Source organism: Corvus kubaryi, unplaced genomic scaffold (assembly GCF_017639235.1).
Source record: "Corvus kubaryi isolate FWS band 111438036 unplaced genomic scaffold, C.kubaryi_AGA036_p1.0 37398, whole genome shotgun sequence".
In the NCBI taxonomy this organism is placed as follows: domain Eukaryota; kingdom Metazoa; phylum Chordata; class Aves; order Passeriformes; family Corvidae; genus Corvus; species Corvus kubaryi.
Window position 1 is genome coordinate 46,185,101 of NW_024581137.1, and position 72,089 is coordinate 46,257,189.

General features: G+C 38.2%; 1 long non-coding RNA gene across 1 annotated transcript; it reads left to right on the forward strand.

Annotated features, from left to right (window-relative positions):
- The first annotated feature begins 2,903 nt into the window (after window positions 1–2,903).
- On the forward strand, window positions 2,904–47,499 carry LOC121671936. Its single transcript, XR_006018677.1, has 5 exons — window positions 2,904–10,984; window positions 16,111–16,204; window positions 22,381–22,623; window positions 44,811–45,010; window positions 45,585–47,499. It is a non-coding gene; the product is annotated as an uncharacterized LOC121671936 (long non-coding RNA).
- The last annotated feature ends 24,590 nt before the right edge of the window (window positions 47,500–72,089 follow it).

The following is a 72,089-nucleotide window of genomic DNA, read 5'->3' on the forward strand; positions in this document are numbered from 1 at the left end:
TGGTTTAGCCAATAGTTCTTTGCATAGTTTTCCTCCTTCACTGACACAATTGATTAACATAAGCAGTTTTAAAAAATATACTAATACTGCACTGTCACAATGACAGTTCAGTCTGCCCTGCCATCTTTAAAAAACTCCTATGGAATCAAATGTTTTTCCAGACTTACCATTCTTTATCTTTAATATGAGAAAGAAAATTGCTAAGTAATATTTTCTTTGTCTACTTCATTGGAAGGATGCAATCTGGAGGTGCAGATCTGCTTTCATTTTACTGTGTGGGGGAAAGAGAAACCTCCTGCAGGCTGCTGACATTTTGCAGTGGTAATGACTCCACTGTGCTGTGCAGACACAAAATAACACAACTGTCTGTCTTCTGTGTTCACCATTCCCTTCTACCTACTCCTATGCAAGGCAAAGTCTCATATAAAGGTGAGATCAGCAAAGTTCCTCCATATAAAATTAATGATGTAGCTATAAAGGGGAACTTTTTATAGCATATAGTATGTATGCAGCTGACAAGTTGCATGGGAATTCTACAGTAAGAGTCAGCCATATTAAAGAAAAAAGTGGGAATCCTAATGTATTTGAATAAGGTTCTCCACCTTGCCCCTCTTAGTCTCTTTATTGGAATTGGATTGGGTTAGTGATGGAGGAAAAATATTTTATAGACCTTTTTTTTTTCTCTTCTCTCTGGCCATAAGAATTGTATTATTATTTATATAAATTTCACCTGTATTGCTATGTACATAAAAATATATGTGAAAGATGTAAAAGTTCCCTCATATTCTGCATTCCTTTGCTGCATAGTGGAAGTTTATTCTTATGCTTACATTGGTTAAATCATTCATTCATTTGAAATATGACATTATATATATAAACATCACTTTTTCATTTTTTTTTGTTCTGTATACCATTAATATTTGGAGGAAAATATGTATCTTGAAAAGTTAATTGAAACAGCAGATCAGAGTCTTCTACTTGCAATGGCAGATCACATGTAGAGGCAGTGAGATGAGATCAATTCAAAACAGGTGTTAACACGAGGGAAGAGTCAAACTCCATTTTTCTTGTATGAAAAGAGTGACTAATGCATGAGAGGCTAATTTAGTAGGAACATTTAGTCATGGCTTCCTGTAAATGTGCCTCTCTGTGAAACACGTAATTACACACCAGTAGCTCTAGGTAACTGTGTGCTGGAAAACAAGGCACTCATAGGAACAGAACCCCAACTTTGTAATTCTAAGAAGTGAAGAGCAATTTGTATGTAATCTGTCATTTTACACACACACACACACACACACAAACACACACACACACACACGCACTCTGTTAAACCTTAATTTGATTGGAAAAAAGGGGTTCTGGCTGATTAGTGTGGCTCCATTCCTACTGCCTGTAAATCTGGAGACAGCAGTTACTGCTCCATCCCTGTCAAGGGAGTTCTTAAGATTTTCACATGGGTCTGTCTGTCTCTCTGCACTCTTATGCCCTGCCCATTTCCAGGGGATTTTCACCTCGGTAATTCTCCTCTTCCAGTAAATAGGCAATTCCATTGCTGTGACTGGTACCTCAGGTTCTTTCTACCCCCTTTTGTGCAGCTTATTTATCATTATTTGAACAATGCACACTATCCCCCTATGACCCTCATTCAATCTGTTTTTTTCCCTGTCAGAGACTGCTCTTTTTGAATAATCATTTTGATGGAATAATCACTTTGTCTCTAGAGACAGACCCTGATAAACTCATTTCAATTTAGACTGTGCATCATATGGTTCCTTATACCGCCCAGCATCCTGCCTTCCACAGCCGCATTAACCAACATAAGTAACACCTGCTGCATCTGAATTAAATTTTTTCCAAAAAAAGGTGAAGCAATAATGTGTCTTGAATTCTTTTTTGTTTTGAAGTACATGAGCATCCCTACACATGTACACATATATTGCTAACTGTTTGGAAAACAAGGGTTTCAGGAGGTAGTCAGGCTTGTGAGAGTTTTATCTTGTAGTCTTTTGTAACCTTCAAAATTTACTCTTGTGGTGGAAGTCCCAATGTGCCACGTAAATGGTAGTTTTGGCCACAATCTTTACCTAGAGGTTTTAATCCATCTTCTAGATATCTTACCTCGACCACAACATTTCATTTTTTAGCTGTATTCAGTATTCTGTGGGATGCTTGTAGAATCTGGCAAACAAATCTGAGATAATGCAGCGTTTCTTGTTAAACATTTCAAGATGTAGTGCAAATTTTTTAGATTCTGTGAACATTTCTGATGCTGCAGGACAACACTGGTATTTGAACTTGAGGACAGCTTGCAGCTGATCAGGACTAAGTACTCTTCCTATGTTGAAGATGATGTTAAATGACACTGATGAACTCATGACCTACTAATTCAGCACTAGTATATAATTCTGTACTAATTAATCCTAATTCAATAGTATAAGTCCTCTGTCCTAAGGAGAACGCACTAGGGCTAAAAATGCTTCTGATTGCTTTGTTTCTTTTTGTCACCAGAAACTTCACTGGCATCAGTTTCATCTGCCTGTCTTCAGGTGGAAGTTATTGGGAGTGGGAGAACTCAGGTAAGCAGGTAACCAGGAAATACGGGTTGATTTGTATCATATTTTAGGAGGTATAGATGAAAGTGATTAAGAACCAACTTTCATACCAAATTCCTCCTAGTTATATGATTTCAGATAAAAGCAGTGAAGTTAATTAAGAGAGGTACGAATGTGCAGGATTTTTAACTTTAAGGGTTAAAGAATCTGAACAGGTGTGAAAGATTAGATGTAGCTGAGAACAGTAAGCTGGTGGAAGAAAATCCCTTGAGCAAAGACTGAATGTAATAAACATCAGTATAAGAAAAGAGAAGAAATCACCTTGCCCAGGAGAAAAGTTTTAGAATAAATGGTTGTTTTTGTTTTTTTTTTCCCCCACTAGAATCTGTTTTTTTCATAATTAGCAGTTCTTTTGTGATTATCTGAGGAGGGTGTTTGTGCTTTATGATTAACTGAGTACCTGTATATCATATGACTAACTGAAGTGTCCTCAGCTCTTTCTAGTGTCACAAAAGGTTAAGAACCAGTCTTTTTGATGTACAGTAAATGCTAATTGGCATCATATTCTACTGGAAAAGCTCATCCTCAGTCAAAACAGAAAACTGCATTTTTGTAATCAGCAGTTGTGGCTGTCCTTGGCAAGTCATAGCCTTGTCCAGGCAACCTTCTCTCTGTCATGTAAGTTAATTGTTGGGGAGTTTTTGGGGGGGTAGTGGTGGTGGTTTTTTTGTTTGTTTGTTTTGGGTTTTTTTTTTTTTTTGCTCAGGAGATATTAAAACAGGGTGCAGAATAAAAGGGGATATGAATTCAGATGAATAATTAACGTGAGAAAAAACTCTATCTTTCTAAATTGAAGAGGAGAGCACTTCATATGTAATCATGAACTTTCTGTTCTGCTCTGTTTCTGTTCTGTGCATGTTTCGTTTCTGTAGATTTGATGGGAAAAGAGCAATGGGATGTGAAAAACGCAATATTTTTCTTAAATTGGTAATACTTTTTTTACACTGACAAGGTTTCTCAAATCTCAATTGAATGGTCTTCTTTGACCTGGCAAAGCCCTTGATATGTGCACACACAAGTAACTTCAGCAACTGGTGCCAGAGTGACCAGGCCCAGCCCAGGTGTAAGTGAGTACACAGTTTTGCAAGTAAGCACATAGAATTACAATCATATCTCTCCAACTTAATTGCCTCATAGAAAATAAACATTCCCAGTTACATGATCTCCCCTATTGCCAGGACAATACAAATCACAAAGATCTGTGATAAGACCCTGCTTTTAATGAAAGAAGATTGTATTTCTCCTCAAATCCCTCTAAGTCTTTGACTTGATTGAGAGAAGCAGCTAAATTAAATTGAGTTTGAGAAGTATGAAGATTAAAAAGTCTCCTAAGACCTCTGTTAGGATCAGGGTTTTAAAAGCTTTGAGGATAAGATGAGGAAATCTTAACCCAGGCAGTCAGTGTGGGCTGGAGCTGCTCAGTCTTGCTCATACTGTGAGAGGTGCTGAGCACCCACTAATGCTCTGCACTTGAGGGCTGCTGAGGCTGAGCGTCCCCCCAGAGTTTCACTTGGGGAAGCCAAACCTGGGCACTGCATCAAGGCTGTGTGCTCCTGCCCTTCTGAAGGGATGTTGTTCTTACTGCATTTCATTATTAATGTCAGCAGTACTCTGAACAAGCACGTGTTGTTACCCCAGACAGGTAAGGCATGGGAAAGGTTAATGAAGTGGTACAATGAAGAAAATTGTGATCCATGCCAAGGTATTGTGAAAGAATACTTGACTATTTCAACTACACCAAGGTGCCAGCACTTACTGTAGGTTTGTACACTTCATACTGGTTGCCATTTGTGAACTTTCAAAACTGGTTAGACACCTTTTTCAGCTCTATGAAAAACAAGATTGCTCTAAAAATCTAAAGGCTTAAAATAATATATGTTTTTTGGGATGACTATTTGCTTTTAGGGAGTAGTGAGGGGAGAGTACCCTGTTCCCAGTGCGGAGCTGGCCGTGTCTTGGATTCAGCTGTGAGGGCAGCCAGTGAACACACCCCAGGACTGCGGTTCCTGCTCCACAGCACAGGGAGGACCTTGCCCTTCTCATGTCCATCCACCTGCTGTGTGGCTTCCTGACTGCTTCTGCTTTAAGCTGACCATCCAGATGGGTGAAAAGGCCTACCAGGATTTCCAGTACTTTTGCTTTGGCAGTCAGTGAGATGAGAAGACTTTTAGCTTCACTTTTGCCTGTTACTGAGCAGCTCCAGAGAGAAGCAACCTGGTCTACTGAAAGGCGTTCCTGCCTACAGCAAGGGGTTGGGACTGGATGATCTTTATGGTCCCTTCCAACCTAAACCATTCTATGATTCTGTGGAGGAAAACAGTGAATGTGATCTGTTTTCTGTGGGAATGGGTCTGTCATAGTGTGTGGAGGAGACTGAGGGGTGGGGAACTTCCATGCAAAGAGTCTGTCCTCATTTAGCACACAAAAGAGAAGCCCTATGAAAAATTCAGAGCAAAAGAAGCAAAATTACCTGCTTTTGGCCTGCATAGCTTTTCATGGGGTGCTACAGTTACTGAAAGTTTTTATCAGATCCCTGGTAAGCAGAAGGTAGCAGAAATTACCTTTCTAAATCCACATTTATTGATTGGTATTATTATGGGCTATGACTCTGGCCTTTGAGAGAACATCCACCTGTTAATAATGTGATTCAAATAAGGGCATTGATGTAGAATTCTGAAGTGATTTTAAAGTAGAGGGCCTGAGTTTCAAACACAGAAGTAAGTAACTGCTGTGCTTGCTAAAATGAATATCGAAGTGTGCTGTCTGGCAGGTATTACCTTGCTTTGAGAGTTATTTTCAAAGATCAGTTTCTGGTTATAATCTAGATATCATAGATTAATTTGCATCTTCACAATCACTGAATACACATATCCATGTACAGGTATATTCAAGCCTAACTTCCAAACTTGGCATAATTTAAAAAATAAATTATGAAGTCAACCATGTTTAGGATATGGAATTCAAGTAAAGAAAAGACCTTGCCTGCTGGAGATGTTACAGCCAGCTCCTCCTTACAAATATTATGTGTATATAACTATATAATCAGACTCCTGTTTCAAGTGTGTTTTCTAGTGATTCCTTCGTGCATTTTTGTTTGCTACTTGGAAATGCTGTGAACCTTTTTATGGGGCAACATTGCTTTCCCTGCGGGTGGCTGAGAGATATGCAATGTTTCTTGCTGCTGTAATCCTGTGGCTGTCAGCAGGCAGCTGGCCAGAGAACCTTTATTTAGCAAATGTGAACAACTGGAGAATTTTGTTTGCAAGATTGACGCGACATGCCCCAATTTACCGAGAGCAATAACAATGTTTCTCCCCCACTGAATAGATCTAGCCTGAAGCTCCCTGACATTAATAAACAACTGGATCAACCCCTTTCCCCTCCCTATATTCTTCTAGCTAAAAGTGTGAGGTATAGACACATAAGTAATACTAGCTGTGATTTGGTATAGAAGTTGGAGAAGAGCAGGGGAGAAGAAAAACTCTTCTGGTAGCTTTTGTAAAAGCTAGTAGTTAAAATGTGGTGAAAGATTACTCATTAGCTGGATATTACTATATTGTTTTGTAGTTTCTTGAGGGAAAGAATTAGCAATCCAGCTGTTAATTCATATTCAAGGTGTTTGTCAGGTAAGACTGGAATGAAATATTTAATCTGAAAACAAGGTTGAGTGAAAATTTTCAGTAGGAGAATGGAAATTGGGAGTAAAATTCACTGGAAAGATCTTCTTTCCAAAATGGCTGTAGTCAATTTTGGTTCAGTAAATTGACTAATGAATTTGTGACAATCTTGGAGCAGAAATAGGATTCTAGGTGGTGCAGATTCTACCTAAGCTCAGACTGTCAGCAATTTTAGGAAGTCTTTATCCTAATTGGTTTAGGACATTTCTCCCTCTTCCACTTCAGCTGTTTGGGGTTAAATACCTGTTCTGGGAAAAGAGCAACTGCATTTCTGTAGACCTTATTTATAATGACTTCAGCATTTTGCTATTCATTTGGAAATTACCAGTTTCTCGCTAGTTTACTTGCTGATGGATCTTACTTTCCTTCTTTGTTCATTCTGATCTGCCATGGTTACATGCACAATCTCTTTCTCTGCAAGGCAGATGTGTTGTGGATGCTAGCAAGGGCTGGCAGAGGAATTTTCCTGTGAAACTTTTCTTTCTCATAAGAAAGTAGTTAGAGAAATCCAGCTTCTCACAGCTTCTCTGTGAAAGCTTTCGTTCTCATGCGAACTGGATGGACAGCAGTTTGAGAGAATGTAAACCATTTCTACACCTGCAGGTTGTTGTGGGAACAGTGGAATTGTTTTCAGTCTTGTGAGAATAATATTTGGAAATGGGTGTCTTACTGCTCAACCTATCACCTTGAGAGGTGGTGGGTGAATAGGCCAATCATGTAATTTCTTTATTGCAACCACACTATAAAAGATGAGCTTCTCATTAAAGGGAGCGGAGCCCTTGCTTCGGCCATACCATCTGACCTGGATTTACATCGTGATTTTTGTCGTTCTCTGGGGATAACAGCGACAATGTGTACCTATCAGATGTGAGATTTTTCTGGCTTTTTGATTTAGAGGGGACCTATGAAAGTTTCATGTCTATTTTGTGTACATTTTCCTTTGACAGTTCTTCTGGTGTTCAAGTTAATAAAAGGAATTGAGTTTAAACAAAGGGCTTAAATTTGATTTGACTAAACATGTGAAATGACTGACTTAGCAGGTAGACATTGAACTAGAAGTCTCTGTAGGTCTCCCTTTGTCTTGAAATATTTAAGTATTTATAGTATGTTTGGACAAATATCAGATGCCTTTGTGGATCACAAAGAAGCCTGGTAGCAGGTGATAGACATGTTTCACTACAAGATTTTGGGGCTATGATTTGAACCCAATGTTTCTGGGCTTTGGACTACTTGAAGACCTGTGTTGTTTTAATAAAGCCTGTATCTTTATTCTAGAGAGAATCATAGACTATCCTGACTTGGAAGGGACCCATGAGGGTTATCATGTACAAGTCCTGACTCCACACAAGGCAAACTAAAAGTAAGACTATGCAAGAGCATTGTCCAAACGCCTCTTGAACCACAGGCTTGGATCCATGGCCACAAGCTGGGGAGCTTGTCCCAGAGGTGAGTATTGGTTGCCTCACTATTTCAGTATCCAGTAGAGCTATTTTGACAGTTTATGGCTTAGAATGTCCTACGCTAGGTAATTACAAACTGGTGAACAGAATTAGTCACTTCTGAAGCTTTTGCCGAGCCACGAAACTATTTCAATTCCAGCTATAGGAATGATAATACAGATTTCAAGGGTCCCAGTCACTGCCTTGAGCAAGATTATTCATGTTAATTCTTAATTGTTTGTATAAATATGCATTACAAAAATGGATTATCATTTGAGATTTTTCATTTGTGATATTCATATACAGATTCTTGAAATTTTCTATTTAGTAGACCTGATGGGGAGGAAGAGGTAAAGCTTTAAAAGCTTGGTTTTCTTAACTTTACTATAAATAATTCATCTGTTTATGCTGTAGGTTCTAAACTGCATATATTTTGGTTGCATTTTTAAGCTGCATCCAGTGTGAAAGGAAACAAACTCAATTTCTATGTTGGTTTTTGTTCTGTGATACTTTTGCTTCAAATGGTGCCCTCATGATTTACAAATATAAACGTTCTATTTCCCTTGTGAGTGAATATGTCACATCCTGGTTATATATGTTCAACAACAGGCTTGCTAACATTTTCACTTCATATGAAGAGGGTTAATTATGAACTAGACTACAGATCTCAAATACATCAGCAAGCTAAGTAGCTGGTGACTGCTGCAATCAGTTAACTGCAAGGAAATGAAACAGGACTTATTTACATTTAGAGTGATGCCTGAGTTCTTAATCACCTCAAAGCATTTAAAAATTAACTTTACTACCAACAGCTCAAGAGGCATAATGAACCCCAGGAGGGAGTTTTCTTCTCTTTCATTTTCATTGAAGCCATCTATTCATTTACATCAGACTACTCGCACTCCAGTCTGTTTTCCTACTAAAACCTCAAAAAGTTTCCTTATTTCATTTTCTTAAATAACTTGTGGTTCATTTAGTATGCTTCATCATAAATTAGTATTAAACTGTGCAAGAACTCTTGGCAACTACTGATGAACATGCAGCCTCAAATCCTTTAAGGACAAATAGAAGCAAACAGCTTAGTATTTCTGTGTTTTGTTGTAGATGTAACTATGTATTTAAAAGGCAACAAAATACTTTAATTATCGTCTTCATGCTCTCCCGAGCTTTTGCACCTGCACAAGGACATTTTATGATTTCATACACTGACAGAGCCATGCTCCAGAGAGGGAGCTACGCTGTAATCAAATGAGCAGCCAGCAGCCTGAGCAGTAATGACATTTGACAATTGGCAATTTAGAAGATGGAAGCAAAGATATTGAAACTAGTACAAATTCTCCAAGCTTCCCCACATAACTTTGTTTTATCTTGACTATTATTTGCCCTGAATCTCCTAATAGGAGCAATCCTTTCATAATAAACTCAGCCAACCCATTATTTCTGTACACTTTTTTTCCATTGCTACAAACATGAAGCACTAACACTCCCAAAAGTGGCCTATTCCCTTGGGAAAGGTCTCAGTTATGAGGGAAAAAATATCTTTTCTTTGGAAGTTTTCCTTTAAGGTTTGAACTATTTTCCTGGGCTATTTACAGTTGAAGTGAAGGTGATATTTTGAGGGACAACAGTAATGAAGACTACAGCAATCCAGCAAAAGTTAATAGAGGTAAAACTTAAGAAGCAGCTTTTTCTTAATTGTGATTTAATGCAGAAATTGAACTAAGGTGTTTATATATCTATTAAGATAAGTAGAAATGCTATCAGGGCAGATTATTATTATTTTTTTCTTAGCATAAGAGACAAAATAATAGTACCATGGCAGTACTACAGTAGATACCTAGTTACAGTAGATATGGATGTGTTTATTTAGTATAGTTCTTTTAACATTTGTCTTGTATCTGCTCTTTCAATGAAATTTTAGTCATAAATCTAATAAACTTATAAATGATTTGTTGTAACAGCTTTTGTTACTTGATTTTTTAATAACACAATTACATATGCAACTAAAAATCTCAGGTCTCTAATTACTTGGGCTTCTTATGGGACAGTGTCATCAAACTGAAGAAGTGTTATGGGGTTTAGCTGTTGTGTGTGAGACATCTGAGCCCTCCTGGCTGCCAGAGCCACCCTGCCCTGGCTGCTTCCCTCTTCCTCTCTCTGGCCACATTACCTCTGCACCCCTGACCAGCTGCAGCTGCTTGGTAAATTGGACAGAGGAGTTGATCCTTTAGAGAAATAGGTGGTGTTAGCACTTGTGCAGCCTGGGGTGGTGTGGAGGTGGAAATAAATTCCAAGGAGGGGAAAAAAAAATGTCATGGTTTAGTCCAAGCTGGCAACAAAGTACGATGCAGATGTTCAATTTTCACCCCATGGCCCCATTGGCATGAGGAGGAGAATCAGAAAAAAAGATAAAACCTGTGGGTTATGATGAGTAGTTTAATAACTGAAATAAAATGTAATAACAGCAACAACAATAATGAAAAGGAAGACAACAAAAATAGAGAAATAAAACTCAGGAGAGACACGTGATGCACAGTGCAACTTCTTACCACCCACTGACTAGAGCCCAGACTGTCCCGGAAGAGCAATCAGCCCCTCCCAGCCAACTCCTCTCAATTTATGTACTGCAAGATGTTCTATGGTATAGACTATACCTTTGGCCAGTTCAGATCAGCTGTCCTGGCCATGCTCCCTCCTGGCTTCCTGTTCCCTTCCTCACTGGCAGGGCAAGGGAAACTGAAAGGTCCTTGATTTAAAGTAAGCACTACGAGCAACAACTAAACCACTGCTTTGTTGTCAACATTCTTCTCATACTAAAACCAAACCCAAAGGACTAGGAAGAAAATTAACTCTATCCCAGCTGGAAACAGGACAAGAAGCAGGGTCTAATTTTTTTTAGATAACCATGTCATCTCAGTACTGTCAATCTGCAGCCTCAGAAGAGAAAAAATAATGGGCTCGTTGCATTTAAGGGGAGATAAATGGTTTCATTTGAGTAAACTAGGCATTGATGCTACAGTTGTAAGGAACAATTGTCTATATTTATGAAACAACTACAGTTCAGTCTTGCAAATCCTTTTTCAGTCACAAGGGTGACCGTTCTGCTAACAAAATGTCCTTATCTTTTTACTGAGGTGATAAATATTATGATTGGGAGACAGATGGATTTTGCTGTGTGCTGTCCTGGGGAAAGATGTGACTGCTGATCGCCATCACCTTGGGGGAGGCTGGTACGATATCTGATCACCTACTGGTAAAGCTTGAGAGATTCTTTCCTTCCTTAGCCTAAAGTTGTGTAGCTGATATTGCTGTGTCTCTGCAGGGGAATTGAATATGACACATGGCATGGCTGGGGACAAGTATGGCTCCAGCAATCTGTTTTGGAAGAGTCAGAAGGTTTTTTATAACACTTTTAAACAGAAGAGTGCTGTAGTGTATTTATTCAACACTTCAAATCTGCAAAATGATTCTCATATAACTTTCTCATGACGAATCTCGCTGCCTCTTGATGTTCTCTTTCAAAACTAACAGCTTTTTCCTCTCTCAGTGCCAAATTGTCCTGACCTCTAGGGTTTTCTGTAAATACCTTACTTAGGCTACAAAGAGCCAGAATATGAAATTAAAATAAATTTAAAAATTGCTTAACATTTTCTTTCTTATTTGTTTTCCTATCCTGTTTCTAAGCTACCTCCTTTAAATTTCTTTTCCTTTTTAGTAGTTCCTTTGTTATGAGCCCTGTCCAATTTAGAAAAGTCTAAAAAATATGCTGTTTACTTATCCTACAGTTTCAACATGTTTTGATATAGATGGCTATGCAGCAAATCTGTCAGGTCTGAAAGACTGAGCAGAACCCCATCCTGTATTTACCAATATTATGAGTAGCCCACTTTCCTCTCTCCCTGTAGCAAGTGCCACTCACCATTAGTTGCTGGATAAAAGCTCTGAGGAGAGTTTCACTCTTTGGTATTTTCCAACTGTTTCATAACTAAGTGTATTTATTTCGTCTCTAGAAACCATAGTTGTCTCTGGAGTTTACCTCTATTTTCTTCTATAAAACCAGCTATAGTTTCATCTTGATTTATATTTGTTGAGTGGGAGATTCAGATCTGTCTGTCAGTTCAGTCAAACTCTTTCAAGACATCTACCATGTGAAAGGCTTTGATGGAGAAGAGTACATTTAAAAATGTTTTTTCACTATCATTTCATAGAGATTAATTTTCCTGGCTGGTATTACTTGTAGCCAGTGGTGCCTGGATCCCTCTTGATTTAGTTTTAAATGACTCCTGATATAAAGGTCTTTAGGACTCTTATACAAAAAGTATACTACTATTTCCTTGTCCTTTATTTCAACCAAAGGCTTGTAATGTACTTTTATTGTTTTGATTTTTTGTGACATTGATTTTGAAGGATTTATAATAATAGAAATAAAAATAAATATACAATATACATAATATATAATTACAAAACAATATTTTATATAACATATAAAGAAAATATTATACTCATTCAGAACATGAAAAACTTATACCATAAATGTTTCTTCATACACATGTCCTTTCATGTGGCATATAGATATTTGACTCTATCTAACAATGGAGATGGTCTGTATGACTATATTTGATGTGATATATGGTATTAAGTCACTGGTAGTCATAAACTTTATGCAATACTTTTTAACTTTCTTAAGTCTGTTTTCTTAATCTGTCTTCATGGTTTCAGAATGTGGGACAGAATTTAAGGTTGATTTTTACCTGGAAGAATGAATATCTCCATTGCCTAAGACAAAAGCAGCTAAAATTAATCTGTGAGGGTTTTGCAGGAATTTGGGATGCCAAAATACTGCAAGCATTCATAAATAGGGAAATTTCACTTAGTCATTTCCTCCTAGCCTCTGACTTTCCTAAAAGTGATTTTATGTGGAGCATGTTTAGATACTATGGTTTTGTAGGAAATTAATGTCAGGTAACAAATTGCTAGGAATGAATTATCAATGTGCTAACAGAATTGTTTAGATCCAGGTACTCCTCAGGCACTGCCAGCATAAACAGAGCTGAAACACTAATTCCTGAGTGTTGCCTGCTATTGCAGATTTAGTGTCCTGCTTTACATAGTTCGCATGGAAGGAGCTAGAAAAAGACAGTCTGGCAGCTGACTCCTTTGGGAATCCCTGCTAAAATGAAATGTATATTTCATTAGGCCATCCCAGGGAACAAAATTTTAAGTAAACATACATTTTAAGTGAGTAAGCATTTGTCTACTGGGAAGCTGTGCATGGAGCTTTATTTTTAGATATATATACTCCTCTTTCAGATTGGGGAATTACACACATAATCCACAAATAGAGAACATGCTAGTTAATTCTTAATATCTCTCTAAACACACTAATTTAGCCTTGCAAGCTAAATTAGTAAACGCTATAGCAAGGATTTTCTCTGCATAAGGCTCAATTTCGCTGCAGTCAATTCAAAGCTCTTCCGTCATAAGAGTGTTTCATTGATATATAAAATTTGCAATGGGTCTGGTTCAGTACTCCCAGAGAACACATTTTAACTGGAATTGCCTGCAGTGACTTGAAGGTAACAGGATATTTAGAACAGTCTTGAATATTTTTATGCATTTGTCTGACACTTTTTCTGTAGCCATAATTCAAATTGTGTACGTTGGTTTATCAGAGACTGGCCACAGCAGATTTTTAGTCTATCATGACTTTAAACATCTGTGGGGTACATATCCACACCTGAGATAGTTATTCAGGCTCTCCTTATTTCTGGTGAGAGAAATAGATACTTTTGTAGTGTATTCAGATGGTTTTAGATCTCTGCTTAGGATGAGACCTCTAGTCCCTGGACTGTGGACTAAAGGCACAGAGACAGGGATGGCTGCCTCAGATCTGCAAGCCTGTCTCTAGCTTGAAGTCACAGAAACTACCAATGCTGACTAGCAAGACTGTTTTTGTGTGAAATCCTGTAGTTACATCTTTAATATTAATAATTTTTTAGAATTCAGTTTTTTTTAATATGTTTATGTGGAAAAATTGGACCTGCATGATAAAGAAAGAAAATTTGATGAATTATTCAGTGCTTTTCTCTTTCTTCACTTCCGTAGTTCAACAGAGCTATAAATAAAGGCATTTATGTATGTAGGTATGTATGTATATATGTATATATGAATATTTGGAAAAAGTCTTTAGTACAAGGCAGAAACAGTGACTGTTGCTTTTTTGCACTGCAGTTCAAGCTTACTGCTATGATACCTTTTCTGAATGGATTGCATCAGTCTAAAAGAATAGATTGTCGATTATGCCAAAGAAAAAAAACAAAAATAAAGTAAAAAACAATGTCTTCTGATCTGGACCCTTCATTATTCTAAATCCTGTTGTATTTTTCAGAAAGCACTCAGATCTTACTGCTGTCTACCAAAAATAGCCACATTAAAATTAGCAGCACTCAAAGACAAGTTAGAGGGTCATTCCAAAGATTTTAGGGTACACAGCACACCCTGTAATCATAGAATCACATAATCATAGAATGGCTTGCGTTGGAAGGGACCTTAGAGATCATCCAATTCCAATCCTCCTGCCATGGGCAGGGGCACCTTCCACTAGACCAGGCTGCTCAGAGCTCCATCCAACCTGGCTTTGAACACTTCCAAGGATGGGTACATATAAAACTGCTTAGCCGGTCACAGTAGACTGATTCTTTGTTAATAAGACTTAACAATTGTACCTCTTTTTTACATATATATGAGCTCTTATTATCAATAAGAGGCATACGTGGTTTCAAATGTATTAATTCCCCTTTGTCCTTACTCTGTGAGTAGGAAAACAGGCCACTTGGGAATGAGATGCAGCATGGTTTGACAGGGCTACATTTAGTCCATCTTTCAACCAGGAAGAGTCACTGGGAAAAGGTTCCTCTGCTGTGTGCCATGTATCTGTTGCGTGACCACACCACTGCCTCCTTTGTGAGGACTTGGTGTAACAGGTCCTTGAGCAATTTCATGAGGGATTGAAAGCAAAGCTGCAGAACTACAGGAAAAACACACAGAAGAGATAAAGACTTCATGGTGCGTTTTCTTCCCCTGTCCCATTTACTTTTTACATTGCTTATATCAATATCCAAAATTGCATCAATATTCAAGAAAGGATTAATCCCAAATTCAGCAAGCCAGTATAAAATTGGAAGATCCTATATAAACTAGATGTCATTTTTTTCTGTCCTGTGACAGGAGAAGGAAGTCAGTATTTAAAACGTGTGTGAATGGACCAAAGGTCAGTCTATGCAGTTAAAACTGGTTAAAACCCAGCCCCTGGCTCAGTGTAAGATTGGATGATGGACTGTTCATATTTGGGCATACAAACATAGAAGCTGTGAAGGTAGAAGACTGATGGTACAGGACTGACTGAGCACAAGCAAGAGGAAAAAACCTGCTTCTTGTACAGTTCCTATTTTCCTGATACTTGGTTTATTTTTCATTTTTTCTTTCTTTCCCTTTGCAATATGCCAGCTGCAGCTTAATGGGATACTCAGGCGGGCAAAGGATGCAGGTCATACAGTTCACTGGACTTAATAGTTTTCAGTTAAAAATGAAAGGAGATCACTATTGCACACATATTGCAATTTGCTATTGCAACTCTTTTACTGTTTACGGTTGTTGACATATTTTTCCAAGCACTTGTGTAATAGTGTATTAGAGACATGTGAAGGGTAGATATAGGTAAGCATAGACACATTAGTTCAGACCATTATGTATAGTGTAAAATTCGTATTGAAGTTGATGTATAAAATACACTTTCCGTATTCTAATCTATTTATTTTTTTTTCCTGATACAGAAACTACCTAAATTTAGCATTTTTAACATTAGAGAACCCATGGAGGTCATGAGATATTAGATGTCCTTCCTTCCTTTGCAATGTCTTTCATTTCTGGGCAACATGGCAGTAACATGAGATCTCAAGAGCCTTTATAAAATTTGTGCTTTAGCAAACAAAAAAAGATTATTAATTTTCTGATCAATGCTCTTAGAGGTTATTTTTTTTTGCATTGATATTGTATTACAAATGATAGATTACAACTTAATAAAGGCATGTCTGCTCACTTCCAGCTGATGGTGTCAAAAATAACTTTCAGTGGCAGCATTCAGAATTGTTAATGGTACTATTGTTCTATGCTGAAATCCTTGACCTAAATATTTATGATTAATTCTGTTCTACAGTACACAACATTAGTGCCCTGCAATAGGACCATGTAAGCAAGAGTAACATGATTATTCACATGCTCCCAGAGACAGTGGTAATGCTGGGGAGTGGGAAGTCTGAGCCCTTGGATCCTGGAGGTTTCTCACTTGATCATTTTCTGTGTCTCATTCTCTCTCTGCAGATCAAACATTCCCTGAAGTGTGGTAGAAGGCAGGAAGAATGATGCTTGCTAATTTGAATTTCAGAAAGCACCTAAACTTCATTCTGATCTCCAGGTAAGCGTCTGTGAACCACTTGGCTTTGACATTTGTTAAAACTTAATCACTTTTTTTTTGGTGCCAAGCTACCTTATACAGACCAAAGAGAGAAGCATGCGTGAGCATGTGCTGGTGTTTGTGGGGGAGGGAATACTTATTTGTTTGTACAGATGATGTGAAGTGAAAAAAACATTACTCTGGAAAGGATGAGATCAGTTTATGAAAAAGGAGGAGAGATTACGTGACAAACTGAAAACCTTAAACTACAGGTGATCTGATACAGTTGCTCTATGCAAGATCTCAAGGAGGAAACATCTGGGAACACGTAAATTACTAGTTTAGATCAGGCTTTATTTTCATGTATTCATTCTCTTCCTCTTTCCCCAAACTGCTTTTTAAAAATATCCTCAGGCATGTAATGGGCTATATCAAAGTTTGTTCTTAAACTGTAGCTGTCAAAAATAAGGGAGAAGTAAAACAATTAACATATTCTAAATGTCAATGCTAGCTAGATAGGTTCTCTCTCTGAAGATCTGGATAGCTACAGAGAAGTTTGCAACATGTTATCTATACTGTGAAACTCAATATTAACCACCTAAAAGGTGTGTGTGTACAATGACCAGTGACTCAAAATGAAGACTTCTGCTTTAAATGCCTCATCATCACTGTTGGACTGAAGACTGCAAAATTTTTTCTGTGCTTTCACATACATTAGGGAAAGAGTTAGTTTCAGTCAGGACTGGGCTGCCTCTTTTGGGAGTATTTGAGCCATTGGGTTTTGCCAGCCTGGATGCTTGTTACATGATTTTATGCAAATATTGCATATGCCTGAAGTCCTGTGCGGAGATAACCACCCATGTTGGTGCTGATGCAAGAATGACTCACTGTCCACTTTAGATATCAGACTAAGATATGATTTGGTGCACCAAAACTTAGGAGCCTGTGTTCCTCATAGAGTCACTGGAAAGAGGTGGGCACCTCTGAACGATGACTTGTGCAAACTGTCAAGGAGGATGGTATGAATATATCTCATTGTGACTGCTAGCAGACTAAATACATTGGACAAACAGTATGTCACTTTTGTGGTGTGTTTAGTAACAGCAAAGTCAGCTTGCCTGTTTCATGCTTGTGTAAGAATGGCTTAATGAATGAAAGGGAAAAAATTCCCAGGCTTCCTGGCAGGGGTACTACATGGGGTGTTTGGCACAGTTGCAGTCAGCACTGTGCATGTGATTGTTGAAGTGGGAAAACAAACCATTAAATTCTGTGCCATCCAATCCAGGTGCTGGAGATCCTGTGTGACACTGAGGAATAGAGCAGAGGCATGTGATACTTTAAACATATTTTCCATCAAATGATTACATGCAGCAGCCCTGCTGCATCCCGTGTACTTTCTGGAACAGGATGGTATATGAGCACTTAACAGTTTTGAACAGTGTAAAATATTGTTAACAGGCATAGTGACCTTGTCTAGGATGTTCAAAAGCAAAGTGAGGAGGGTACAAACAAAGATAGTTTGCTCTCCATATTCTTGGTTGACAGGAAAGAAAAATGTGCTTAAGCTGTAGCAGAGAAGACTCCAGTGAGACAAAAGCCTTTCTGAGCAGCACTGAAAGAGGCTGCATACAGGTTGTGAAATTGTTGTCCTCAAGAATCTCTAACTTGGGAAAATACATCTGTTGTGTCTGCCATGTGGGGCTGAGCACTGCTGAGCATGTGGTGAGGGCTGGCAGGGAGATGGTGGTATCAACAGCTGAGATTTGAGCTGCAGTGAACACCCGGGCCATACCCAGGAGATGGTTTGATAAAAAGTGCAGCTTTGGCTGGGTTTTTCTAAGGCTGACACCAAGACTCTATTTCTGTATCAGTGGTCTCAGCCTTCCCTGACATGCAGCCTTGCTTTATTAGCAGGGAGGAGTGAGGCTGATTCTGTCAGCAGAGCGAACCAGGAGTTGTGCTCACTGCCAGATATTCAGAGAGCCATCAGGAAGGGTTTGTTTACCAGAACATTTTTCTTCAGCAATTTTCCACCTTGGAATGGAGAGTGATACTTTTCACATTTGCTGTGAGCACTGTTTATAGCTGAGCAGCAAGAACTGAGTTTGCAGCAGAACTGACACAGTCAGCATGCAATGTTGATGCAATGTATGATTTCTCCCCAACCCCAGACATAATAGAACATAATCTGCAATATACATTTTATCTATAAGCACAGTTAATCACAGTGATTAATTCTCATGATCTCTTGGCCTGTTAATAAGGTGAAGAAATATTGCTTGACAGATAATGGATTGAGGAAGAACGTTTCTGAATCACTGTTTTACTTACTGTGGACACATCACTTTGCTTCTTTGTGCTTGGTGAAATCCCCAGGGATTATTCCATCTTTCTGAAAAAGCTGAATACAGATAGATTCAGGTCAGGATATTCTGGAGATAAGAATATGATGCATACTGTGCAATATCACTGTCTTTTCATAATGGTTCCTAAATTTTTGAGAAGATGTTTGTTACTATTTTTCAATCTATCAATGCATACGTAGCATTTTCTGTTATTCTTAAAAAGCACAGGCTTGTTCTTAATGTAAAAACTGGACTTTAAGGAACTTATGGTGTAAATGTGTCTTGTCACTGGAGAAAGGCTGTGCTTGTGAACTGCAAACTGGCAGTGGATGGTGTGGAGCTACTTGGATGGAGCTTGGTAAAGATGTAATAACTCCCCTTTGATCTGTTGGATATGTGTGCAGTGTCCAAATAAAGGAGAATGCAGGCCTATTCCCTATCTCCATAGGTTACCAGTCACATCACATTGTGATCCATGGATCAAAACTGAGGCCAAGAAGGTAGGAAGACAGGTTAGACCCTCTCCTTCCTTTGCCCTGCTTATCCAGGTTTCTTTCTCCCCTGTGGCACATGGTGCCTGTACCCTGGTGGGCAGCAATGTTTTGACAGGGCACTACGCAGGGACAACAGGAGGAGGAGGAGGAAGAGGAAGCCCAGCAACTTTCTTGCAGCATACCATGCAAGCACTGACTGCAGCTCTGCCCTCAAGGATCTCATTCTTGCTGACAAGCCCTTATTTGTACAGGATGTTGTAATAGTGGTTTACATACTGGGTGATTGAGATTGTTGGTGTGATAGCTGGACTTCAAGGCCCAGTGTCTTGTGGCTCTGTTGAAGGCGTCATCAAGACAAACTGCCCTGTCTGCCCACCCTCCCACACCTCGCAGCAGCCTCTGAGGGGCACTGAGAATCCCCAGTGAGGGGAGGCTGCACCTCTGGCTGTGTCTCACCTCTGGCTGTGTCTCAGGTGTGCCCTGTAGGAGCAAGGGCTGTACACAGGGCTGCACCCACCTTCAGGCTTGCAGACCCTCGGTAGCTGAGCTGGCCATGGCGGCATCTCCACAGTTTGCCTAATAAGGGGCCCTTGTCCTTATGACATCTCTGTGCCCTCTTATCCTTACTCCATGCACAGGCACAGCCTCTATTTGCAAGTTCAGACGATGTCAACACTTGGGAAACCATGAGGAGGGCTGACACTGTGGGGCCTGCACCTGGCTGTGACCCTGGTTTCCTCCTCTCTTTCCCAGCCATTTTCTGAGACCCTGTGTCTTGTGTAGGGTTGCATGGAAGGCTCATAACATCTACACAGTTTGGAAAAACGGGAGGATGAGTAATGGATGACTTACTGCACACCACAGACCCGGCGCCCCAGGATTTTCTCTGTGCTTACCCATAGGAGGTACAGCTATGGATGCTGGGAATGACTCAAACACCTTTAGTGTGCAGGCACACAGGGTATTCTGGACACTCTCAGGAGCTTTCTGTCTGAGTGGTGTAGACACAAGGAACCCCTGAAATGTAAGAGTTCTGTTTTTATCTCAGTGGCAGAATACAAAATTCAAATCAAATCCAACTCTGTCCTTAAGCTGCTTCCAGACAGCAGACTGAACTTTCCTGACTCGAACAGGACACATGAGATAGAGGACCAAGTCTGAGTTTTCCAAACTGAAGCAGGATCTAGTCAGGAAAAACCCCAACATTGTAACAGGAAATAGGTACTTGACTAAGGGGGTGTGGTATGTATTTGTGAAGGCTTCAGACTGTGTGCAGGCTGTGTTTCAGCAGGAAGGCTCCAGGTATGCATATTTCATGTCAGCAGGCGTGTTCCTAAATCCATCTGCCCCCCTGTGCAAAGCCTGCAGTCTCAGCCTGAAAGTCCTCTGTACACACCTTACGTGTTGCAGGATGTATGTAGGGTTTGAGTGGAACGTTGTCCATGAATGGATAAAAACCAGACAAATTATGGAAAATAAATTTTGAAAGGAAAGGGAATGGCCTTCTGGAGGATGAGGAAGACAAACAACACAGGGACAGTCCAACAATGTGACGGATCCAGAGGGAGCTCTAAAGCTCCAACACAATTATTCCTGGACCTTGTCATCTCAGCTGCTTTGGCATGTCATCCAATAACTGGGAACAGGGAATAATGATCAGAGCAGCAGTAGGTTTTGGTTTTGTATAGCTCACCATAAGCTTTCTCTTTCCTGTCCTGTGTATTTGTTTTTAAAAATAACTTTAAAACCTCTCTCAAACACTATTTTTGATGACATCGATTTTTGAGAATTCCTGCTGATGAAGTAAAGAAACTTTCTGAAATAATCTTTTCTCTTAGTGCTATATTTTATGAGGAGTCCCTAGTAACTCACTTTTATTAGAAAATATGTACATACATAGATTTGTTCTAAGTACAAGGATCCATAATGGGAAGTGTGATCTTGTGAACACTTTTTCTAGAATATAATTACAATTTTGAGTAAAGTTGTGTGAAAGACTTGTGAGTTTTATGAGTGCACAGCAACAGGGACAGGTAAAACATTGCTTTTAGCAGCAGCTGTTCTTTGCTATTCCCTGTTATTTTTTAAGACTAGGAAATGTGCTTTATGAAAGAGAAGGACTTTCAGATGTAGTGAGGGTAAGCTCAGCACATTGCCTTCTCACTGTTCTTGGACTTGGTCCTCCCCAGCTTTGTGTGCAGAATTTATCTTGGCCTCAGTCATACTTTTCCACCCAGATGGAGGTGGAAGGTCTGTTTAACAGTGCACGTGTGCTATTAAAGCACTATAGAGAGCTGGAAACGGAAGACATCACAGGCTTAATTAAACATTCATATGCCATTTCTCTCAGAAATATTAAGGTAAGAAATGACAAAGGCATAGAGGCTACAACAAAGTAGAGACTATTTGAATCTAGTTATGTCAGAGAGGATGGGGACCTCCTTTCCTCTTAATGGCCCAAGGTGTAATTTTCACTATTTCATCTGTCTGAGAAATTTAGAGGAGTGTCATCCAGACTGCTTAAAGGATTTACCTCTGAATGGTATGCTGATACATGTATCAAACCTATAGGTTAGTTGATAATCATGCTTGTATGATTTAAATACCATCCACAGTATTACATAACTAATGACCCAGTGAGAAGTTCAAGAGTGGGAAAGAGTGATAAGAATTGATATTTCTGAAATAATGGACATGGCAGACCTACAGGATAGAGAAATTGATTTTATTTTATATACTTTTCATTATGAAGAAACAGAAAACTGTTGAGCATGCAGTAACCTTAGAAGCCAATGCAATATGGACTACTCACAAAGGCATTCACTTTCTGCAGATATAATTAATAATACAACTAATTTTTTTGATCAATTAAATATTTGGACAAAAAGCAGTGGTCTGCTGTGAAAAATCTGTGAGAAACCTGTATATGTCCAGTTTCCATTCCTCTGCTGTAGTCATTAGCACACTGACTAGTTGAAGAGATTGATTCCTTGTTTAAGGCATTCATTTTACTTTCACTTTTCGTATTCAGCTTCGAGTATAATGTTCTTAATAGAGATAGATATTTAGTACCACAGTGTATACAATAGAGCAAGGGTAGAAAGTTGCATACTGTTTGATAATAATACTTTTTGTGCAATATTTATGAGATCCACTAAATCAAAAGTATGCTCCGAAAGAGGATTAATACTGAAAACCAGTCCTCACTGTTGTTTGGTTTATTCCTCCTTAAAATTTCCAGCAATCAGGAAAACTCCCTGTAGGTCTATTACTCATTGCTTATTTGGCCTTTCACACTGTATTATTTCTCTCACCTCTAACTTAATTCTCCCTTATTGCAATCTTTTCTATTTTTCAGAGATTATGGAAAACAATTAATTGCCTGCTTTCACAAAAAATGTCTCTGAAAATTGGAGAACTGCTGTCAAGCCTCCTCCTAGTCTTTCCCCTCCTGGATTCAGCTTTGCAAGCTCAGTTCTTGCAGTCTTATGCTAGAAAACTTTTTTTAAAGTTCATACTTATTTTGGATTTTGGGACTTTCTCCAGCTGGTTGATGTATTGTATTGACATGTGATAACCTGCAGTGGTCCCAGGGATCCAGGTAAAGAATTACCAGCTCTGAGTAGAAAGAAAGGAACGTTTTGTGTGTTTAACATAAAATGTACTAATTTTATCTAACCCAGCATGATTGCTTCTTAGCCAGTTGTACAGTTTTATTGTTTGTTTGTGATCCATTCTAATTGCCAGATTCTTTTTTGCACTGTGTTTGTCTGATTAGTCATTCTCCCTTTTATATTTGTGCAGGTAATTTTACTTGTACAGGAACATGTGAATTCACTTAATTGCTTAGCTGGATTCAGATTTCTGCTGTGCACCAAGATCATTTAAAATATACATTCTGCACTCTGATGGGTTTGAAGTCTTTTTAGCTTAGTGTAATTTTCAAATGCAAAAAGCATCTTAATCACCTACCAGTTCAACAGTGAACATGTCATGCAGATTCTTGCAGAACCTGACCTGATGCATCTTCCTCATTTAAAAATGAATCACTAATAACTAGTGGTAACTAATTCTGTGAATAGGATTTCCCAAATAACTACCTACCTCAAATCTGCTTGTCTATGCAAGTGTCCTGTGAGATGTCAAAAGCCAAAATCCAGATGCATGACAGTGTTTTTTCTCTTCTGTCCATAAATCTTGTTATCTACTGTAGACAGAAAGAAATTTGCTCTTACACAATTTATTTATTAGAAATTCTTTTGTCTCTTACACCATGTTTATATTCAAAATTCTGACAAATAGACCTTTCCATTATTTGTTCTGATATTTTTCTGGTAATTGAAGTTAAGCTCTTCTCCTTTTTGACATTTTAAAAGTAAGTGCCCTTTCTAGTCTTCTGGAATTCTTGTCCCTCAAGTTGTTAAATACAATTGTTAATGGCTAATAAAATGTTTTCAGTGTTCTCAGAACTGAATTACACCAGACCTAGCCAACCTGAAAACAACTACATTATCTACGTAGATTCTACCCTTATTTTTTCTTTTTTTTTGCCTGATTTTCACTCTTCTATTTATGATTTTAATGGGGTTGGCTATGACATTAAAACTGATCTTTTAAGCAAAGGCTAAAGCCAAAAGATCATTGAACACTTTCAAGATAAAGTAATAATGCTGTAAGTATGATAGCCTAAGAGTATAAGCAAGGAAAGGTAGTGGAGAAAAAGCAATCTCTCCCATTAAACCAATTGATGTAGCTGGAAAATAGACAAGCATCTGCCTCCGTAATGGGGTTTGTGTTCCTGAAGACTTTTTTGTTTTTTTACTACTAAATTAGTCAGTTTAATAAAAGGTATAACTTTGCTCCCATGGTCCTGAGTCAACACTTTAGCCTATTTGCCAGTAATTAACTGTATTTTGTTGTTAACTGTTATTTTAATTTTTTCTCTTCTTAATAAAGCACTTAAAAGTGTCTTCTTATTATGTTTTTTTCCCTTTCAAATTCTTTCACAGACATGCTCCTGACCCCATAGGAATATTTCTCCTGTAAGTTTCTGCCATCCTTTTATACTGGCCTTTAGTAATTTGTGCTATGTCCATAGTTAATTTGATCATGCATCTTTTTATGTGTCTTTCCTGGATATTGGATCATCGAGGAATGCATGATCAGGCCAGACCAACGTCCTAGAACACAGTGTACATTTCCTTTAGACAGAGATAATAGGGGTTGTACAGCTGCTATACCTAGTGTAGGAGGATATCAACTAAAGCAAAAGGGAAGAAGGCAAGAAGTGCTTGCAGTTTAAAAAGTAAATGAGACATGAGGGCTGATATCATGTAATGAGAAATAAGAAGCCTGCTGATGGTTTATCTTTTAATGTATTTACTTTTGGTTCCCTGTAAAGTAATACTAAAACAATAGAGAAAAATATTTCTGAGTACCTGGAGTTGTCTATAGGCAACTTACTGATTCCATAGGTTGTTTTTGGTTTTCTTTCACTTCTATATAAAACATGAAGGACTAAAAAAATTGGCCTCAACATGTTAATAGCATTAAATACATATGTGGACTTTGAGACATACATGCAGATGACACAGATTTTTTTTGTCTATAGAATTATGAATTTTGTGATCATGGGGAAAAAAAAGTGTGTTACAACAATGGATCATTTGATAGCTGTGTGTTGTAAAATCCTCCTCTATGCACAAGTTGAAATATGTTTAGTTAAAGGTTCCATAAATGCAGAGTTAGATGGCCTCATAACCAAGTGAAGAGAACAGCATTTGGAGACAGAATTCTTCTGAGCAGCTGTCAAGCTTCATTGCTGAAATGGATGTATTCAGCTGTATGTGAGAGATAGAGAGCTGCATTTCAAAGTAACATTTTATTACACACTTGCTTTCCCAAGGGCATCTGAACACAGGTATTTTGGGCTAGTTTCAAACCCTCATTTCATTTTTATCAGGGCTAATTGTGATGATATTCTAAATACTCATATATAATGCAGAAGCCTGCTGAAGCCTCAACTCTCCACAAAGTATTTTGTAAAAAAGATGATACATATCTGTACATCTGAATATGGAATTTTAAATGTGCATGTAAGCATAGAATCGATAGAAATTCTCTTAAAGCCAGTGAAATATAGGAATCAAAGTGCAAAGTCTGTTTAAACAGTTATAATTATTTATGAAACCTTGGAGACATGTTACCAGTGATCTCTCTGTTCATTGTGTTGGTCTCTCTTGCTACCTCTCCAAACCTGGCCATCTTTCCTTACTTTTATAGGTGAATGGAGAAAGAGACAAAGGGTTGTATTTCCATTAGTTTGTGTGTCTGGCTCTGCTCCTCCTTTCCTGTTTCTCTTTCCAAGTTTAGCCTCAATTTCTTTTCTTGTGCTCAGTTAGTAATGATTTCTTGGAGAAGCATTGGGCATCAAGATTGCACATTATACATATAGAGTATTATATAAAGTTTAATACACTTAAATGTTTATTGTAACACACTAAACCAATGTATTCCTTGAGCTGAGGCTCAGGATAGAATGATGTGTAACTGCTTGGAAAATGTTAGCATGCTCACTGGGCTTTACAATGTAATTTCTCATGAGATTGGCTCTAAAGAAGAGTCATACTTTGCCCATAACTTAACTTGTTCATCCTTGACTTCACACTTGATAAACAAGAAATAAAATATATATTAGGAACAAGAGCATTTTTCAATCTACTGCAAACATAGATCACTAAATCATAAATCAGCCAACTATGTTTTTCTCCTCCTGCTTCCTCTCCAAGCTCAATTAAGACTCAACATGTTTTTCTTCTCCCTAGTTTCCTTTTATCTGTTCTCCTTCTCATGTTTCCATGTCCTTCCCCCCATACTCTTTATCTGATGAGGCTAGTGCTGTGGGATAATGAGGTAATTCCTGGTAGTGTTGGAAGTCCAAGACACCTGGATGATATATTTTTTTTCTATCCCAGACTGGGTCAGATAAGACCTTGGGTATTTCAGTGCTATATGTTCAGGTTAAGTCAGTCCTTATGGGACCCAATAAAATTTCTGTGTACTGAAAAATATGCAAACGTCCATCTTCAGATATGGTGGTTTTGGTCTGGAAAACTTGATTTACATGAGTGGCTAGGAAATAGCCTAGATGTGTAATGAACTGAAGTGTTTTACCTTTGTTTTCATCCCATCCAACACTTTATAGATGTCTAACCCCTGGCTCTCTTCCCTTGGCACGGATCCAGTTCTGATTTGGCACTGACTTGCTCTCCATATGCAGTGGATGCTCCCAATCTAGTGAATTTTTAAACACAACTGCTTTGCATACACTGTGTAAATGAAATATTAACCCCTCTCATCCTTGCAACTAAATGTTACCCCCCAAAAACTACGCAAAAAATACCATTTCAAAGACTACTTTTTTCGACAGAGCCTAATCGAAATTAGTTCTCAAAGTAGTTTCCATATTTTTAATTTTATGTAGTCATTAGAATTGCATGATTATTCCTTAAAAATTGGATTAATTTAGATTCAATAAAGCAATTATAACCAGCAAAGGGATTAACAATTAAGAGACCTCCAAAAAGGCTAATTACAGGGCCAGTAATTTAGCTGACTGTGTGATGATTCAACTCAGATTCCTATTTCTTAAGCTTTTGTGTACTCACTCTTCTCCCTGGTGCTTTAATAGCAAGCTTGCATGCAAACACTTGCTTCTCTGTGACTGAGGCCTGTGCTGCTTTGGGCCAAAATTGATTGCTGAAGTTACGTGACTGAAGTGCCTCAGGTTAAAAAAAAAAAAATCACTAAAAGTCAAACATCCAGTAGACAGCTATGTAAAGTGTGCAGCCTGACAGTCACTAATGCTCACAGGATGGAAGAAGTTCTGCAAATAAGGTCAATAGAATTAACACTCACCCCTTAAATATCAAAGATGTACTGCTGACAACATTTGGGGGTGATCCTAATTGCAAACCACCTGCTACATGAGCATATGTGGTCAGATGCTTTTTCTTCCTTACAGTAACAGCTCTTCAGGTGATATTATGAGCTCACTCAGTCATATTTCACACCATTTAAGAGCATGGATGGCCATGACTGTGTAAAGTCCTGTCTCCTTTATTGTTCAGATCTCTCTGCTGACATTAACCCTCACTGCTCCACAGGAGCTGTACCTGTTTATTCCAGTTGAGGTCACACACATTTATGCAGCCAATCAATAAATATGGACACAATGATAATATTTGTTTGCTGATTAAATAAGTAGTTTAAATTTGTTTAAAGTAAGCCAAGATAGATACTGCCACTCTCATTTCTGTAAAACAGTGAGGTTTAGGTTCTGACATGTTGAAATCAAGGAAGTTTTCACTTAACCTCGGGGGGGAGCTTTGGGTCAGAACCACAGTCCAACTGTTGGGAACTACAGTTTATTTCTAGCCTTTTGTAGAATGTATTCCAGAAGTATTTTCCCTTATTTAGACCCTAATTCTGTTTGTCTTCTCATATTTTCTCTTTGAAGAAAAAAAAGCCAAACAAGAGAAAGCAGAATTACAAGTGTCTCTGAAGGGGATGTCATACAATCATTCAGTCAACATTTATTAGCTCAGCAGTACAAAAACTGACTCATGTCTCACTTTTTCAGTTTTCATTGTCCTTTCCCCACCCTAGACCTTGCTATCAGCCCCAGCAAGTAACTAGTATTAAAGACCTCCTCTTGCTTTTCAAAAATGGAAGAAAAAAATTAGCTTTTTATTTTTTTTTCTGATTGTCCCAGTTTAGTCCCTGAGTCTCAATGGGGTCGTGCAATCTGAAATTTGACCTTATCAAATTGGGTTTGAAGAATGAAATAACAGCAGAAAACCCTTTTTTCACATTTTTGTTCATATGCTTTGTGGCTTGCAATCCTACAGTATCCGAGAGTTCAATTAGGCAGTGTGTGATTGGCAGGTTCCTGAGTTAAATAGCTGGGATGGGATCATATACTTAAAATAGCTTTAAAAGAAAACCTGTAGACAGACAATCAGTCAGACAATCTTTTCAGGCGCTTGGAAAGCCCCTACTTTCCTAAGCACTTGCCCTGTAAACGATCTGGAAGTCTTGCACATAAAGTAGTTTAATATAAAAGATTGCTTGGAGGCAGTTAACATGCAAACATATCCCTTGATGTAATATCTAGGAGGCATTTTTTGAAGTTGTTTTTTTCAGAAGCATTGTTGCTGCTCATTATGAGTGTGACATCACTTCCCCTGACCTAGTGATATGTGTACTCCCTGTGCTCTGACTTTTAACCTTTTTAAGATCAAAGCTTCAGTTCTGAATTCAAGCCCACCTTTCCTTTTGCTCTGTTCATTTCCAATATCTAGAGGAAAAATTTATCAACAAAGCAAGGGAAAAAGAAAGGCAAAAAAAAAGTCCTGTCTTTCCCTGCTGCTAGATTCTACAATTTGTTGGACAAAATTTCCCTACTTTTGTGCTGCTATATTGGGTTAGAAATTTCAATTCTGAAGACTATGTATGGCAGGAAAAATAGGAAAGAATGTCTTGCTTTTCTGTTCTTGAAACAGTGTCACTGCATAGTGTAAAATTGTCTATTTTTATTCATACAAATTTACAAAAATTAATCTTTTACATGGAGAATTTTAAGAGTAAAGAATAACTTCTGATGTTCCCACTCTTTTAAAAAAGCTGGAAAGTATAAACACTCTTTTCCCTTTGTATAGCAGCTCACAAGTTGGAGTTTTTGACCAGCATGCAGAAAACCTCAGTTTAGTTCCTGAATTCTGTGAATTTAACTCCCGGTTTGTTCCCTTTCAAGAGTGCCCTGTTAATCCTCTAGGCACTCTCTAGCTCTTCCTTTAAAGCTTACAAAAAACTTACAAAATACCCTCCAGAACCCACTGAGGAGGGTTGTCTGCTTTTCACACCAGTCCAGGTGTCACTTGGGAGGAGATGCACCTGTAGGTTCACCCTTGTGGGTGCTCCTATGGAGCCGAGAAGGATGGCTTGGAATCATCGACAGCAGAAAGGGATAAATTTGACCAGAGTGAGTCCAATTTATCCAGTGAGTACTCTGTATACAATACAGTATTTTATATATGATGCCATGGAGTAATCCTCATGAAAAGTATTTTTTTACTCCTGATATGGAGCTTGTGAAATCTCAGAGAAGGTTGGGATTTAGTGGTTTCATCTCCTTGCTCTGAGCATTTCCTACCAGCTAGCTCCAAGCAGATCCTCTTCAGAGTGCTGGTTTTGTGATGATTTCATGCTGTCAGAGAGGAAGCAGACACCAGAAGATCAGAACACAGAGATACAGGTTTTTTTTTGTAAATCAGGGATGAAGTCACATATTAAACACTGCCAACAGTTTTGATATTCCCTCTGAAAAAACCATATAAACCAGCAAGAATATTTAGGCAAAAGAGCAAGAAGTATGGCAATAAATATGAAGCAGATCTCTATGTGAACATATACTAAATGGATTAAGACCTTTTATTTCAGAGCAGAGACATTCAATTCAAGACAGTAGGAATGTGAGAGAGGGCTAGAAAATCACAGAGACGAGGAGGGGGAATAATTTTCTACCATTTTTTACAATACAAGAGCTGAAAATCACCATGTAGCAAGAAGCTGGCAAATAAATACATGGACGTTTTTGACACAAAGTGTTATGGAGACCAAATATATGAGTGGATTTTGAGTTTTTTAAGCATATATATGTGTGCACACACAGACACACACACAGACACCCAAGAGGACCAGGAATATAGGATGAGTCTTTATAGTCTTTATTTTATATGTCTTTATACTTCTCAATTTTTAGTTTAATATGATATTATGATATTAACAGCTTCAAGCCTATGACAACTTTCTGTATGGTATAGAATGAGTTAGGAAGATCCCAGACATTACCAGGAGAACTACAGCAGCTGATGAAATATAACAGGCAAAACTTCCCAGAAAATCAATACAAGTTTCCCTACTCTTCCTTTTTCAATGAACCCACTCTTAAGATAGTACTAATTTCCAGTAGACTTGCAGGAAAATAAGCATGTGGCTTCTTCTGTAACCTGAAGACTGGCATAATCTTAATGAGAAATTATTCCAATTTTGTTAGAGGGTTACTTCCGGAGCCCTTAGTGAATGGGAAGTTCTCACCTGTCAACACAACAATGTGCAGTTTCAGGGAGGTTAGAGAATAAATGTTACACTCTTCCTTAACAGAAAGGGATGAAACACAGGTAATAAGGAAGCAGGGAGTTGGGGCAGTAGTGCAGGGTATGATCTGCAACAAGGAGGAGATTCAAAACTAGTATTAAGAAGTGATGAACAGAATAATTGTCTGGAGACCAAGCGAGGTACGTTTAATGTAATGAAGGAAGTCACTGAAACTTGATGGCTTGGAAATCAAGACTGTCAAAAAAACCCCCTCAGTAAAACAAAACACACTACAAAAGCATCCCCTTCAAACTCTCCCTGTGAAGGAGTGAAATAGCTTCCAAAGCTTTTGCTTTACTTATCTCACCCAGCAAACCTGAGTAATCTCCATTTAAATAATATCATTATAATTTGTCATTGTGGGAATAAGTCAAGCTTAAGGTTAGAGACTGGACCCCTGTTGTTATCTTCTAGCAAGTTCCATTCCAAGGCAAAGGGTGAGGAGTTCCATAGCAAATACTAACACCTTGATAGCCAATTTATCAGCATTGCTATAACGTCAACTTTTCTACTGAAAGCTTTGTTCCATAATCATTTACAAGATTTTCATAGTTCTCATGTCCCTACTATGAGGCAAAGTTCTGGTTGTATCTTGCTTTTATATGTGCTGAAGGTTAAATACATTTCAGCTGTATAATCTGCAGGTAGGGCAGGAAGTTTTGTGGTGCGCCATATTATGGACAGGTACTGTATACAATAGGTTCTGAAATTTCTGACTGTGTTTTAAAGCTTGAATGAATTCTGTAAAACATAAGGTCATTTCTGAACTCCCTAGAAACCTGAGCAGGGCTAGAGCAAAAGTCAGCTGTAGAGCAGGTGATCTGAAATGGCAGAGACCTCTGGATGAAAAGGATGCTCAGAGCTGTCAGTGAGGGAGGAAGAAGAAAATCTTTCATGGGGCAGGTCAGAGGACTGGTTCACTGGGAGAGGAGTGAGATCACTGGGTGCCTTGGTGCAAATCTCACTTTTGTTCAGATACAGATACATGTTTATACTCATCTTCAGTTACCGTTCTTCAATAAGTGAGTGGTTAAAACTCAGGAGCATAGCCAGCCCCTGAGAAACATTATTGCTGAAACTCAGTTCACAGTCTATGTGTCTGCCTTTTGCTCATTCTTGTCTCATTAGAGCCACTTGATTCCCCACCAGGCTGAATGGAACAGGAATAGGAGAACAGATTATTTTATGTGGAAAACTATTGCACAGTAGACCATACAGCTACACTTTCATACTTTCACACAAGTCTATCCCCAGCTCTCATGATTTTACAAAGGTTCCCCTATGTTCCTCTCCCAAATGATGTAAAGCAAAGTTTTGAGAGAAGAAAAGACCATTTAACAGAAGACTTTCCTTGCAGTGAGGGTTGGCCAGTGCTTTAGTGGAGGCAATTTAATTTCTTCTGGACTGGCTGCGTGCTGACTGATGCAAGCCCCTGCTTTGTGCTCTCCTGTGGCTGCTGACCTCCCCAGCACTGGGCTGCTGCTGCTCCTGCGTGGCCGCGTGGAGCTGCCGTCTGCATTTAGGAACATTCAGCAGAGATGAAGAGCTGCCATGCAGGACTGCTGGGGAAAGAAGTGACTTTTTCTTAGTGCTTTTTTCGAAAGAGGTAGCACTGCTGGGCCTCTTCCATTGTACACACTAGAGCACGTAGCAACTGCTCAGGCTACTGATCAAATGAAGAAATGCTGTCAGCGCCTTGAAGTCAGAACTATTAAAAGAGATAGATATGGTAGGAGAATACAAGCCCAGCCATGCACATCTCAACAAGTCAGAGGGAGGTTCTTCCAACTCCATAGACTTTTTGAATTAATTTAACTTTTAGACATCAAAAGGTAGACAAAAAATATAAACAGCCAGAATATATGAAAAAAGTAATTGAATTATAAGAATGCATCATATTACAGTATTTCAATCACATTCCTGCCACACAGGGAGCCAGTCAGAAAATTCCCTATGTTTTACAACCCATTATGCATATTTTGCACTTCAAACTATTCTATGAAACAACAGGTATCCTGAAAAATGTTCCAAAAATGAGATCAGGAAGTGAGCTTATTTAGTGGGCTTTGGAGCTCAGCAATGGGAAGAGGTTTGTTGGTATTGCTGCACCTCAGGTCAAATTTTTAGGAGTGTCAAAAATGGTTCCAGGATGTGTATTATTTGTCTACAATTTTTATGTGATTTTTGTCCATTGCCTCTCTTCTGTCCTACAGTCTCCATGTACATATTCCCAGCAGTTTCTGGACCACATTACACAAATCAGCTCCTTTTCCATTGTACCTGCTGCTATTTCTCAGCTCCACTGAAGCTTGCTGTCCTCTTGTTGGGCTTTTACTTCTCTTGTCTATCATCTCCCAGATCTCAGCCGCTGGGATATGCAGACATCTGGGTTGCTACCATTTTATCTGTACTATGGAGTGATCTCACATCACACCTTTTCCTCAGCCATCAACTGTATTTTGGGGGACTAGTTTATATTAAAAATTCTCTAGTCTTTTGCTGGTCCCTATAGGCCACTACCATAATGAAATTCCTTCCTGTCAATTTACTATAAACATTTTTAATTTGCTATGATAATCTGTTGCCTTGTAGCTCCTGCTATCTAAAAGAAAAAGCATTTTCAGCTCCTTGTCACACATAAAAACCGGTTTTCTTTTCTATCTATAATTTTTGCTATCAACAAATTAAATAACTTTACTATTCAAGTTGGTACATCACTCAGGGATATATTTTGCATGAAAGACACAAATCAGAATTCATTTACAAAGTCCAATATTCTCATCTTGAGGTTGGACTCTTTCAGAGACAGTAACATACACCAAAGCCTCTCATGTTATCTTGTTTCTATGGAAACAGTGATGCAGAACAGTTATGGGTGGAGATCTGTGACATACGAAAGCACAGTATAAAACTGATATACTCCACAGCCTGCATTTTTATTCATCCTTAGTGCTATATAATAGCATAGCATAATAGTTGTGATAGTTATCTTGCTCCTGTGTATGGGTAAGTAATATCATGTAGAAGAGGAAATAATAAAAAAAGGAAAGTTTGAGACTGAATAGGGAATAAGGAATCAGACCTTCTGCCACTGATTTATTGTATGTCTTTGGAAAATACTTTTGAGCAAATCAGTGTCTCAGTTCCCCAGCTGTAACATGCCCTCTTTTTCATTCTTCTCTTGTTTTCTTTATTTAGGTAACAAAGCTTTTAATGTAAAAATGCTTCCCACTGTGGTTTTAGAGTGCATGGCACAATTTTGGGAAGGGTTTAGTTAGGCAACAGCAGTACAGAAAAAAGACATATCTACTGTAATAGAGCTATAAAAAGACTTTGGGCTGGTAGAAGAAAAGCCTAGTCTTTAAACAAAACTTTTTACATAGTAGATGGCATTTATTCTAGGGAGCTGGAATGGTCAATGGAATAAATATTTATGCCCTGCAGATGTAACTAAGAGGAAGAGAAGGTGATAATCCAACATGATATGTAACCACAAAAAATAACACTGCATTCTGAAGAGAAGTTTGTTGCAGGAAAACTCATTTGTCTCATGGCAGAACATCATTTTCCCCTACACAATTTGCCATGCTTCTCTCTGTAGACCATTCTTATTTCACTACCACAACTGACTTTTAACATGGCAATGATGTTTCTACTTTTTTGTGTTGCAAGCACAGATTTTGTCAATTGAAGCCTCCTGTTGGAGCTGGTTGCTGAATGTCCTTTTTACTAAGTAAAGTAAATGAAAGTGTTTGTTTATTAGTATTACTTTTTAGTCTTTCTCATATATTTTGTATTTCTAATGAAGTCCCTAGCTAGCAGATATAGAAAATATTTTTAGTAAGAGAGAGTAATAGAAAGAATATCCCCTCAATGAATGATTATGTTTACTGTTTACACATTTGTATTGTAATGCCTGGAAAGCATAATCACAGGCCAAGCTGCATTTTGCTAGATGCAAGAGACCAGCTACTGTGTTCCAGTGATTCAAACTTAGAAATTACAATATCAAAGCAGGGTGGAATGGAACAGAAAAAGGGCATTTGAACTTCAGCCTCTCACTTGTCTTGCTACTGTTAGTTTACCTGACGTGTGTGCCAGATTTGTGTTTTCCATGCTGATAAGCCTTCATCTCCAATTTCTGGCAGCAATTCTGAAATGACAGTCTTTGAAATACTTAGTTGCTTTCTGCTATGGCAACTATGAATGAACTGATGACTGATGGTTAAGAGGATTGTTGCCTACATAAAGGTGCTTTGTTACCTTGAATTCAGGGGATACCTTACTATCTATACTAATTTCTTTATTTAGACTGCTTGTTCTCATGGTGTAGAGTGTTCCCCAACTAGCAGATTGTTGGCTAAGCCCAGATTCTTCATTCCTGGAAGAGAGTCTGAGCTCTTCATGTCCTCACATCCCCCGTTCCATTTCCTCTTCTGGTGAAACTTATGTTTTAAAAATATGTAAAATTTTCTGACAATCAATGTAAAAATGGGCAGCTGTGTTGTTTTGTTTTAAGTGGCTGTCCTACCTGTTAATTATTATGACTATTTGTCTCAATACCAGCATCCAAAATTCTTGGAGGAAGTCCAGCTCAGCCTTCTAAGTATCAGAAATCTATAGATTTCTGATGTAACACACAAGAATAAATCCTAAATGAGAGACACTGATAAGGTCAGTGTGGTGAGGCTTGGATGAAGGTGTGATATGAAGAAGTAATTTTAGTTAAGAAAAGTTCTCATGTTTGGGGTATGGGATCAGTCTATTACTGAAAGTCTGCTGCTGCCCTGCACACCTACAAACTGTCCTTTGCACTGTGCCTTAGATGTAGATAAATATTAATTTCTAAATTTCATACTGTAGCTTATTTGTCACAGGAGAAGGAATTGGCACACTGGAGTGCTGTACATGATCTATCATATAAATTACTTCACTAAGTGAAGGACAATATATTCTTCTCTTACAAATTTGTTTTGTTACCCAAGGTCAGGGAACCTAATTCTCCAAGAATAACAGGCAGTATTATATATCTTCTGAAGTTTGTAACAAAAGTTAGTTCATACAGGTGGTCCTAGCCCTTCCACACTGTCCTAAATCCTTTGTCTTGGTCTGCCACACAGCAGTGGGTCTTCATCTTCTCTAATTTCTGGTATTTTAATGTTAGACATCTAGATTGAGCTTCATTACACTTGCCTAGACACCTATGATAGGATGACATGTGCTTTCTTTTGAACTATCTTAGTTTCAGAGTCTGTGTTTTTAAGTGGATGAGATGAATTCCCACACCATTCTCCATTACAAAAATATTTATGTTCTATGCTTGCTTTGTATGTATATTTACAGGTATCTGAAGTGTAAGGGAAACCAAATGAAACATATTCTTAGATCATTCTGCTAAAATTTGTTAAATGATACCCTGGGATAATGCAGAGACATGATTCTGATATTGTTAGGAATTATTTTTAAATACAAAATCTTGGATGGATATGGTTTTGCTTAATGGCTTGTATTATGATCCTGAAAAAGGCCATGAACTCTAGGCAATTCTACTGTCCTGAAAGTAAGTAAAATATAATGCCTGGAGAGATAGGAGAATGTCTTGATTTAGAAAATGCTGAGAGGCAGGGATTGCTGTGTTTATGCACTATGTGTTCAGCACGTGACATACTTGCTGATGTTTTAATATGAAACCTCACCATATACTCTTCATTTTCTCTCTTCTTTATTGCTGGGAGATAAATTTCCAATAAAAGGTTAGGGAATGCATTTTTGCTACTGAGCTCCCAACTTCTGTGTTAGTAATACAATCTACTTGGCATTGATTCTGCTTTCAGCTGCAGTAATTGTAATTGAAAGAAAAATAGAGTAACTATGGTGGATTCAGAACAAAATTGCCATGACTGTGCTCCTGCGTCAGGGCCTACTCTGCAAGCAGTCAAGCTCTGTCTCAGTCTCAAAGTATCCGCCCTGCAAGAGGTGAGCTGGTCTGTTAGGTGGTGGATGATTTCCTGCACTTGATCCATCTTCACGAGTAAGAGCTTGGACCAACACCACTTTGCAGAGGAGTCGCTGACTCTTCCTCTCCAGAGAGCTGTGGAGCTTGAGCAGAGCAAGTCTCTCAGCAGAGCATTAAGAGACTGACTGCTGTAACAGTCTTGGATTGAGTCTCAAGAGTCAGAGGAGACATATGCTGAATGTTTCTGCAGGACGTTTCAGTTGGACTCAGGAAATGCCATATTTATGCATTTATGTGCTTTCCCCATCCTCTTGTTTTAGCTTAAGGCCAAAGACATCTGTCCATCCTATCTCCCAAAAGTGTTGTCTTATTTTAGAGTGGCAAAATGCAAAAAACTGTTGAGATAAAATAGCACATAATTAATTTAGCCACCTGAATGATAACATAAACATCATAATTGTTCCTTTAGAACATGATAAAAGTTATGACAGGCTTGGAGAGGGGGAGGATGAAAATAGAGTAATGAGTAACCTGTATTTGAATCTAAGCCTCTGTGAGAGATCAGGCTGATGCCAGTATTTGAGAACAGTTTGTTTCACCAAGCCTGTGGTAAAGGGCAACCCAAGATCCATGCAGTTCTAGATTTCAAGTGCAACTGCAGAGATGACTCTTTGGGGCAGGCCAAGAATGAACCCCAGCGTTTTGAGACTTAGCTAACTTCACTAATAACTGCTCCAGAGGAAGGCTGGACTGACAGTGCTGCTGTGCTGATTTTCCCATGCTGAGCACTCACCTCATTTTTCTTTCAGGTAATAGATGTAATGCCTTTTGAGCTTTTGCAAATCCATAGCACTTCATTACCAGACTAGGGCTTTGGTGATTAATTTGTTGCGGCAATGAGGTGCTGCCTGAAAAAGGACTTCTGAGGAACAAAGCAGCCCAAGCAAGCAGCACTTGACTGTGGAAGTTTTCTTTTGTCTCTGTGGTATTCTATCCATGTAGCTGGTCTGACAGGAAATTAAGAGAAATCCAGTGATAAACATGAAAGACAGAAAAACTAACAGTCTTGAAAATAAGTAAGTGACTGTTCTTTATAGCATCTTGAAAACTTTGGGACCTGTGTTTTTATGGACATAAACAGATTCTTAAGACTTGAAATTTTAGCTCAGTGAGTTGGGAGAGGTGAGTCTTACATAGTGGTACTTTCAATGTCTCTTCAAAGAGCATTGCTTTACCTTGTCATATTGTCTTTGCGATTCCTGTACACAAAATTATGTCAATTTTGAGGCAATAAAACTTTGCAAGGCACTAAGATCAGTAATATTCAGATCATCATACAATAGCTATAGCTCAGCAAAGTACAGAGGAAATGAAAAGCTGAGGTGGCTCCTGGACACTGACTTGTGCAAATGGATTGTGTTAAATTCCTTTGTTGAAGTAGGAAACAATATGGAACAATAAGAGTTTTGGCTACTAAAGAGATTATAACTATTTCTGAATTTACAAAAAATTATTCTGTTTCTTTAGGATACAGAAAATTTCACGTGTTTCACAGTGTGTCTGAGAGCAGCAACAAAGAAAGGACCAATTTAACTAAGAGGGAATTTATGTTTTATTTCAGTAGAGTTGTAAAACAAATTTCACTGACCTTATACAAGAGCAGTCTTTGAAGGGAAAACTTTGTTCTTCTCCCTCCCTGTGCTAACCTCTTGAAGAAGCCATTAAATATTCATCCCAGCAGTTATTTTTTTTCCAGTTTAGACTGTTTTGCCTTCTTGCAGGTGAGCATTCTAGTACCAAGAGTAAACTTTTTATTGTTTGTGTGTATGGCACTTCCACTGAATAGTAATGAATGGAGACCACTGAATGGCAAGCTAAAATTTATTCTGGGTCCCAGATTCCTGGGCCTTCAATTATTCTTTACTGTAATCATGTCCTGCAGTAATTTTCATGCTATGGCTTCATTTGTGTGCCACAGAAGCTGTGACTCAAAAGATCCCTGTTACTACCAAACAAAATTATATTCAGGCAATAAATAGAAAAGATGTGTTGCAGACCTGCTTTAAAATGTAGATTTTCATGTACGGCTGTGTGCCTTGGTTTCCCCTGGATCTGGGGATTTACCAGCATGGGGTGAGAAAAACCTGGTGTAATCTAAAATCAAATGTAAAGAAAGAGAAAAACTTCTTACGAGGTTCTCAGTCAACCTTTTAAGTCTTAATATGTAAGTTAATACTTAAAGGCTTTCATGTACCAAACATTGAATATTTCTTAGTTGATGTTGAGTGATCATACAGAGAATTGGACCAAAACTCTAGTCTGTACATCACCTGGCATATTTACTGATTATGATCTCTTTCAGACAGTAAGCAGAAATATTCTCCCTGTGATGATGGTAAATGGACTTTGGAAAGGATTCTCCATTATAAAAGAAAAACATTCATTTTTTTATTATGTCACTTCTCAGGTAATGAATACTGAGAAACAGGGTCTACTCTTTGGAAGGGTGGCTTTATGTCCTTATTTTAGACTTATAGAGCCAAAGATAGAAGGAAAAGAGTCACATCACCGTGACAGTTCAAATTTTGTGTTATAAAAGCCAGCCCCTATCTCTGTTGATAGCTTCTACAAGTACTTAGCAAATCAGGCCAAATGTACTCCCTCTTCATGAGAGAGTCCTGCAGAAGATGACCCCAAACCTAGAGCAGCGAGGTGGTTCCATATTTCTGAAGAAAAGGAAGGTATTGTATCCTCTTTTGGACACTGGTGGAAGTCCAAGAACACTTATGCTTCAGTGTTTTTAAAGAAAAGGCAAAAGAAAAGGTGAGACTGTCTTTCTGCTAACTTTTTTTCCAAGGAGAGGTGATGGCAGAACACCACAAACACCTTTGAGGAGCGTCTCAAAATCATAGTGAGGGTGCGAACAACACAGACATGCCTTATAATAGAGCCACTCCTGAGATTTATCATAAATGCTGGATGTGACCTAAGTCTTTCATAATGTGGGCTGCATCTCAATACAGATCATGCCCCCTCCCATCCATGGACACATAGCCTTCTTCCTTTCCTCCCAGAGATCAAATAGTGTCTGTATGGCAAGCTCAGCAGTTCTTGGCATGGAAAAGCACTGTGTAATAAATAAGTAATAAATTAATATTTAATTAAAGCTTCTTTTAATGAAAGTTAGCACCTGAAAGGAGGTGGAGAGACAGACCTATGTGACCAGGAAGCTCTCTATAGAACTGCAGCAGCTACTTTGCAGAGGCTTATGTAAAAAGAAGAAGCTTACATTATAAAAAAGAGCTATTCTATCTCTTACCAGATTTACATGGTCAGTGCAGGACTAACACTACTTGGAATGTAATTATGTGGTCTGAAATCCTTGTGTGATAGTGCAGACTGCAGTCCTGTGGTCCACTGGCCAAAGGTGCAACTCTGAAATGACTATTTGACTTCACTCTTTCTTAGAACTAGTGTGCAGTTTTTGTTAAATACAGGTCAGGAGATCATTATATGAATGATTGCCTGTTGGGACTGTTCCTGACTTTTCTTTAGGCAGATTTTTTTTTTGCTACAGTTGGTTTCTGTCTATTTATGTTTCTGTAACATAAAGGCAGGTATGCTAAGGTAAGGGCAGCTGCAAGCTGTTCAGTTTTTCGTGACTACTCTCTGGTTTCTGAAAAGTTACTGGAACAAAAATCAGCTATGTAAAGGTTGTATGCTCCTTGCTTATTATTATCTAGTTTTTTATCAGGTATTCAGTGGATGGAAGAAGTATGTAGATTTTTGGTAGGAAATATGAAGGTATAACTGGTTAAATTAATTCACGATCTTCCTTCCTGCTGATTTGCCTTGCTCCGTGCAGAGAGGGAGTTTAGTGCACTAATAATGGTTATACTTTTGAATAGGTGATTGAAAGAATATATCCAAGTGACTGAAAGTTCACCTTTGCACATTCAACCCAGTTCAGCCCATGTATTAATATTCCTTGCATTTTCTTGTGCATCTCCTCAGAGAGCAGATTAAAATTAAAATTCTGCCAAGGTTAGGTAGCAGAAAGGATTAGTGAGCTAGGTCTTCACCTCTAGAGAGAAAGGTGACATGAAAATGATTGGACTGGACACATCCTTATTCTGGAAACTATTTGTATGGATAAAAAATTCTCCATGCAACTGACAGCTTGTGCTGAAGAGATATCCAGGACCAAAACAGCAAAAAGGCTGAAGGTCAGGATGGAAGTACAGCACATTGAGAGGGTTATACAGACTTTGTGTGTTTATCTCAAGCTATTAGCATTTCATTTTCAAGATCAACTCTTCACTGGAAAAACTTTAAAAATTATTGCGCCCAATCCTCCCATATAAACATCTTTTCAAAAGCTCTGAAGTAGAAAAAAACCCCCAAACCCAAACCCAAAACATTGGCCAATGAAATAAAAATGTCCCCTTTCTCATATCTCATAAATTCTTTGTAATTGAAAGGCTAAATGTAGTATCTCATTTTTGAGGAAGAACTTCAATGGGATTTTCTCTTAAAAGAGGAGAGAACTATCTGAGCAATAAAAAATGAGCACTGCACTACTCAATTTCATGCCTGTGTCAGTTTTAGGAATTGAACATTTGGCCTAAATTGTAAGGATGAAGATAACTATTGTAAGTACAGAAAGGGGACCAGTGAATGTAATTGAAGGAATGTCCTTGACTGCATAACTCACCTTGCAAATCTTTCACAATAACCAGCAGAAAAGTAGCTTTCAGAACTTGCCCTTGCTTTTTGTTGCCATATTGTTATTGTATGGAAAAACCGGGGCATTCACACATGTTATATACACAGTCCATTGAATGTGTGTCTACATAAATATATAAAAATGATACACAAACATAGCTCCAGATCATCATCATCACCCTTAAATACAGTATCTCCCCTGTTTGATTGCTATTAGCAGGAAAACCCTACCAAGAGTGCAGTAATCTGTGCTTCTGAAAAATGTAAATGTCAATTTTTGGTCTTTAAAAATTATTAAGCCTAGCAAAAGATAGCAATTTCCAGTGTTTGCTTGCTTGGTAAGATGCAGGAGAGTGAGCATTACTCCTGAGAGCTGCCATTGGTTAGCTGGAGGGAAAATGGATATCAATTATACATAATCTAAGAAGCCTCTGCATAATAATCAGGCCCAGTAGGGGCTTTGGGGCAGCTTCGTTATTCTCTTGTAAACACAAGAGCCCAGATAGACATGTCAGTCAGGAGTAGCGGCTGCAATTCTTCCTTTTTAACACCTTCACATTCTATTGCTTCAATATGCAAACAAGGCTGTTTAGCTGAGGGTTGAGGCTGTGCTAATGAGCTCCCTGCACTAACCCTGAAGTAAAAAGGTTCTGTTTCACAGCTGCTCAGAGACTAGCTCCTCTGGGCATGCTCAGGTATTGGAAAATAATTCCTTTTAAACAGAGAAACGCCAATCAGGATTTCTTGCATTCTCTTCTCTTTTCTCAGCATGCTAATGCAATTACCTCCTAACTTGTGAACTTTTTATGGTGGTGGAAAAGTGTTTTGTCTTTGAATTATGTATTTTTGTCACCAAAAAGAAGAGAGGACTTGGAAAATTTAGCAGATGTAAAAATCATATCCTCCTTTTTTTCCTGGAGGACCGTAACTAAGGGTAATTTTCACATTTCCTTCCTAAAGGTGGATGGTCCTCTTATCCCCCTCACCTCCATGCATTTCTCCACTTCCAGCATCATTTCCATTTCCTTTTAGCTGGTCCATGTAATAAGTGACAGAGGAGGCTCCTAGGGCAATGCTGCCAACTTCATTCCTGCTTGTCACTGAAAAGGCCAACTCCTGTTGGTTTAGGACCTTGACTCTGTCCTAAAGCTAGGTTTCAGGGCATTGCTGAACTTAAGCAACTGCATAATTGCCTTGGTAAAGAGGAGCAGACCCCATGATAATCCTTTACGGATGAGCCAACATTTACGACTCATGGCACAAAACATGACGATCTCTTGAATATCCAATTATTCTTATGAATAAAGTAGTTTTCTGTCTGGGAACAGTCAGAAATCCCTGCTGGGTTAATTTAGTATCTGATAGAAACCATTTGGGTTTTCTGTTTAAAATAGGGCAGTGTATGATATCTGATGCAACTGTGTGAGATGCTCCCTGTCTTCCTTCATTCATCCACTCACTCTTCCTCAGGACCGTGCCTTCTAGCAACATGACACCTGAGAGAAGACCTATGGGCAGAGCCACAAAAATTCCTGTCAAGTGGAAGTTACAACTATCTCAAACCATAACATGTTCCTATGAGGAGAGACAGCACATTTGTAATATTTAGCAGTCAAATATTGTGATCTACTTTTTTACCCTTTGTTTTCGGTTGGATTTCTAATGGCTGTCTCCATGTGTAACAATCCACATTACTGAGTCACTGGGAAAGTCTTGGCTTTGTAATGTTTCAACACTTAAATTATTTATTATGTTAGCTTTATGGCATATTAAAACCCTGGTTAGACAGGTAGAGCCAACTCCCTTCTGCCTTGCTGAAGCTCATTAAATGGCCATCATAACTGGACAGACTTACTTGTGCTATATCCAAATAATTTTGTCATTAGGATTCAAATCCAAGGCAAATGGCCTACCTAGAAATCTCACTTATTTGACTGTGACTGGCAAATGATTAAAGTATGCTGCAAGGAGTTACTTATGGCATATTGGTGAAAATTTACAAGTAAAATTAAGAAACTGAAGTAAGATGAGACTTTGTTTGTTTCAGAGTGTTTTTAAATTATACCATCCCATTCTAGTACTAGTATCCTCAGACAGCAGAAGATTCATTTATTCGTCCTTTTTTAAGGTATTGAAAAAATAACAATTGCCAGTGGTTACATTTAACTGTAGTTTAGAATTCAAATTTTGCAGCTCAGAGAATAAGTGATTGAAAAAAATATCTGCTTTCCATTCAGGTCACCTTTCCAACTGTCAGTTTACAACTCTTCAGTTCACTTTGCATGGTCTAAATGATGAGCTTTTAAGCACTGTTATTATGTAATTATTCTATTACCTTATAGCTCCTGCTAAGGAAGAATGTTGATGTAATTAACCCACTTTTCTGGGACTTGGAGGACCCCCCCTTCTGAAAAGTGTCGGTGTCAATTTAGACAAGTCACTTGACACAAAAGTTTTACAAAACACATTTAGGGATTTAGATACTTTTGCAAAAACTCTCTTTTTATGGTTCTTCCTTTTTATGCAGTCATTATCCCTTACAGCTGGCTTACAGGTGTCACAAGGGTCTGTGAGTCAGAGGAATGCCCAGCTCCAGCAAGTGTGGAAAGGTTTGACACTGAAAACATAATTTTTCTTTCCTTCATTCCGTATTTTGCTTTGTCTAATTATACTTCAAGCAATTAGGGCTAGAATGCTTTATGCTCTGACTATGTGGTAAAAAAGTCCCTGAGGAGTAAAAATACCATTCCGACTACTAATTTTCTGCCATCTGTACTACCAAGGACACCAATACACAATAGTTTGCTTCCCACAGAAATGAGATTAATCTCATATAAATATATTAAAAAAGCGATGAAATCCTTTCACAGCATTCATAAACAATTTACCATTGACATTTTTGGTCCTACAAGAGATAACAACAGGGTTATGACACCAAACTGAGCAAAAGCCCCTTAAAAATAGCAAGTGAATTGTAGTTTATGATTAGGGGAATTGTGCAGTGGTTCTATATTTGGTTTTGATAGCTAAAAGAAGGAAAGATTAAGTCATGCAAAGGTGCACCTGTAATACCAACTCATTCATTGTCACCACAGAATCAATACTTATTACCTCATTCTATTAAAAAACGTCTTGCACTGTGGTTCAAGGAAATGATTTTAAACCAACTGACTTAAGAGTCCCCAAACCCAGATAGTTTATATCAGTTCACCGCATAATTTCCTAATTCACTAGGATTTTGTAGAAGGTTTGAAAGGTCTCATCATACAAACTGCTTGTTTGAAAGGTTAAACAAAAAAAATAAAGGTTGATAGTGTACACTTAATCACTCTTGGGATACTTTTCCATTCTTTTTAATCACTTTTAAAAACCTTTTTGTGTTTATTCCTTTGACTTTATGCATGTAGGTGTCACACATTATAGGCAATTATGACTAGCTGGATACTGATTTTTGATATTTAATTTATTCTTGTGTGTATAAATATTTTTCCAAAAATTGTGCACAATTATTGCTATAGAAAATACCCTGCTTCCAATGCAGCTGGGCTATTGGAGGCAAGGCATTTAAACTAGGGGGTCAAGGAGCCTGCTGAGAAACAGCAGAGTCTGTTTTACAATTATGGGCTGTGGGACTGACTCTTAACTTGATACAACTTTGACTCAGAGGGCACAGATTGTCACAAGTCAGGGCTATCAGACATGGTCTGACTTGGGAGGTGGGTGTATATATAAGAAGAGGATATTTTTCTTTTCTCTTCAATATACCTGAAATAATTGATTCTGTTTGGTCACACAAAGGACTGTCCACCCTGGCTTTGGAAATTGGATGGACCTGTGTTGTGCATTTGAAAACAAAATATTCTGATGGTGGAATCATCCAATTTCCCTAGGAAAATAAGCAGAAGTCCCATCAGTAAGACTGCAACAAGGAAAACAGAATAGTGAAATAGAGTTTGAGGCAAATCCTGTGGCTTCCTGCAGTTGGTGTGGGGATGGACACGGACTTGGCCACGATACACTCCAGTGTGAATCGCCATTTCATAGGTGGGAGGCAGACAGTGCCGTCCTTTAGCCTTTCCCTGGGATCCTGGTGAGTCTAACTTTGTTATAATACATATGTTAAGATCACTTATTCATTAATATTGTTTTCCTTCCATTGAAAGGAAAGCAATTTGGTTTCTAATTAGCTTCATTAAATATTTTTAGTGTGTTAATGTTTTCGAATTAAGCACTGACTCCATAAAATCATTCCAGGTACTGTTTTTGCTGCAGGACATTAATTCTATTTTTTAAAGTATTAATACAGATAAAGGAACTTTGTTCTTTGTCTGTCTACCAAAGTGCCTGAAGTGAACTTCTTTCCCTCTACTCCTGCTAAATTACTAATTAGCCCAATGTACCTCAGAGATGACAGCCTTTGAGATTGGCAAAACTTGGGTTTTGAACAAAAGTTTTTAAGATGGTAGTTGGTGCTCTTGATGACAGATTTGAGGAGAAAATGGTATTCCTTCTTTTTTTTTCCTAAGCAATATCACAGAGCGAAGCAGTTGATTAACACTGACACAGTGTAATCAAAATCGTGCAATAGTCTAATAGGAAAACATTGTTTATCTTCTCATGGGGAAGTGTTATTGACATGTGCTCTTTCAACTCCTACTGGAAAGTTTTAGGTTCAGAATGGAGCTGTCGCTGTTGGTGCCAAACCTGGGACAGGTGAAGCTGTTTTGGAAATGTACACTCCACCACTTTGGCCCCTTCCATGCACAGAGAGGAGAAACAGGAAAGCCAGGACTGAAGCAGTTGGATTGGACTTAATAGTATTGGAGTGCTGGAGCTCAGCCTGTCTATCCTGGGGTAGATTTGCTGAGGAATTAAAGCCATGGTTCACAGTGCACACCTTAAAAGCAGAAATGCTTATTCATGCATTTGAAAAGGTGAAAGGTGGGAATATTAGAAATAAACTTTCCTACTTCCTTTGTGCTTAATTTCAAAAGTATTGTGGAGACTGAGCTGATATTAAGGGTATTTGAATGTGCAGATACAGACTGTGAGATACACTTGTGATGTAAGTTGCTCACTAGAGTGCAGTGATTACAGCATTATTAGCCATGGAGAAGGTGGCATAGAGGCAATTAGGGATAACATACTCCTTTAAAAAAGTTTCAGGTGCTGAATACTTACTAACATGATAGAGTGACACCAAAGAGCTGTGAACTAAAGAGCCAGACAAACTAATCAGACTTATGAGCATTAATGTACACAGTATCTCTTTAAGCATGTACTTTTCTTTGGGCTGAAAACATTAATGCAATATTTCATAACTTCACAATAGAATTTCAATTGGTACTTAAAATTGGGAATAGCAAATAGCTACACAGCAACAAAACAACAAAAGCAACACAGCAACAAAAGAGCAAGTTGTTGTTGTTGGCTTTTATTGAGACAAATGTTACGATATATTTGCCTACAAGATTTTTTTCCTGAATTTTATTTTTCTTCATGCATAGTAATTCCTGACAAAGTAAAAAAACCCAAAACCTTACATAAATTTAGAATGTAAAGTATTTTGTACAGTAATGACTGAATATTTACATATTGAAACATAGAACACCAGGAACACATAGAAACAGACAATAATAGGTACTGGTACTCTCCCTCTGTCACATATAAGGAACTCTAACCAAGAAATTGAGCAATTCATTTAATACTATTTGGTAAGTCATCATATGTATTGAAGAAGGGCTGAAAGCCAAGGGAGGAAATTCTGTCTGAATATCAGAGATCTGTCAGTGATTTCAGCCTTTACCTGTAAAGACTATTGCACAGTTGTATTTTTATATGGTCTGTCTTCTTCTGGCGGTCTTCCTTGTTTAGCTTAGTTTTTTTCAATTATTTCCTTAGTAAGCCCAGGGAATTGGGAAGGAAAGATAGTAGACACTAAGGAAACTGTTTACTCTGTGAGCACAGGCTGTATTTCAGATATCAAAACCTTCTCCTTGCATGCACTCACCATTGTTCTGAACACACTGAGGAAGGAAACAATAGCTGTGTTGGAGAGTGCTTGAAGCCCTCCATGAACCTGAATTTTCACACATAGAACAATAACTTGTATTCCCCAATGGCTGTACTCACTTTAGAAAAAATGTTGCTTTTGGGCAATATAACAGGTATCCCTTTGGTATTGATGTCTTTTGTGACTAATTTATTTAAATAAGAAAACTGAAGGCCTTTCCTTAGTGGTCCTTTCATACTAGTGCTTTTAAAAATGGGGACATGCTGAGTTACAGAGCTCTCTCAGCTTTTATTATTCAAAATTATTTTATTTTTGCTGATCTGCCTCCAGAACTGCTCCTAGACACTAGGAGACCTTATATTAACATCTTCCAGGGCCTCCAAGGGAATGTCTTGAGAATTCTTTTAATTTTTTGCAATTCTTACTCCCCCTCCTTCCTTGCTTTGCCTGCTTTCAAGCCAGTGACATGTTGCATCACAAAGTCAGATTGTTCTGTATCTCTCCTGGGGATTAATGGTGGAAAAGAAAATAAACAGAAGATGGTGGTTTTTCATATTATTTCACAATTCTCATCCACATTGGAATTATTTTTTATTATCTTTTCAGTGGTTTGACTGCATATAGAAAGAAAATGATAGGGAAGCAATGAGAAGCGGGAAAAGAGAAAGGCCATGGCTGCAGCTTCCTGAGACCCTGTAAACTGCAGAATGTTCTCCTAGACACTCATTCCTATCTACCTCCTAAAATCCCATTGTTTTGGTTCAGAGGCTTCCAACAGAAATATCACTGCTTCTCTGAGGTCCTTCCTAGCAGAATCCAGTTTACTGACAGTGGAAAATTAAATTTGCCTGCAAGGCTGGATTGCTTTTAGCTAAGTCTAGGTTGTCTCTAAAATCATTGTCGCAGTCAGAAAACTTGTATGAGGTCCCAAAATGGTCCAAGACTAGGTCTGAAGATCCAGGATACGATCCAAGACAGCTGTATCTTCAATATTCCTCTTACCCAGTGCCATGAGCTATTCAAGACTGACAATTCTGCAATTAACTAGGTTCGAAATTGAAAAGAAATTTGGGATTTTGTTTCTTACAAATTTCTTCGAGTAGATTACTGACATTAGATCATTCAAGTGAGATAATTTGAACCCTCCAGCCTTCATTTTACCTTTCAAAATTATACCCTATAGAGGCTTAATTTTTCTATACATAGGCATTTGGATACAGCATAAGAGGGGAAACATTTACCTCCATGTGTCAGAAGGGAGGGCGTTGGAAAATTGATAAACTGTGGAATTGAATTGAGAATCACATTTTCACTCTATATAGTGGGTGACTGCAGTGAGGGGGTGGAAGAACATTCTCCAGACCACCCTACAGACAAGGGGCACCAGGGCTCAGTGATAATGGCTTTTTATCTCTGATGCTCCCCAGAATTTGCTAGACTAACCAAGACAATACTTTCCACCTGCAGGGAGTCAGCCTGTTTGCTGAGACAGAATATCTAGCATGAGTTTTTCAGGGAACTTCTTCTTTTGTTTGGTGCTGTACACGGAGATCCTGGACAGAAGGATAAAATAGGGTGCCAGGTTGTCTAAACTCAAATGGTTTTGAAAAAGCCAGCCACATACTTTATACAAACTGAGCTGTTTCCTCAAAGCAGCAGTGGACCTGGAGTGATGCCTTTTCCTGGTCTTAAAATCAAGAATCAAACATGGTCAGATGGGAAAAAGGGATTTTACCTTGGTATTTATTTTAAGGATCCCAAGGTGCACCACATCCAGGTGGAGTGCACCTCAATGCACACCGCAATGCACACCCTCAAAAGATCTGGTATAACATTATAGGTTTTACTAATTAGCATATCTATCAAAGATTCCCCAATGAGAGGCTCGAGTGAGCTCCCCTCCCCAAGGAGCCTTCCCCTGGATGGTTCTATCTTAGTTTATAAAATGTATTCTGGAGAGGACCTTGGTGTCTGGGGCATTCTGATCCCTAACTACAAAGCTTCTAAGATGTTTAGTCTCTTAGCTAGACAAATAAGTCTAAGAATGTAGGCAAAAAACCACTGAGAATACAAAAGTTATAAAAGGTATATAAAAGGGGTATAAAAGAAAAGGCAAAAAATCATCATGGCATCAGGAGAACATGACTGTCTGAGATCATAGGAAAACCAGGTAAGTGGAAGAAAAAAAGTGAGACCTCTCTGCTTGTGGTTGAGCTTATTTGAAAATTAAAATCTATTTATAAATTGTGCTGTTTCTGTTAAAGTAGACATAGAGATTCTGTAAACACAGCTTTTTCAACGATGCAGAAAGTATTTAGATCTTTTGTATATAGAATATCAGTCACTTCATAAATCCTTTTCACAGATTCATGTAATTTTTCACACCTGACACTCACTTCTTCAGCCAGTGAGAAAAAAACTCTTGAAAATAGAGGAGCTATGTTGGGAGGGTGAAGGTAGCCTTGTTTTTACTGATACTTTTGTTAAGGACAGCCTGTTCCTGGCAGGACCCTTTCATTCCCTTACTCTTGTGTTTCCTATACAAAGGTCAAGTGTAATAACAGAACACAGTGAGAAGTCTTAGGAGGCTCAAAAGGCTTAGAAGAAGTTAAAAACATGGTGACTGGGCTACTGCATCCAAATGGGAGATCTGGGTTAGGCAAAGACTGTGTCTGAATGAAGTGTTTTCCTCCAAACAGAAAACGTTGCTCTTGTGAGGTAGAGCTCCTACAGTCCCTGAAACAGAAGATGCTAAAAAGTTTGTAGTGTGCTTAAATGATCCCTGAAAAAGAACCAGGAGAGGAGTTACCTTCCAGTAACTCAGAACTTCAGTAACTCCAGCAGTGATGAGGATTTTTACCTGGGTCTCCAACTACTCAGAGAAGTAGTCTGGAGTAGTCTACAGCACTCTCGTGAGGGCATGCTCTGCTGAGGACTGTCAAAAAACCGGATCTCAAATCCCAGAAGTAAAGGCAAGAACCGTAGTTTGGAGATTATAGGATGTGCCCTAGTGACTAAGTTAGTGGATAAACCAGTGAAGCTTATCTAGAAGCATATTAATGGACATAATCCTTCATTTCCTTGGTCTTTCCTGACAAGTGCCTTTAGGTGTTTCATGCTGTCTGCAAGGGAACATCCTATACAAATGGAAAATGATGTATTTTTCTCTTGGTTTTGGTATGGAAAAGAATTGAAAGTATTTTTAATTCCACTTTTTTTTTTCTTTCTGTTCTGTTGTTTCCATGTGGATTTGGGTGGGAAGGGGAAAGAATGGGTTCAGCAGTCAAATGTAGGATTTAACTGTGTACAGAGCCATACTCTCAACTCACATAAGCCCTTTTGAAATACCATGCTTTGTCCTTACTACAAGGAAAAGCTGTTCCTTCATGTGTTAGTTAACAAAGGTTAAGTAAAGCATATTACAATCTGAATTATAGAGGGCTGTTGCAGCTTGCTTAAGTGTTAGCAGGTCAAAGAGAACACTGTGTCCTTGAAAAAGTTTTAGTTTGACCTGCTAACAAATGTTAATACATCTGTCTTGTTCAATGTGTTTTTGTGTGTGAATGTGCATGTATTTAAGGACTAGAAAAGAAATGTTTTATGTCAATTCAGAATTCAGCAAGTGTCATTTAAATGGGAAGCAATAAATCACTGAGTACCAGAGTATACTACACTTTCCCATAGAAGATGTAATATTTTACTGAAGGCTTTGTAGACAATATTTTTGCAAATATTTTTCATTTTTTGAGCATTTCTATACATAAATCCATTAGAAGCTAGACAACCCTATAAATTAGTGAATGGCTGGCTTTATAAAAGTGTTGATAACAAGTGGTAATTTTTGATTCAGGGCAAGTTAGCAATTAAAAGACAGCCCAATAAATTTTTAAGTTGTTAGCAACTATTCAAACTGAGTCTTATTGTCTTAAAACTTTTTATTATTTTTATCAAAGAGGGTAGGAAAAAGTATTTTGTTAGCTTCTTGTGAGCAAATATTTTTCTGTTACCCTGTGAGTGTATGTTACTATTGCACTAGCAGTGTTCACTGACCAAGCTGAACTACACGCACTGAAAAGACTAGGAAGGAAGCAAATCATTCATTATACAACTCACAACTTTCAAGGACGAGACAGGCACAACTGGTAGGTCCACTGCAACCAGAGGAAGCATAAAGAAACTGCAAGACAATGGAAAGCTGCATGTGTGGCTGCAATCTCAGGCCACTGGCTGCCTAGGGACTGTCAGGGACTTGAAATATGAAAATGTGTGTGAATTTAAGATGTTGGCAACATTTTGCTAGTCCTTGTGAGCAAGCAGGAGTGGTCTGTTGAACGAAAAGGTGAGGAGTTCATGCCTGATGAGATAAAAAGTGGGAGTGCTGGAGGTACACACAGAAAGGAGCAAGGTGTTAAAAGCAAATAGTCCAGGAAATGGTTGCAAGGCCAGGTGCATGAGGAACATCTTTAGCAGTTATAATGAGATGACATTAATGAGTGTTCTAGCAGTATCCGAATATTGCAACTTTGATCTATGATGTCTTTTCCATACCAAATTCATCACCTCTCAATGCCCTTTTCTCCAGACGTGCCTCCTTTAAAATGCAGAGGAAAATAAAGGTCCTCTGAAAGAGAGAAATACATTGCTCAGGACATCACAGAAGGCAATCACTGCATACCACCAGAACATACAGCTCTGGTGTAGGAGGGAAAGGGAAAATAAAAGGATTGCAGCTGTAAACTGAACAACTCTTTTTGAGGCACCCTGCAGTTTTGGTTTGGTTTTGTATTGTTTTTTACTTTGTCCCTCTTATTTTAAAAAACATAAAGCTTTTAATCTTGTTATTAGGAGGCAGAATATCTTACTGTATTGTCTGCAAATTCTTACTTGCATAGATTTTTAAGTAAAAAAAGTCTGTTTGTTAAAGCATGTGATATTTTCCACTTAAGAGATGAAAAGTCACAACTGTGCTGTGATGTTTTATTTAAATATAAAAAATAGCAAGCTATCAGCACAAACCAATTAAATAATACTTCTTGTCTCCAGATTAGGCTACACACAGCTTTATATTCACACTTTGGTAAAAAAATCAGCCTTTACTCAATATAATCAGACTGAATATTCCAGAAATATTATCCTTCCACTGTTGCTGGAAGCACAACAACAAAATTTGTTAAAAAAACCCAACAAACCAACAGTTCCACACATGAGACATTTTTGAAGCCTGTAACGCATCAGCACAAGATGTCTATAGATTTTAACAGTCCACAAAACATCAAATACATACAAGCGACCACTTATTATGACTGAAATGTGGGGCATGGTGGCAACCACTTCAGCTATTCTTAAATCCTTTTACTGATACTGAACCCATCATGCTCACAAGAATCCTTTCCAAACAGGTGAATTGTCTAGCAGATCATCAATGTCCAGGGCCTGTTTAATTTTGTAAGATTTGTCTCTAGGTAAATAGCAATAGCAAGCTGTTCAATAGGACTCAGTTCTGTAGTAGGCATTTACAGTGGGCCCTATTTTCAGCAGGAATGAGACCAGATGGCCTTTTAAGGTTATTTTTGAAATTATTTGTTCTATAATTCTGTATTGCCATGTAAATTTTTTTAAAAACAGCAGCACCATCCTGCCATTAGCACTCAAAATGAACCACCATAACGTCATTGTAGGAAGACACCTCTGGTGTATTTTTCTGAGTTAATCTTCACAGGCAGGAAAAAATATTCAAGGTATTCCAGAACAGTAATTTAATCTTGCAGCAGGTTAAAAACCAGGTATAGCATGTCCTTAATATATTAACATATGTGTACGTTAGTATCATGGAGTTAAAACTACAACATGACCAGGGAAGGATGCTTTACGTGTTAATCCAAAAGCCTGTTCACAAGTGTGAAAGCAGAAAACTGAGCTGTATAAAGGTCTGGCAAAGCTACACCCAGTGGTGCTCAAAATAACTTCCACTGGAAAGACTATTGTCCCTCAGTGAAACTAAAACCAATATTGGACTTGAAATACTCCTGATTGGGTGGGAATCTGAAAGACAAAGACAAGAATCAGAGAGCACAGAGTGGTAATGAGTAACTGATGGTTGGTTTTCCAGAGAAATAGTTTTTTCCTGGTTGTAAGTTGTACTGAACTTTTAATATATGGGTATTTGTGGTTCTTCTTATTGAACTGTGTCTACATGACATCATGGAAGGATTAATTTAGCATCTCCCACAACCCAGATCTGACAGACAGTAAGTACTTTTCTCCTTTACTCAGAAATCTTCTCATAATGCTTCTGATATGGTGAAGAAGGAGTTATAAAAATTTTATTGCCTTGTATCGCAGTAATTCAGGCTTGAAGAGTCATGTAATTTGAGAAACTCTCCTGGCAAGGAAGTATGATGTTTTTGTTGTTGGTTTTTTTGATATTTTTAACAGACATTTTTTAAAAAGAATATTATATAAGGATTAAAAAAAAGAAGAAAGGTGACAAAAGTGTTTATGTTACCATTTAGATTGAATTCACAATGTTTGCTTGTAATTAAAATCATCTTCTCTGAAGACAAAAATTTACAGAGAATAAATAGAACATAGAATTGTTGATTGCTTGCATCATCTCATAAATTCTTACATGAATTAATACTTTTGTATTAGGTTTATGTAGTACAGTAAAATGCATTATTTAGATAGTTAGCCAATCTAAACCTAATAGTGAAATACTTTGAAATCGGTTCCAATTAATCATGTTAAGAACTAAATATCTTAAGAAATACCTTATGCTGCAGTACATTCATGCTCATGGAAAAATGCATTAAAAATATATTTTAGTTAATCAAATTTGTTTTTTTTTTTGTCTTGATTTTGTGTCTTTCTTTTATGGTATAGAGTATTTTATAATTTGTTAAATAGAAAGTATATAAAAAATCATTTAGCATTCTTACAGTGTTGGCATGATTTGATATAACTGAACCATATTTACTTGGATATTTTGCTGAAACAAAATGCTACCAAATGAACATAATTCTGAGGAAGTCCAGTAGTATTTTCTGAGGACGTCAGTATTCTTAGACATCTTTTAAGAAGTTAACCAGTAAATTGCTTATCTAGGAGCCCTTATTTATGAAACTTTTTTAATGTTTAAAGGGACTTAAATATTTTGTGTTCATACACATTAACATCAGTAAGAATGAAATATTTGAAAGAAAAGATAAAGCTCAGGGGTTTTAATCAATATGGCTTTCTCAAATGAGAGTACTTTCGAATTTTTCTGGCATCGTATCATTTTGTTTCATAAACTGTTTCTCTTTTGGGAGATCTACACCCTTACTCTTAGCAAAAGTAAATCCGTATTGTCCAACTGACTTCTGTGAAATTGTATCCTTGCAAGCCAAGCATGAACCTGGTCCATCTCTTCCATTAAAATTAATGGAAGAAAGATGTGTCCAAATGACCTAGAATACTTTGAATCTGTATTTTCTTCAATTGTGTCAAAACAATGCTTTTAATAGTATATATCTTTTTATACACTGTATGTGTGAGTGCATATTAAATGTGCTGAATAGCTTAAATGTAAACTGTGATTGATTATTCCCGTATGAGCCCAATCTAATTCTAATCCATTGGTTAGGATATAATAAAAGACTGTTTTCATCAAGGACTTGGCATCCCCTTGAAAACTGGATTTCAATATGACAGCAAAAATGAACACAATACAAATAAATCAAGTTAATGAAGCTTATCCAGAAGTCATAGCTCATATGAGCCTAGGACTCCACAGTCTTAAAAAACAAAAAATAGAGTATTAACATCTGGTGTTAATTAATAATGTGAAACAAACAAACAAAAATGTTCTTGAAATATTTTTTTCCCTACTATTTACTGTTTTTACATTTCACAAGATGAAAATAAAAGGACCCAGTTTTTCATTAGCAGTTGTCAGCTGCAGCTTGCAGGGAAAGCTGGCTCCTTTGCAAGTAGCGAGCCCCAAACAAAGGTGGTGTAAAAGCATGGGCAGAGGCAAAGGATGAGAGAGGGGTCTTTGTGTAGGTTCCAGCTGGATTATGGCCATTGGAAGATCCAGCGACAAAGACCAGGAAAAAGGGGAGAGGACAGCATTTTATATGGAGGTGGAACAAAGGGAAACAACCAATGGGGATCGACTGAGGAGGAGGAGACAGCAGAGGAATATCCAATAGGGATAACTTAAGGGAGGGAATTACATGAGTAGACCAATGGGGCGTCAAAGAAGGGAGAACTTACCAGAACTAATACATAAGCAACTAGGGGAAATACATAAACATGAACTTATACATAAAACTGGGTGGACAACTCCTGAACCAATAAACTTAAAACATGTAAACCAAGAACCACTAGGAACATGGGAACTCGCTGTAACCACGGGGTGAGAATCAGACGTCTGTGTTCTGGAGGCGTGCCCACCAGTCCTCTGACTGCTCTGCTGCAGTGGCCGCTGCCACCTGCACTGCAACAATTAGCTTTTTAAATCTGGAACCTACAAGCTGTACTTGTATTAAGTAGTCCTTTACTCCATGGGTGGCCTATGAGTAAGGCTGCCAGATTATGTCTTGTATCTCTGGGCATTTCTGGGGAATCTTCTTTTTTCTTAATCCTAGTCAGAGAAATTAGAAGACAGCATGATATATGTCTACTCACATGAACTTTCTAAAAGGTCTAAAAAATATGTTTTCCCTCTTCTAGGCTCTACTGATGTGCTAGAGAAAATGGAGTGTTACTTATCTAGTTATTTGAAAAATATGTGGACTGAGATGACCCTTTATCATGTAAAATCCAGCAGATGTTGAACGAGATAAGATGATTTTACCAATTTTGCTGCAGATAATATTGGCTTATGTGACAAGAATTAAGGGAATTGTGATGTTACAAAAGAATTTGTTAGCTTTCATGTTTTAGAAGTTCATAAATGGGGTCTAGACTCTTGCATATGTCTCTTCTTCCTATCCTGAGTTGTCAGACTTCTGGCAGAGTGTGTTGTGGTTTATGTCCCTACAGATATTCCCGTTGTCTCGCAAGAATGCATTTGTGTATTGCTTTGGATGACTCTTAGACTAAATTCATTCCCTTTGTGTTTGTAAAATCAATTGCTCTTCATTTGATGTGAAGCTGCTTTCTGGTGGGGCTGGCTGGCTGGATTGCTGGCTGGATAAGTCTGGGAAGTTATCTGCTAACCTAAATATTGATCTTTCTTTCAGACTTTATCACCCACAAATTTTGATATGCCCATAGTTATAAGACTCCCTTAATTTCTCTGGAAGCCAAACAGAATTGCTCCCATGTGGAGCAATTTCTGGACTAATGCTTCTTCTGGAATCCGTAGCCCTTTCTGCGCAGCGTTAATGAAGTGAGATCCAAGAGAAGCATGAATTTGTGTTCTAAATGATGGCTCTGATTAGCATGCAAGAACATTTAAATGAAAAATACTGATTAAAGCATACATATTTTCCACTGAAAGCTTCTTTATTTTATATTCATGCTTCAGAGAACATAACTCTCAGTATGGAGTACTTGCATAATGTGAATGCTGGAACGTGTGCAAAATGTGAATGCTGGAACATTTTTACCACTATCACAAGAAGCTGGTCTGAGTCTGTCCACCTTCTACACCTGGGAGTGATCTCTTGGAGCATTCCCTGGATTTGTACACTGTGCATTACATTTTTTATAGTTAAATTTAATTTTGTAGTATTTGCAAATAATGTAGGCCTCAAGAAAGCTCTGTGTTGCTGGGGTTTGGATCCAGCTAGAATGTATTGATACACATAGGACTTTGTGGGGACAGGTCTTTCTGAAAGAAACACAAGCTGCAGAAGGGTTTGGAGGCAGCATGAAGATACCAGTCTGTGAGCATACGACAATTTATAATGTACCTGCATTTTAATATCTTAATGAAAAGAATCCTGCATGCTTAGAAGTGGGGTGTTCACAATGGCTGATTTAGCCTTTTTTTGGTCTGAAACTGTCCCTGTGCTTGGTAGCAAGAGAGGGTCCAGCAGAGGGTATTTCACAGCAAGAGATATTGCAAAAGGAAGTTAAGCCCTGAGGCCAAAGACAGCCTTTATAAATACCCTCCACTAAAACATTCATATTTTTACTCAAATTTGTTGTATAAAAACCTGCATTCATCTGCTTTAGGAGCTGATTAGACACCTTGTACAAGCCAGAATTATGTACCCAATTAAAATGTTTGTTTCTAAGAGATGGTACATTATAACCTCTTGGGAAAATCCAGGAGTCTGCCATGTATTGCATAATTAAGAAAACACAAAAATTATCAAATGAAAAACCAGACTAAAAGAATGTCATAATTTTTGAATGCTATTATTTTTTTAAATTAAAAGTGTTGAACAAGTGTTAGGACTTTTTATTTCTCAGAAATCATTTTTAATTCAAAGGAAGTCAATTTTTGGGGTCTAAATAACTTGTCATCTATGTAACAATGCATTTTCATTTCTGTTTTGACTGTAGTTTTAGCTGAAAAAATCTGGGAAGCTGAAACATTTTGTCTAGCACTGATATAGCTGAATCTGTCAGGAATGGACTGGCACTTGTCACTTTTCTAGTCTCCAGGCAATTTGGAACTTTGTCATTTGTGATTTACATGTAACATAAACAATTATATCCCTCTGTTTTAAGGAATTTCCAGGGACCCTACATCCCTGCATTGCACTGAGATTTGTGTGCAATGACTACTAACCTCTCTCACTCACTCAGGCCATCACTTTCTTGGAAAGAAGAAACCTGAACTTCTGGTCCTTATTCCCAACAGTGTGGGTGACTTTGCAGTCTAATCTTTTGTCACCCCACTGCAAGTCATGGAGGGAGAACTTGTGGACAGCTGCGGGCTTGGGAACCACGAGATATTGTTCCATCCTAGCTGCCACTCTTTGCAGAAGCAGCAACAGCAAACTCCTGTCAGCAGCAGTAGTTCTGAGTGGGATAGTTTATTTAGTTAGTGGTATATATTTATTTTCTTGAGTACAGTTTTTAATTTTGAGCACAATTGAATACTGGCCTCACTTATAATATGTGTGCTCTTTCCCATCCTCCTGTATTGTTGTTAGGGAGCTTCCTGGCTACATGTGCTTTTCCAAATTTGTCTCCTAAATTAGATATTACTGCATAAAAGGTAGCATGCAGGAGCATTCTTTGGATTTGTAGCATTTTCTTGGGGCACTTGGATCTGCAGAGCATCAGTCTTCATTCTTGATTTTTTTTCTGAATTTCAGAGTATACATGAAATTTGCAGGGAAATCAGTCCTATTTTGTTGATACATTGGGGGACAGAGTTTTCACCAGTTATTTTCACGCAAAATAGAGGTTAACCAGATATTTTGTACATGAAAGTTTTGCAAATGCTTTCCACATTTATTTAGCCATATGTTGAAAATTCTAAAAACAAAATATCTTTGAGCACAAACCGAATGTGAAATCTGACATCTCTAAAACTTCAGACTTCAGGGCTGAGAAATATCAGTGATTTTTTTTCCATCTCTTTTACATAATTTTTAATTCTGTGTTTGCACTCAAATTGAAATAGAAAAGGAAAACTGAGTATCTATATCTTATATACTTCCCAAAGAGGAATGTCAATGTATATTTTGGCTATCTCAGTATATAACGTTATTACAGTATCAAAGTTTTGCCTTATTTTAGAGGAGAGTCAGATGGCATATTTTTAAACACCTGTGAAACCACCCTCAGTAGCAAATACATCCATTTCATAATATTTCCATACAACTTAATGAAGCTGTAAGTACATGTGAAAGGTGTCATGAGATCTTTAAATACAGCAAGTATATTCTGCATTTTAGAAAAGTGAGAGTCTAATATGAGAAGTCCACATGTATATTTTACCTGCTAAAAGAGGTAAAGAAATATTTGAAGGTATATGAAATGTTTACTCAACTAGACACATCAAGATAATAATAAAAATGCAAGGGAAATTTGTGATATAAATCAACAGTGTCTATAGTGTTTTAGTGCTGCCAGTGTGTTTCAGCTTAATTTCTCTAAGCAAACACTAAGAATTTGTGAGGAGTATTTTTTAGTAATTCAGACAAATACTTGTTTAAATAGAGTTGATATTCTTTTTTTTTCACTAAGAAACTAGGTTAAGGGAAAAGTAAAAGGTATTTTCCAAATACATAAAAGCATATTATACATATTATTACTTTAAAATATATTTTAAATTTAAAGAAAAGTTTAAACCATTAAGCATTTCTCACTCAACTTTTGAGTAACAGAACCAAATGGTAGGAACTAAATTGCAAGAGAAAGGTTTTTCTCATATCTTATTTTCTGAAAAGAAATCAATGGAACTATGCAAATTTTCAATATTTTCAGGAATCTTATGTGAATTTCTTCCCAGAAGAATGACAAATGTAGCAGTGACACCTAACATGACACAAGTGCTGGGTGACATTCTGACAATGGGAAAGTCAATGGGATAATTGTCCAAATTTCCTTCATATGTTCAAGCTTCAGTTCTAATCCTATTTAAGTCAGTCTTGCCTCTCTAAAAGTCCTTTCATGTTGATGTTTTCCATGACTAGTGAGTCTGTTTTGAATTTTCATAAAGCATTATAAGGGCTACTTATGTTATGACAGTGTGGGAAATATATGCTCTTTTTGATACGATTTCAAAATAAATGTTCAAATGAATAAAAAATATGGCTGATGCCAGCTTCAAAATTGGCTTATTTCATTGTTCTTGCAGAAGAAAATAAAGTAGATCAAGCTGAAATTAACTTATTCTATATTAAATATACTAATGTGGGAACAAATTAATATTGCATGGAGATTTAGGTGATTTACCAAAGGTCACTTGGGAATCTGTAAGAGAGATAGGAAATTAAATTAACTCCTGAGCTGTTAAGTACTAAATTGGTCTTTGGACCACTTAGTCTTGACTTCAGGTTTCTCATTCAAAGATTATACACCCAGATTGAAATTAGCTCAGTTTTATCATGATGTTAATGTGTCCAGAGAGAATCTTCTACTACTCTCCACCATGAATTAAGTAACACAAACATTAATAAATTAAAATAAATGGAAATTTTTCATATGTTTCTATGTCAGTGAGTTTTGGGAATGCAAAATAGTTTCAGTGGAATTATATAAGTGCAGACCATGGACCATTAACTTTTGGAATTTCCTGACCTGTGTGGTTGATTGAGCAACCTCAATGCTACATTTGACTCTAGACTTTGCATTTAACTGTGTATATATTTTATATACTTTCACATGTTTTAATACAACTCGTGTGGGATATTTTCATTTCTGAAATAGCTGGAAGGCATGACGTTTTTTCAGCGGGGGAAAGTTCATAGAGAACGTATAGAATGTGTATCTAGATTGCCCAAGCATATTTGACTGAAATATTCAGCAGCACAGTGTCTTAAAGGATTTAATTTTGGCATTCACTTTGCATGTAAGACATGTCTGGTTTTTCATCATATAAAAGAAAAAAAAGTCTTTGTCAACCACAAGTTTTAAACTTTAGCTCTGGTGCTACTGCATGCTTTGTGTGGGGCCTCCTAGGTAAGGGCAGAGTTAGGCCAAAGTCAGTGGGGTTTGTGTGACCCACCAATGAGCACAGGTTAAATATCCCACTCTGCCTCTTCAGTGTGTAAGCTGGTTCTGGTCTCTACCTCATTACCTTGCCAGTCTAGCTGTATAGATGCATGCCTGCTGTTCTGGTGGCCTCAGGTCAAACTTAAGATAAGGAGGCATCGTGTTTGTGAGTGCACAGACATATTTAGCTGTGTCGGCCTTAGGTCAAGCCTTCGAAATAATGTGTTGGAGGTAGAAATAAATAAAGTTACCCTTAAATGGTTCAAAAATCACAAAGGGGACACTAAAGTAACCCAAACACACACTCTAGAGGCTGTAAGACCAGTGCCTAAACAGAAAACATAGCTCAGCTTTCACCTCTCTTCTAGCAGTTCCACCCTCCTATACTAGCACTGACAGTTTTTGTGACAACCAGGAGTCAACGTTACCTTTGGAGATCTGACCCTCAACTCTTCTTTTAACTATACTTTCCTTATGTTTATTCATTTGATTAAATGCTTTGACATGTGCTGTTTTTCAGTGACCACTTGGGAAAAAGTAACTAAGAAACTAGGTTAAGGGAAAAGTAAAAGGTATTTTCCAAATATTTAATTTTTGATTTAATTTTTTTTTTAATGCTGCAAACTTATCATCTTGGCTCTGCTGAGAACTGTTTTAGCACTTCATTTACCTCTCAAGTGTTAGGTTTTTGAGTCTACAAAGTGTACAAAGACTGCATAAAAAAAGCATCTTATTTATTATAACAGCTTAAGCCACCGATTTACCAAGTACAGCCTCCATAGCAGTTATAACAGAGGAATGTGACCCCTTTCACTCTCTGCTCTTTCTGCATCTGTAAAATGTATTATGCTTAGCAAAATATGACATCTTGGTGAGCAATTTAAATCACAAGCATGAGACCTGATTGCATCTAAATTGTATAATCTAAACAAAAAAAGCAAAGAAAGCAAGCCTTACAGCATGTCAGTCAGGGAATAAAAAAACTTCATTGTTGGCGTGGAATGAAAGAGCCTTGGAAGATGAATCAAGCCACTGGACATACACGGTTTTGCCAGCTTCATCCAACAAATAAATCAGCAGTGTCTTGTTGGATCAGCATCCAGTCAGGGTGGAACAGAAAGGAAAAAGAGCTTTTGACGAATGCTAAGGACATGGACTATAAGACATTCCTTAGCAGCTTTAAACAACTTAGCCTAAGGCTCAGTAGCACTTTGGCCATAGCAGCTAAAAGAACTCTGGGCTAATTACTGAATATTTACTTTATTTCTTCATGTTTCTATTTCACAGCCTTTTGTTCCCCATGTTGTGCTCTGTACCTGCACTACTGGGACTATATTAACTAGAAAGATAGCTACGCGACCTGCAGTGTAGATGTCTGTGGGAAGAGATGGGATGGAGCTGATGGGATGGGCTGTAGGACCTGCCTGCAGAGGCACATGGCGGCACAAAGGAGCACATGGCGGCACACAGAGGCTTGTCTCCACCAGACCCTGAGGGGAGAAGTTGTCACACGGCAGTCCCCTACAGAGAGGAGCCTGCCGGGAGCTGACAGACGGGTGACCAGTGAGTGACCACCCCATAGAAAGACATTTGAAAGGTGTGTTGCTGATGTGGCAACACAGGATAAGTCACATAGTGAGAATTACCATGTAAGGAAATGCTGTGCCTTGGAAAAGTGTATAAAACCAGCTCATTTCTTTGAATAAATGATTCAGATTCCCTGCCAGTCTGGGTCCATGCCTCAAACGCTACAGATGTCCCTCAGTACCATGAAGGAGGGGCTTATGCCATTCACTTAGGAATGGGAAAAGCACCTGGTCCTTGTGCTGTATAAGGACTGGTATACAACTGGCCTGCTCCAGGAGGTGCCCCTGTTGCAGTGAATTAGCAGTTGAGAGATAGAAGGGTTTTCATTCCTTTTTTGCCCAGACCCAGCTTGATTCAGTGTTGCAAAAGAATAACATAATGGCTTGGACTGTGCAATGCTAATAAATAGATTTCCCTTGAGAAAGTTGCTTTGAGAATTTTTAATCTCACCAAAAAGGAGGATGATTTTTTCACTCACTTGTAGTCCAAAATGAAGAATCTTCTGGCATCCTCAGGTGAATGTCTGTGAGCAGCTTGGCTAGCATGAGCTCCAGGAGGCTGGGGAAGTGCAGAGAAAAGAAACCTTTAGGGAAGAATTTAGAACTGTTACTTTACCACTACCTGTCTCTGATTTCTATAGATGCTGGCATAATTAGGTGGTTAGGAGAGATGTTTCATTGTAATGTACTCCAGAAAACTGCTCTTAATAAGAAAAAAAGTTCTAGCAGTTTCTTTTTGCAAAGCAAAGTTCTTCAAGGAAGAAGCATATTCTACCCTGGGAAAATTACTTAGGGAAGGATGCAGCAAAAATATGTTTTGCTCACAGCAAAATTTGTAAACCTGGAGTGGATGAGAATAATATATTTCTGTGCCTTTTGAAACTGGCAAAAAGCCAGGTTTTTCTGCCTGACTTTATTTTAACATTTATGCAGTTGTATAGAGTGTAGTTACGTTTATCTCGGGAGAGGTGCACTACTGGCATGAAGTTTCATGAAAGTGGGTAAGACTACAGAATGAAGTACATCATGGATCGAATCTTTCCGGCTCTAATTTATTTCACTTAGGTAAGCTAAGTGCCATTTCAGTGCCCTAGAGTGGAGATTAAAGCAGAAGGTTTCAGCATGGCTGAAATGTGATGTTATGAGAGACTTTTTGACTCTGTTAATTACTTTGCTAAAAAAAGTTTAGTGGCATAAGGATTTCAAACCAAGGCAAAATATGTATTTATGTATAACCTTACCTGAAGTTTGTTTTAAGGGAAGAAAGTCCTTCAATAAAATTGATTAGGAAATGGCCATATCTTAAAAATCAAAGTTAGATTTTTCATACAAAAATTAAGGAATTAATGCATTAATTTCTCCTTGCCAACATTAAAGAAGCAATGAAAATGAAGATTGGTAGTATTCCATGGAAAATGGAGATTGAATGTATGAATATTTAATTTTTTTCTCTTCAGTGATCTAAAAAAATGCAATGTAAGTAATTCTTGAGTATTTATTTTTAAATGGCTAAGTTTAAAGGAAGGTCAGTGTATCAAGTACACATTAACACGTTGTAGCTCCTCTGAATTTGCTGCATTTCACTGAAAGGTAAGTGGAGTTGAGTGGAATCTGTTTTAACCTTTGTGCTCTAAAGCTATTTTGAAGAACTGTGCAGTTGTGCAGTGCCACCTGTTTGAGCTACTAGATAATCAAATTATTCGATATTTAATATCAAAGAGAAGTGACATCTAAAGCCTGATGAAATTACTCTAAAATTTTGACACTAAGCTACATCTGTACGCTTGGGAAATCCTGTAATGTGTCTGTTGCTGTGCTGTGTGAATTCCAGCTTCTAATTAGCTCCTGCATCCCCCATGTACATACTCATGCCTGTCCAAGGGGGAATGTGAGACCCAGTGTGGGACTTAAAGAAGCTGCGAGTTGCCTAAGGTAGCCCTTAGAAAATGCTGACGGGAGACACATGGGCAGAGCATCTATATGTCAGCTGGCTTCTGCCTGCTACAGTGTGGTCAGTGCTGGTGGGGCTGGGAGGGAGTGGGAGCTGTGTCAGCAGGGATGGAACCCAGGATCTTGGGACAAGGAGGTGGGTGGCAGTGCAAAGCTTCCCTGGGCGTTTGCCATGAGCGTCCGGCCTCGTGCAGCGTCAGTGCGGCCGATCCGCAGGCTGCTGTTCCACAGAGGGGCTCGGCACACAAGTGGAGGGTTGGGCATGTGTTTGGTACGTGAAGTCCGTGGAATGTTTCTCAAGTGAGCAGGATATATTGCCGGGGTAACTGCTCATGGGCTGCTCTCTGATTTTTTGTTGCTGCATCTGTTCTCAAATAGTTAACCACAGTGAATAGTAGCACAAATGTCTGCAAAATTTCTGTCAAAAATTCCAGCAACCCAGTGTTTTGACAGTTGCAGCTTATAATATATAAACATAACAATTTCAGAGCAGATCATCGTTTGGAGTAAGAATATTTCTGACTGTTATTTTTATACTGTACATTCAGGGACATTTATAATGCTGATAAAAGTTTGGGAGTCACAGCAACTAACCTAAGTAATTGTATTTAACTAATTAATCTTTTGAGAAAAAAAAGGTTTAGATTTTAGGTGCAAAAGCTTATTTTTGTTCCTCACTCAAATCAGATTCAGAAATGATGCAGTATTTGCTCTCCCATCCCTCTAAATTTTTTTGCACACAGCTGAGATTGGAAAAATAGTTTGTGCTATATGTCTATCTCAGAAATCATAGATGTAGAATTAGGTAATTTAGAATTTTTTTTCATAGCCACGTAAAGTAGTGAACTGAAACACCAAAATAATATCTCATAGCTAACAATAATAGTAATTTTTCACCATGTGCTAATTAGCTACCAAAAGTCTTTCAGAATCTGTGGACATTTTTGTGATGTCCTTGCCAGATTGTAATTTTATCTATCCCCATCCCGCTGGTGAATTTAAGGACTCCTTCTCAATATGAAAGACCCTCTTCTCTTGCCCATCCATGTCTAAGCACTGCCACCATCCTCCACCTGTAAGGGGACAGAGGTTTTTGAAGTTTTATCTGATTTAAAACAAGGACCAGATTGACGTTACAGTTTTCTGCTGAATGCCCTAATAACACTGGTGTGGAATAAAAATTCATAACTACCTCTGTGTTTACTGTACAAAGTCTGGATCTGATAGGTGTGATCAAAGACTGAGGATCTGGGTTAGACGTGTTAGCTGAGCAAAACCCAGGACTTAGCTGCAAACTGTGTATACTCAGAGCTTGATGTTGCAAGGACTGATGTAGTTTTCAGTGCACTTGCAGATTGAAGGTGCTGAAGCACTGCGTTATCCACCTTGTTGACAGTTTAGTAAATAGGTGCCTGATTCCTATTTTGAAGTTTCAGACTTCATAGATTCAATAGTTACTTATTTTTCAGGGTAATACATTTCTCAGGGTAATTTCTCAGGGTAATACATTGTGTTGTATACGTGAGATGTAGCCCATATGGGTGTTTCTCTTCTTAAGTTAAAGCCTGTCACAGCTGCCCCTATTTCTGCCTAAAAGCTTAATTTGTTTTTTAGTTGCCAAAAATAATAATATGCTCCTTAAATCAAGAGTTTCAGCTGCTTCATATGTCTGTTGACTTTTTGAAACAACCAGCTTTGCCTAGACAATTTCTGCCTACATGCACGCTTTTCAACATGAGGGTATATAGTAAGCTGAAAATATGAAATCATAGAGTAAGAATTTTAATGGGTTCCATTGACATGAGATTCTAAATAATAATTTATTTTTCTATGCTTATTGAGGGGTCATCTATTGTGGTGGTCAGCAGCTGGCCTGAAGGCCTCACAATAATTAATCCCATTTTATAACTCCCTCTTTTATGACTGAAATAACGAGGACATAACTGAAATTACATAAGTACCCTGACCAGTGGGTTGTGTAATCCAACCAGTGTGGGCTGTTGGAGAGCAGGCCCAGGCCCATGGGGACGCAAGCAGCTCTTGGCTGGTTGGCCGGGTGGCCACTGGCTCAGCCCATAGGGATCGACCGCGCGGACCTTCAGATCTGTGTAAGGGGAAGAAGACTCAATAAAAAGGGGCTGTTGTGCATGAACCCAGTGAGTCTTGTGCTTGTCTGTCTCCGAAACTGCGATAGTCATCCATGTGCATTAATTCAGTTTTGAAAAGCTAACACATTAAAGTGAAAAGTAAGCATCAGCTCACTAGTTACAGAGTAGTCTGTGTTTTTTGGTCTAGAAATGAAAGAGCCAAGGAGAAGTGTACGTAGTGCCTCTGCTCAGTAGTCTGAATAAAATATCCCCTTTATTTCTTACACTCAAGTCTTGTGTCCCCTGCAAGAAATGCCAAAGGAAGTCCTTTTGTTTGGCATATGCCTTATTATGAGTGTCCAGAGGCTGTATCAGTGAAAAAGCATGAATTGATAGTATTTTACAGACTGGTTCAGGCAACAGAATTAAACAGGTCAGCCATGCTCAAACCAAGGATGCTTTCACCCTCCAGCTACTTTCAAACACAAAACAGTTGTGCAGGTATTTCTTGAATCAAATGGCTGGAGCCATTTTGCATTGTGAAAAGGGTATAAATAGCAGCTGCTAGTTTAGGAACATTATTTGCAGCTTAGAGAACTGACATCCCTGGTTTTTGATCCCCTAATTAGACAGAATTTGAAAAAGTTGTGTTTAATTTGCAATTGACTTTAAAATCACAGAGTGTGTATTTCAGAATGACATTAAACAGCTTTTTAATAACCTTCAGAGCTTAGTGTTCCTAAATTGGTCCCCAGTGGTAACTTTGGAAGTGAGATAGATCATAGAAGTTCACAGGGCACAGCTTAGTCACTGCTTTATTCTGCTTTGAGAAATCGTCAGGTTGAGGCATGTGGGCAGCCCAGGACCCTGCTCCCTGTGGGTTAGAGGAGCACAGGAGACTGATCACATGCAAGGGAGATCTTTTATGCAGGATGACTTGGAGAAAATAGCTGAAAATCATGTATTAACAGGAGATGTTTCATTATGAAACACTGTTCCAGAGTGAAAAGAGTGGTAGGAAAGGGTGGTAGCAAACTGTCATAGCTGTTTACCCACAACTTCAAAAGGAAATCACATAAAGAATGAAATATGGCACCAATGTCTAAAATTAATTCCAGAGAGTTTTGAGTAATTGTTTGGTTTTTGTACTAGGAAATCTGATGTAAACAATAACAAAACTGAGAATGAGTACACACACCAATTCAGTGTGAAGGAATTCACAGCTTTTGAAAAATTATATATCTCCATATATCTCCCCATAAATCCATTTGTGTTCTTTGAAGCAGTAACGGATCATGTGGAGAGGGTTGCCCTGGTTGACATTGTGTACAAAGATTAAAAAATCCTAACTTTTTCAGCAGTCCTTACCAAAGCTTTTAAATGAAATAAAGCTATCTTGGGATGAAAATTATGAAGAAAGTTAAGAAGAAGTGTAAATGGTAATTTTTTTAGAATGGCATGGGATTAGTGTTTGAATGTTTCAGAAACTTGTTCCAGAACTTGTGCCACTTTAGGTATTACTATATAGCGTGGGGAAGGGATGAAGTATGACTTGACAAGGACTGACAATGATAGAAAATTTTTCAGAGTCAAAAAAAAATAGATAGAGTCTAAAGATGCGCAGGATTATCTGGTAATAGTAAATGGCTAGGCAGACAAAATTCGTGTTGATAGATGCAAAGTAATGTATGTGGGGAATATACCATTTAATTATATAGGCCGTATGGTGGTCTTTTAGTTAGACTCAAGAAGTCCCTAAACTGCTGACTGTCAGAAGCTGGGAGGTTTAGCAGGGAATATCATGGTGTGCCTGCCCTATATTTTACATGTTGTCCCTAAACATCTGCTGCTGGCCACTGTCAGAAAGGCCGGGAACTGAGCTAGATGAACCTTTAGTCTGACTTAGTGCAGCTGTTCTTATATTCTGGGGAGTGCAAGGGAAAGAAAGGAAATACAACTTTTAATTTTTTTTAACAGTTGAGATTGCAGCTAAAATTGAATGGAATTTCATAAGACAAGATGAAATCACTTTTTCTAGTTCAAGGGCTTTCTCTGCTGAATTTCTAAGGTCTGCAGCAAAGGCTTCTACTGCAAAGGTATCTCAGGAAAAGGTCATAATCTTTCATAATTGAAGAGCAACCTAAATATTAGGGTTGCTTCTATTATATAATGCTGTTTATAATGCTTCAGCTATTACTTCTCATAACAGTTAAGACTGACTTTTTTTTTTTCCCTCATGAAGGTAAACCTGTATTGATTGCACATGAAACAAGAGCTGTAAGAGCTGAATTGGTAGAGCTGTTATAGAGCTGGGAAGATGATAATGTATAGAAGTGTGCTCACCAGCTATTTCAGACATCACCATGAGACTGTGCACTACTGCCCAGAAACCTTACTGGGCTCTTTCTCTATATGCTGTGGACTTGAAATATAACAAACCTCTTGATCTTAAAGGGCTTCTTTGAATTTCTATACTCTTGATTATGCTGCTCTCTATGACATGGAGCAGGTTGATGGATAAAGGCTCGGAAATGCATAGTCTGCCTTTGAGGTTCTTCTACTGAGCTCTATTCAGTTAGGTAGAATGATAAAACTTCAAGGTCTTAACTGCCTGATAATTTGCTATGAAATCCATCTTCCAAATGACGACTGCATCTCTATTTAATCAAGGGAATAGTCTTCTTTCAGATAAATCTAAACTGCAAAAAATGCTTATACAAGTGTCCATAGTTCACAAAAAGGACTTTTTCTTCTCTAAGTCCTATAAAATATATAAGTGGAGTGATTTTGTTCTTTATAGTTGCAGTGAAATCCAAAAGACTGAAGAATTAATTCTGTCAGTTGGATAAAGTTGGATTTTTTTGTGTTTTTTTTTTTTTTTTTTTTTTTTTTTTTTTTTTTTTCCCCTAGAACTTCTTGTTTTGCAGGGAAACTCAATTAGCGGAGTATGCATAATTGTGGCATGTATTTCTTCCTTGGTGGGTCTCACTGATGGCAGCATCAGATAAAAGGATTTATCAAGAACTGTGCCATGGCAATGCAGATCTTACTTACCTGGAGAAAGCCTTCTGTCGTCTTGACAGCTTTGTAAGACTGTCAGCCAGGGGCGAAGAATCCTAACTTGTATTCTAATTTGGTTGAAACTTGAAGGCATGGGAGAGTGCAGCTATTACCTCTAGCCAAACAGAAATGAGTTGATAGCTATGTTGATAGCTTGAATGAATAAGCAACTTTTAAAGAAAGAGTGTTAACATAAGACTCAAATTACCATTCCCACTGCCACCTTCTACAAAGCTGTAACTCCCCTTCTCACAGGAGTGTTGTCTTTGTGTGGAGTTGTGTGTGCTTGCAAGGCAACTCTGTCATCTACTTACCTTCTCCTAATAGTCTTACATTATATATATTCTGAAATCCTTTAGAAACCTGTGCAGCACGAAATTGCGAAGATCAGCACACTGCCTCTCACTCTCGGATGAACACTGGACTGGGAATGAGGCATTGGCTAGCTGATTGTCCATATGTTTAGCCCTAAATTTCTCTGCTTGGCTGCCATTTTAAAAGTTCACTGCACTGGTTTCTGTGACATTTGTCTCCTACTTACTGGGAAAGAACCAACAACTTTGTTTGTGCAGCGTTAGTAACTTGGTCTGTATTTGAATCAGCTGTCACAGGAAAGTGGAGTTAGCTGCATAAATGTATGTGTGCATAGTGGGGGAGGGATTCCTCATCTACTGTAAGAAAATAATAAAAATTTAAAGGAATCTTTGGACGTATTTTGACTGTGCTGGTGGCACATGCTTGGCATATGAAATACTGGACACTTATGCTAGTGCATGTTCCTAATTACAATCTCCTTATCATAAACAATTACTGTTAAATGCAGTGGATGGGGAAGGGGGAGGAGGAAGAAACCCAGGTAGGATTGTTTGGAGCTGCATGAGTCTGTATTTGCCTCAGGCTTAGTTAGCTGTCAAGAAAACCCCTGGAGCACCCAGAATTCACAGGCCTTACAGCTGATCGTAATCAATAAAGGCAAATGCTGAAGCCAGGGAAAGTGGGCAAACACATGTTGTCCTCTTGACCATTGCAGGCTAGAACTGTGAGCAGCTGAGTAACTGTGGAGAGGTGTGAGGGTCAGAGACACACTGTCTTTAGGCATCTGTAAGTGGTGCATGAAGCTCTGATCAAACTGAAGTGATCACTGTGTCAGGTGATGTCTGCTCTTCTGTGGTCAATAAGGATGTTTTGTTATTTGCATCCTTTGGGTTCCTGTGTTTCTTTGCGTGGGGGGACAGGATGCTCCCTGGGAGAGCAAGAAAGCACAAAAGGTCAGGCTGCTGCTTGATGAATATCAGCTAACAGCACGGTTGGATGTGTTTTCTGCAGCTTCTCATGAGATACAGTAACACAGAAATAGCAGTGGCTCATGTTCCTCAGTGTAAAAACAATCACCTGCTGTACCACAGCAAATCCGTCTCTTTTAAGATGGCTTTGGAGCAGACTTACAGTGATGTTATTTGGTCACTTATCTACTAAAGTGAGAGAGATTTGCTGCACTTTGCTACCTACAGCATATTGCTCCATGCTTTGGCTTAATGAATTTTGGGGAATAAGAAATCCGATTGCCATCATTAAATGTGTCAGTACAAAACCTAAAGTGCATACAGCGTTAAATACTGGAAGAGAACAGCTTCAGAACATGATCCAGACCCAAGGTTTTAAGGTTTATACCAACTAATATTTCAGGTGAGGATGCTGCTGCCTAAACAGTCTGCACAGTCAAAAGTTTCAGCATATGTCAGATGATTTCGTTGAGTGTAACACGCTGGGACCTAATGTAAACTTCATTAGTTTTTCTGTTTTAAGAATGCCCATAGGGTCAGTCATGACAGAGCAAGTGATACAAGTCTGTCATGTGTTCAAGACTTTCACATTAGAATCACTAAATAAATATTCCCTTTACAGTCTTGCTGTTTGGATACTTACTGTCTTCAGCTCCTTGTAATGGATAGAAGAGAATTACAAGGAGCCACAGTAATACTGCTGGTTTGGGATAAAAAGTGCTCAGGCAACTGATGCTTTGTAATGCCAGAGGACAAGTGAATCGATACCTGATAGTGTGGATCTCCAGCAGTTCCTGGAAGCATTATTGAAAATGGCTCTTTCTGCATGGTTGGAAAGGTGTTAGACCCCACAGGAAAGGAAAGATTTGTATGTTTTGACAAGTAATCATAATACTTCTGTTTTAGTAAATAACTTGTCTCCATGCCTACAAGAAATTCTACACTTTTGTCTTCTCACAGACACAATTTTCTGGTGCTCTTTATTAGTCTGTTCTCAGTGGATTGACATTTGGGTACTTCTGAACAAAAACAGGATTCTGACCCCAGCTGAACAAATCCTGCAATCCCAAGTGTCCGCGTACTTGACTGTCTGAGCTTGTCTTTAAATCATGTATTCCTGTTCATCACTGCAGGTCATATGTTTGCTCAGCATTTCTGCTCCTCCCCAGCCAGGCAGGGTGGCCTTGCAGCCAGCTCAGCCTCTACCCTCCTGTTGCAATGTCCATCCTCAGAAAGATTGGCCAGATTGAAACCTTGATGATGTGGAAAGTTTACTTTAAACCCGTTCCTTAGAAAAGATAAGCATGCAAAAATATGAATTTAGGTGAGGCTTCATTCTTATCAGCTTTTTTACAAGAATGAAAAGGGTGACTGTGGAAATTGCAAGGAAAGACAAAATTTAGAGAAGATCCTAGCCAGCTCTCAGTTAACACAGTGATTGTGATTTTGACTGATTTAATTGAATAGCAATTTACTGAGTCACACTCCTTGGTTCCCTGAGAAAAGAACTTGTAAAAAATTAATGTTGCATAATTTGATACTATGTAGATAGTGACTGTAGACATGTAGGTGGTTTTGAACA